Genomic DNA, 67673 nt, shown 5'->3' on the forward strand with positions numbered 1-67673 from the left:
ATGAGTCTTTGCATGTTTTGAGTGTCTATCAGGTGAATATGGAGCTGAAAAGATGAATCCAGGAGGTGGAATGGTGAGCAAAGCTTGAAAAAGTGGAAAAATCGGGTCTTGGGAGGTTATCGGCCATTCTCGCTGGCCAGGAAGGTTTTACCGGCCTTTTTCATGTACCGCGGGAAGCTTTACCGGCCATTTTCATGTACCGCGAATGAAGTGTATCGGCCAAAATCTCCGGGTGTGAACGTGTCTCAGAAATCGCCTGTCCGGGGAGCCTTCCGGTCCGATTCGGATGGCGGGTGCTTCATAGAAGTTGGAGAAGACTTGATCACGGTTTCATAGCAATTGGAATCGTGGGATTCGGACGCGTGAGCAGAGAGTTAAGCTCGTCGGAAGGAACCCCTGTCTCGCAGCTGTTCCGGACCGAGCAGATCAGTTCTGAAAGATGCGCAGGACGGTGCACTTCCAGGCCGATTCAGTTTCCGGGGCCTTCATGAGAATCAGAGACATTTAAGTCCTCTTTCCAGAACATCCGAGATCAGTCAATTCGGAGCTTTGAGCAGAAAGATACGGTCTCCGGAATGGACACATGTCTAGACGCCTCTCTCTGGTCGTGTAAATGCACTGCAAAGATGTGCCCTCCAGGAAGCCTTAAACTTCCCAAGCATCGAAACGTCCTTCACCAAAGTTGTAGATAACTGAGTCCTCTGTCCCCGGCAACGGCGCCAATTGATAGACAAGACTTTTTAGGGTCTCAGGGCTATCAATCCCCTTGTCAATGTAGCACAAAGAGGTTTATCAATCCAGATGTGGTGTTAGACACTAAGCTATATGATCAAGTTCTTAATTCAAGCAAACAAGAGTGGGTTTTGATTAATCTAGAGACAACTATGAACATAAACAGGATTAAAGACTAATGACAATGACAAATGATATGAATATGATATGATGGAGGCATGAGGTTCTAGATGTGTAGGTTAGGGTGCTAAAGTGTTAGATTAGGAGTGCTTAGGGCTAGATTCATTGATTCATTTCTCTAAACAACTGTTCTCTATGCTAGATCCTTGATAATCACTTGAGATCTAGATTCTGGGAATTTCATGCACCAAAAGTGTTTGATGAAATTCCTGAAAGAGTCGTGTTAGAGGTTTAAGCAATTTTTCATCATGGGAATGATTTGTTAAATGCTTGAATGATCATTGAGAACTGTTTATTAATGCATATTGATTCATATTTCACAAATGGGAATTTGGTTTGAAAATGGATTAGTATAGGGGTTAATACCTTCATGAGAGGATTAACCTAGATTAGAGTTCTTAATCATTTGAATCATGTCTCATCATTGTCATTAGCATTTCTAGTTTAACACCAAAGCACCCTAACCAACTATCATGTCTAGAATCTCATGCCTCCATCATATCATATTCATATCATTTGTCATTGTCATTAGTCTTTAATCCTGTTTATGTTCATAGTTGTCTCTAGATTAATCAACCCACTCTTGTTTGCTTGAATTAAGAACTTGATCATATAGCTTAGTGTCTAACACCACATCTGGATTGATAAACCTCTTTGTGCTACATTGACAAGGGGATTGATAGCCCTGAGACCCTAAAAAGTCTTGTCTATCATAGCTGAAGGCCGAGCCATGTAGCAGCATGAGAGAAGAGACAAGGCGTGCAAAGGAGATTCTTTGTGCGACCTGGGCATGCGAGACAGTCAGCACCAGGTACCAGGTCGCACAAGAACTCGCGTTTTAAGCCGAGACGGTCTTGCAGGTCATCAAGAGGTCACGCCAGGTCGCAGGACAGCCGTGGAAGCCAGAGCATTCAAGAGGATTTTTACTGCGGCTTGGGCGTGCGGGACAGCACGAAGAATGGACCAAGTCGCACACAAGTTCACGCTTAACACCGAGATGGGCGTGCGGCTCGGCCACGGAAGTTCCAGGTCGCACAAGGAGAGAAATGAGTCTGGTCAACGAGAAAATGACAGGTCAAAGCCTTGACTGGTCAAAATAGATCTATTGACCACCAGTCCAAAGGCTAAACCTTGTCCCACTCTCTCTCTTCCTCACCAAAACCACGAGTTTGCTCTCTTTTCCTCATTTCTCTCCATTGTTTTCATCATAACTCTCTCATTTCTCCACCAAATTCGTTGATTCAAAGTGCTCTGAGCTCGTTTTTGAGTTGTTAACATCATCCTGATTGCATTTCGAACTCATTTGCATCATAATCCCAAGGTATTCACTCTGTTAAAATTCATCTTTTTCCATGTTCTTCAATGGTGATTTTTGAACTTCAAGGTGTGGAATCGATTTTGATAGGTTATTTTAGACCTTGGGATTATTTTTATAAATTCTAGGGTGCTAGATAGTCATGGAAAACAGAGCACTTTGTTTGTGATTCATTGTTCTTGAGTTTTGAAAATTGTTGCAAGTTAATTCATGAAAAATTGATTTTTCTTTGAAAAGAAATGAACTTGTTTCTTGCTGAGTCCTTTCTTTGCACCCTTGTTTTTTCATTGCTATGAACTTATTGGACTAATGCTTGGCTTGAGAAACTTGTTCATGTGCTTTTGAAATCGATTCTTGCAACAAAGTTTCTTCAAAATTTTGGAGAATTTTGTGAACCTTGATCTTGTGCTAATCTTGTTTTTGAGACATTTCTTGGCAGATAACTGAAAGAACCAACTCTCTAGCCAAGAAGAAGGGCACTACATCCAAGGACAAAGGTTTGGTCTCAGGGTCTTCACAGCCAAAAGGAAAATGCCAAGTCACCAAGAAAGTCACAAAGCAAGGGAAAGGTGATCAAGCGCCAAAAAGAACAAGGCATGAAGAGAAAGCATTGGTGGTGCTTCTGTTTCCAAGAAGAAAGTGAAACAGTTGGCTGTGGTATCTGATGGTGAACAGACTGAGAGTGGCTCAAGCAGCTCAGCTGGTGGTTCCCAAGGCACCATTGAAGAGGGATCAAAGAGGATCAAGAAAACTGAACCAGAAACACCTGATTATCTGGCTAAGTTTCAACAGATGGAGATCCAGCAAGGGAGGTTCCCTGATGTGGACTTTCTGAAGAAGATTGGCATCTATGAAGATGTCAAAACTTTGCTTGGGAACATGGGCATTGAATCACTTTTGGAGATGAGAGAGATCGCATATGAAGAGGAGTCTCAAGAGTTCTTGGCTTCTTTTGATGCTTTTTTGTACTACCCAAGGGATTCAAGAATTCTTCAAGGGGATGGACTTGGACACATGGAGTTTACTGTGAAAGGAAAGGACTATACAGTGTCATTCAGGGAATTGAAAGAGATATTTGGGTTTTCTGCACCTAGAAATGTTCCTCTCTCCAACCAGGTCAATCTCAGAAAGGAAGATATTCAGGCTCTATGGAGATCAATAGCTTCTGGGAAGTACACAGCTGGAGCAGCTAAGTCTTCTTGGATAAGGAATCCAGTGCTGAGATATGTCCACAAGATCCTCTCTCACAGCTTCTTCTTCAAACATGATGTTGGGAGAGTTCACAAGGGTGATCTGAATCTCCTTGGTGTGGGGCTGAAACAGTTGATGCCAACTCATGAAGATGGGAAGCCCTATGAAGGATATGCTTACACACCTTGCATTGCCTCTCAATTAGCAAGGTCTTTGATGTTCTACAAAAAGTTCATTTGGGGTTCAACAAAGAAGGATGCAAAGCTGACCCATGGATGGGTCGTAACAAAGATCTTGAAGGCAAAGGGTTACAGGTTCAAAGAGAACAAGGCAAGGTTTGTTCTGATTAATGAAGCCCATTTGTGTAAGATTGGTTTCCTTCAAGGAAGAGTTGGAGCCAAGCTGGTTTACAACTTCAAATCCTTCATTGATGAACCAGTCCAAACTCTCCTGCCCAATCCCTCCATCACCACAGTCCAAGTAAAGAGGAACATTCACTTCTTCTTGCTGAAGGAAGAGCTGTACAATGTCCAAACTGATCCCCCAATCCAAAAGTACAAGAAAGCTTGCAGAGAAGAAGCCTCCAAGGAAAGGAAAGCAACCGCTGAAGATGGTACCACAAGTGCTTCTGGTGCTGGAGATCCTGGTCTGCCTCCACCTCAAAAACGTTTTGGTGGAAACAGATATCACTTTGATGAATACAACTGGGAAGAGCCAGGCACTTCAGGGTTTAGAGCTCAACAAAAGATCGGTGTTCTCCAACAATGGTGCAAGTACCAAGACAAAACCATCCATGAGATGGCAAAGTGCATCAAGGAGATGAAGAAGAGGATCAAGAAGCTTGAAAACCCTTGGAAAGCTGGATCTCCAACACCGGTTTCACCAAGGAACAGAGAAGAAGTTGGAGAGAGCTCCATCAACTGCACGGCCTTGGTCACATATGGCACAGCTTGGGTGGATCTTGATGACAGTTCTGATGATGCAAGCCATCACTCCTGGGAGACACCATCCGGTCACACTTCAAACCCCTCTTACTCTTTGGGGTCAGACTTCCACAGCTCTTAGGTAACATCCGAACCTTGTACATATGCATGTAGATTTTCTTTTTCTCTTTGCATTTTACTTGTTTGCTTTGCTTTAACTCCTTTCTCATGCTTTTATAACACAAGGGACTGTGTTATTTAAGTGTGGGGGAGGAGTTTCATCTTTTACTAATCATGTTTTCTCTGTTCTTATTTTATACTTGAGTCACATTCTTGCATGCACTCATGTAGTTTCATCTAAGTGCATATAAAAACCAAAAAAATTGAAAAATCTGAAAAAATTTTCACAAAAAAATGTTCATGTAGTTGCATTATCATTTTTAGGATTGAGTCTACTTGCATATTCATGTAGGCTGCATCAATGCAAGGGAGTAACGATAGGTTTTTCCTTGAGAGAATATCACTTTAAGAATTCGGTTCACTGCCCTAGTTTCTAGTTCTTTGCTGCATGTAAACAAGAAACAAATCAAGACTGATCCATGCTTTGAACTTGTTGAGTGAATCAAGCTTTGATTAGTCCAGCCTTATCTAAGTGAGAACCATAATTTGACAATCCAATTATCATTGCTTGTGCATGTCATTGTGAACTCATGGGAACCCTTAAAATATTTGAGCTCTCTTATCCCTTTTACCACTCTTTGCTAGCTCAAATAGCTGTTCTCTCACCTTGAGACAGTTCCCTGCCTTTAACCAAACCTTCCTTGAAGCCTGAAACACTATAGTGAGAGATGTAAGGCCTTTTTCTGAATAAACTTGACAGAAAGTGTTGGGTTTAGGGCGACAAGAGTAGGGTCTCATGTAGATCTAGCTCAGCATCATGAGTCTAGAGTAGGCTAGGAAGAGTTCTTGAGAAACACTGAGTAGTAAAGAGAAAGTTTGAGATGAGAACCAGGGGATGGAAAAGAAAAGAAAGCGGTTTGGGGTCTGCTGTGTAAAGAAAGAAAAGCTCTTGTGTTTTGAAAAGAAAAGTCTAGCCTCTAAGTAAAAAGAAAAGAAAAGAACCCAAAAAGGCTCAAGTGTTTGGAAAGAAAAGAAAAGAGGCTAGAAGGAGTCATATGAGAAAGAGCTAAGTGGAAGATTCAGACCCCAAAGCCTGAGTTTAAAGTTGAAAAGATGAATCCCCTGGTGAGAAAAAGAATGAGAGTGAAGTGAGGAGAGGGTTGATAAGGCAATGAATGTCTTGAGAAATAAGTAGCTAGGACGTAATCTTCATGGGAGTAGAGTTAAGGTGAAAGACCAATTTGGGGCATTGGGTACATGGGATTCTGCTCTTGTATGCACCAGTTGCCTTTTACCCTTAGCATTCTGTTAAAGTTTATTCCTTCTTGAGTGATCCCTTGAGCTGCATGGAAACCATAAACATTAAATGAGATCATCTTTGTCTCATGAGCCTCTCCCAAGACAAGTGAGTTCACATGATGTGCATAAGCATGATTCACATGAGCTTTAATGAATGTCAAAAGGTTGGAACTATAGCTGTTTATGAAAACATAAGCTTGAGATTGATTCATTTATTGATAAGTATGGCTAAAGTTTTTTGAGTAATCTTGTTTGCAATGCATCTTAGAATTAGCAACTAGGACAGTGAGCCTTGAATTCTTTTAGTGATACACTCTCTCATTAAGGAATATGAAATCCCAATGCATCCAACCACTTTCTCTCATTTGCTCTTTTTTGCTTGAGGACAAGCAAAGGACAAGTGTGGGGGAGTTGTTATATTCATATTTTGTCATATTTAAGATTGCATTTTTTGTCCAAAGATTGAGTCTCATGCATACATTTAGCTAGTTTTGTTAGAGTTTGTCCTTGGTTCTAGCTTTGTTTAGGATTTGCATTAGGTCCTAGAGTGTCCTGCATTTTTGGAGTGTTCTCAGGTCATTTGGAGACTTTTGGGAGCAACTTGGAGCTGGGATCATGGAGGAACCCTCACCTGTGTACAGCAACTCGGACAGATGGTTTAGCCTAGACAAAACCCTCACTTTGATCACGTGGGACGAAGGACTTGCAATGCGATTCAGCTTCCGGAGTCTTCATCCAGAATCAATAGGGTCGAGTCTAGTTTCCATAACACTTGAGATCGTCTTATTTGGAGCTTTGAGATGAAAGTTACGGCGATCGGACGCAGTCCATGTCTCGGAGCTGATAAAAGACCAAAGCAACGCGCGCCAAAGAACTGGTGGAACGGAGCCCTTGCCACCATCACCTGAGCTCGAGCCCTTCACCAAAGTTGAAGATATATGCGTGTTCTGTCCACTGAAACTGGATTCACACCATTTAGACCAGTATCCTGGAAGTTACTCTCCCCTTAATGTGAAGTGGTCCGAGGGGCCCTGAATGCTGCGAGATAGTCTTGCGACTTGGTTAACTCGAAACGCCTGAAGATGAATGCCTGGGGGTTGCGCTGCGTGTTGACATGTGTGAGTGAGCTATCACTGGATAAGGTCTAAGGTTCCCGAGCAAGAAAAAATGCTAAGTCCACAACCGTGCGACTTGAGCATGCGAGTTGGCCAAACCTGGAACTGAACCGCATGAAGACTCACAATCTACACCGACTCGGTCATGCGACTTGGGAGTGATGGGGACCAAGCCGCACACATCCCTGAAGGCCCCTGCTACATAGTCGTGCGAGATTAAGAGCAAAAAGGACCAGGCCGCAGACGGATTCGCAAATCACATCGAGAGAGTGATGCGGCTGAGTTTACAAAGGTTTTATCTCGTTCAAGCCTCTTTATTTTGTTGTGCGACTTAGGCATGTGGCTTGGGACTAAGGGAGGACCAAGTCGCACACATACCTTCCCCAGATTTTGTCTTGGTCATGCGAGTTGAAGAGAAAGAGGATTGAACCGCAAAAAGACTCGCAAAACACATCCAGATGGGCATGCGGCTAAGACTAAGGGACTTAAGGCTCACAAGACTGTTTCTTCACCTGTGCGACTTGGGCATGCGACCTGGGAGACTCGCACATTCGTCACCTTATCCACTAAAGCCGGGTCAGGATCCGGTTTGTTCCGGGCTGACCCGGTTCGTTTTTAGAGAACTATATATAGTTTTTAGGGTTTTATTCCCAAGACTTAAGCTTTATTCCTTTTGTCTCTTGCCTCTTTTGTGAAAAGACTCCTCTTAAGAAGAGAAATATCCATTTTTAAGGGTTTAATCAAGAGAGTTTGAGAGATCTTTGTGTTTAAAGCTGGGTTCTTCTTAATCTATCATCTCCATCTTCATATACACACTTCTAATCATGATTAACAACACATCTTGCAAAGGATTTAGTGTGTTGATCATGATTAGTGAGTAATCCCCATATAAAGTTCTTAGATATGTAGATTAGGGTGCTTAGGTGGTAGATTAGTGAGCTTAGGGGTTAGATCATTCATATTCCATTCTCTACAACATGTTCTTAATGCTAGATCCATACACATCATATGTGGTCTAGATTCTGGGCATTTCATGCACCAAAAGTGTTTGATGAAATGCCTGAACCAAGGTTGTTAGAGGTTTAAGTGTTATTCATCATGGGAATGATTGTCTATATGCTTAAATGACAGATTAAACTAGTTCTTAAAGCTTGTTGATTCATGTTTCATTAATGATGATTAGGTTAGAAACTGGTTTAGCATAGAAGTTGATACCTTCATGAGAGGATTAACTTAATTAAAGATGTTTAAGTTGAATGGTTTGCTTGATCACATGATTCATTAGCTCACTAGTTTAACACTGAAGGCACCCTAATCCACTATCATGTCTAAGACCTTTCTCATCATCATACATACATTCTCATCTCATTTAGCTTACTTGTTTGCTTGTCTTTGTTTGATCATTTCTTTAGTCATTAATCTTGTTTTAAGTTTTTAGTTGTCATTAATCAATCAAACATCACCTGTTTACTTGAATTGAGAAACTGATCACATAGCTTAGTGTCTATCATCACATTCTTGGATTGACAACCTCTTTTGTGCTACTTTGACAAGGGGATTGATAGCCCTGAGACCAAAAAAGTATTGTCTATCAGTACCGGATTGAGCAGCATTGGCCAAAATTTCTTGTCGTGGAAAAAATGTCTTATTGGTTAAAATGCTGTAATGCAGTACATGAATCTCAACCAAAACGTGTACCACGGTACATGTTTATGGGCCAAAACTCTCCTGTGCCGATACGCCTCAAAAATCGCGTTACCGCAAAGTCTTCCTATACGATTCAGCTTCCGAGGTATTCATTGAAAATCAATAGGATTGAGTCAAGGTTCCAGGGCAGTTGTAATCAATGGATTCGGAGAAGTGAGGTGAAATATATGGCCAACAGAATACGAACCTGTCTCGCATTCATTCGGAACCAATCCAATATGCCTCAGAGATGACCCAGAACGAAGTCCTTCCCGTCCGATCCAGTATCCAGTGTCCTCATGAACGTTTGATATATTTGAGTCTAGTGTCCAGAACATTTGAAGTCAGGATATTTGGAGCTGTGATCTGGGAGATAATGCAAACGGAGGAAGCACAGGTATAAAAGCCAATCCCGACCAGTGCATGGCACCTTACAGATCAGCTTACGGAAAGCCCTGCCGACCTCAGATGGAGTTGAGGTCTTCACCAAAGTTTGAGCTGGTTAAGTCATATATCCTGTTGACTTAGTCTTGAGTCATTTGGATCATAGGCCTGGAAGTTACATGAGTTCAAATGCATACATATGCTCTCGGGTTCAGTTTGTTACTTAGTGGAGATTGCCATGGCAACATTCAAGGCGTGGCAAGATAGTATTTCATGCGGTGCAAGACACGGGAGCTTTCCACAGCAACAGATTTAGGCGTGGAAATCTTGTTTTCAGAAGAAGATCCATTCGGCGGTTGACACGGCTTCACTGCCACGGCTTGCACTTAGGTGTGGCAACCCATGAAAGAAACCTGGAATCTATGATTCCTCGGCAGCCTGCCACGACTTGCACTTAGGCGTGGCCAACTTCCCAATTGATTCTGTAAACAATTCGGCATTTGCCACGGGAGAACACTTGTGATATGATCCGAAGTGAGAGGATCAAGCCTTGGACTATTCTCCAATGGCATGAACTTTGATTTTCTTTCATTGGGAAATCTGTCTTTTCTTAAGTACACCCACACCATGTCTCTTTTTTCAAAGATCATTTCCTTTCTGTCCTTGTTGGCGTGTTTGGCATAATATTTTTTCTTGTTTTCATTGTTGTTCTGTGTCTTTTTCATGGATCTGCTTCACTAGTTCTGCCTTTTTCTTTCCATCTAGACTAACTCTTTCTCTCAAAGGTAAAGGCATTAGATCCAAAGGTGAGGTGGAATTAAACCCATAAACAATCTCAAATGGAGAAAACTTAGATGCAGAACTCCTAGCATGATAATAAGCGAATTCAACATGTGGCAAACATTCTTCCCAAGTTTTAAGGTTCTGTTTACTACTTCAGTTTGACCATCTGATTGCGGATGACATGTAGTGGAGAATAGAAATTTGGTTCCTAGCTTAGACCAGAGAGTTTTCCAAACGAAACTAAGGAACTCAGCATCTCTATCAGAAACTATACTTCTAGGCATGCCATGCAATCTCACAATATCTCTAAAGAACAACCTAGCAACATTCATGTCATCATCGGTTTTGTTAGATGGGACGAAAAGAGCCATTTTAGAAAACCTGTATACAACCACAAAAATAAAATTCTTTCCAGTGTTAGTCCTAGGCAATCCAACAACAAAATCCATAGAAATGTCATGCCATGGATGCAAAGGAATAGGCAAAGGAGTATACAAACCTTAGGGTTGTTACTTAGCTTTGGCTTGTTTGCAAGTAACACATCGTTCACATGCTCTCTCGATGTCTTTCTTCATATGTGGCCAATAAAAGTGCTCTTGGACTGTGCTCAGAGTTTTGACAACACCAAAATGACCCATTAGTCCACCTGCATGAGCTTCCTTGACAAAGAGATCTCTAATAGAGGAGTTAGGCACACATAAACAGTTTTCAAAGAATAGAAAGTCATCGACTCAATAGTGTTTCCCACTTCCAAATTTCTCACACAAAGCGTATATATCCTTTAAATCGGCATCAGTAGGATAAAGACTCTTAATATGTTCAAAACTGAGCAATTTAGTCTCTAAAGAGTTCAAGAGAACATACCTCCAAGATAATGCATCGGCAACAACATTATCTTTACCTTTTTTTGTACTTGATGACATATGGAAATGTTTCAATGAATTCAATCTATTTAGCATGTCTTTTGTTCAGCTTCTGTTGGCCCTTGCGGTACTTCAGAAACTCATGATCAGTGTGAATAACGAATTCTTTGGGCCAGAGATAATGTTGCCATGTTTGGAGAGCCCTCACAAGCGCATAAACCTCCTTTAGGATAATTTAGTGTAGCTCCTCCAAGTTTTTCACTAAAGAATGTTATAGGCCTTTTCTCATGCATAAGAACAGCACCAATACCAATTCCTGAGGCATTGCATTCTATCTCAAAGTTTGGAGTGCTTCTTCCTGATCTTGTTCCCACTTGAAACCCACATTTTTCTTGATAACCTCAGTGAGGGGGGCTGCTAAAGTGCTAAAATCTTTGACAAATCTTCTATAGAAACCCACAAGTCCATGAAAGCTTCTCATTTCTCCAACAGATTTTGGACTTGGCCAATCTTTGATTGCTTTGATCTTTTCCTCATCAACCTTGATCCCATCTGCACTTACAACAAAACTAAAAAGACAAAGTTATCTGTTCCAAAAGTTTATGTCTTTAAATTAGCATACAATGTTTCCTTCCTAAGCACTTCTAAGACTTTTCGAAGATGTTCCACATATTCATCTCAGCTCTTGCTATAAATCAGGATATCATCGAAGTAAACCACAACGAAATGACCTATATAAGCTCTAAGAACATGATTCATTAGTCTCATAAACGTGCTAGGTGCATGATATGATCGTGACGAGCTCAGAGGAGGAGGAACCAGAGGTAGCTGGCAGGATCACTCGTTCTAGAGCTAGAGAGATGGCTAAGGAGGCTCACGCACTCATTGCCACAGAGGACAGCGATCACCAGGAGGCTGGAGCTCACATCTTCAACATCTCTATCTTGAAGAATGAAGAACCCAGTAACAATGACTAGGTAACTTAGGTGATGATTCTGTACTCTTTTCCTTGGTGAAGATTTTGGAAGGCAAGGAGGTTCTTCTCCAAGGTTTTTAACGAGGCAGAAATCATTGCTACGTCGAGTTACTTAGAAGTTGTTACTAATGGGTAATAATGTGCAAAGTCACAATGACTTGTGCAATTAGTATTTTGGCGCACCACTTAGGAATTTAGGGACGCCTCGCTGTTTTATTTTTTTAAATCAAACTTCTTGTTGTTTTTATTTCAGACTTCATGTAGTTTGTTTCTTAGGGCTGCGATTTCTCTCTAAGTCTATTTAAGAGAGAAAATCGCCTATGTCATATCCAGTGAAGAATTTTGATCAAACTTTTAACGTGTTCTTCTCTCTTTGATTTATGAGAACTAAAAACTCTGAAATTCGAATCTCTTAAAAACTAATCAGTTTACAAGAGATTCTTCTATCTATCCATCATCACCTAATCGATCATCACACCACGTCCATCTTCTCATCTCACTCGATCCGCCGCATCACACCACCATCTCAAACCATCGATTCGATCCGCCCACCACCATCGATCTCTCATCGCGCCACCATCGCTGCTTCATCGCACCAATATCATCGCATCTGTTCCTCCAAGTCACGATCTCGAATTCGCCTGTTGCCTTATCTTCAGAGTTGATCTCCTCGGATCGTATCACGTGGTATCAGAGCCAACTCTGAACCAAAGGCTGAGCAATCTCTAACCCTAATCGCGATTTTTGATTTGAATTCGTGTTTTGATTGTTAGGGCTTAGCGAGTTTGATTTGTGTGCATCGATCTGTTCCCTTTTGAATATTGTATCGTTATTGCTTCGTATCGTTAGCGAGTTCGTTTGCTATTGTTAGGGTTAGTCGGTTTGCTATCGTGTTTGTCTCAAGTTTGTTCAGGTCGAGTCTTCATTGTATCGAGTCTAGGGTTTCGTCTGTTTTTGATTTCGATAGGCTTGATAATTTGTTATTTCGTTTTCGTTTAGATTTGCTAAGAGACTTCATATTTTCGTTTTTTTTAGGGTAGACTAAAAAAAAAAAAAAAAAAAAAAAAATTTCGTTAAATTTCATTAGTTTCTTTGAGTTTGTTTTAGATTTCGTGGAGATCGGTTAATTTTTATGATGAGTTTAGTTTTGCTGTTTTGTGATTTCTTCTAGAACAAGTTACTGCGAGTTTTTGTTTTAAATTTTTTCAGGTACCATGGAGCTTTCGGCTGAGACAATGGAAGCTCTGAACCGAGCAATGTCTCAACAAATCAGAGAAGTGAATCAAGCCATAACAACTCAGCTCACCCAACAAATCGAACAACTCAATGACAAGTTCGAGACCAAGATGAGTGATCTGCTCAAAGATCTCAGTGCAAGTGGAGAAGAGTCGTCTCAAACTCCAACTCCTTCGGAAGCAATGCGACTAGCAAAGGGTAAAGGGCACATAGGATCTTCCCGGAAACTTCCATGCCACCCAACACCTTCCGAAGCCAGGACTAAAGCTAAGTCCAACCGAAGCCAAATTGGGGGCAGAGAGACTACGTTAATCCGAGGAGGAATCCTACTGGTGCAGAACGAGATGGCCCAAGGGTAGATCGTCAGCACCGCCGAGAGGAATATATTGCTGGGCATCGAGTTACCCTGGAATCAGACCTAGAATACTATGAGGAGGACGAAGCTTCTGATCATAGCAGAGAAACTGTGAGACGAGATCGAGGCCGAGGACATGGTCGAGATTATGATCCTCTACGACAGCAGCTGCGTCATATCAAAATCCAGTATCCTCCTTTCCATGGAACTAATGATCCCGAAGCTTATCTAGATTGGGAAAGGAAGATGGAGTCTAATTTTCTGGTCCAAGGAACTTACGAGCTCAACAAGGTGAAGATTGCAGTTTCGGAATTTCATGGGTATGCACTTCTATGGTGGGAGCAGTTGGGAGTCACCAGAAATCGCTTAAGGGAACTTCCGATTACTACTTGGGATCAGCTCGTTATACAGATGAGGAAGCGGTTCGTTCCGGCCCATCATCAGCGCGAGATACTCAACAAGCTTAGGCGCCTCGTCCAAGGTACGAAGTCTGTTCGAGATTATTATCAAGAATTGGAAACTTTGCTCATTCGTGCAGATTTACGAGAAGGCGAAGAGATGGTAATGTCGAGATTTCTTGGAGGACTTAACCGAGAAATTCAAGACAAGGTGGAACTTCAGGATTTCGCAGATATACAAGAGATGGTGCATAAGGCTGAATTGGTGGAATCTCAAGTCAAGAGGCGAAATTTCAAGTCCACATTCACGCCTAGTGTGCCTAAGCCTAAGGAGATCAGCAAGCCAGCTTATTCCAGAGACATCAAACCGCCATCTACTGGAGTTAAAGAAGAAGCTAAAGCTGAGTTCAAGCCTCGAGGTGGCACTTCTATCAGCAATGTGAGGTGTTTCAAATGTCAAGGAATGGGACATTACTCTCGAGATTGTCCAAACAAGAAGGTTTTCTTGTTACAAGAGGGAGGAGAGATAGTTCCTCAAGAAGAATCAGAGGCCGAATATGAAATAGAGGAAGAGGAAGAAGTTGCTGCCGTGGGCGAGATGCTGGTTGCTAGAAGGACTTTGAGTGTTCAGAGTCAACCTGAAGAGACTTGTCAGCGAGAGAACCTGTTCCATACGAGATGCTTCATTCAAGGAAAAGTTTGTAGCCTGATCATAGATGGAAGAAGTTGTACTAATGCTGCAAGCGAAGAGATGGTTAAGAAGCTCCAGCTCAAGACTATTCCTCATCCAAGGCCGTATAAGCTTCAGTGGTTGAATGACAGTGGAGCCTTGACCGTATCTCAGCAAGTGATGGTTTTTCTATCCATTGGGAAGTATGAAGATGAGATTCTATGTGACGTCATTCCCATGGGTTCGAGTCATGTGTTGCTAGGCAGACCGTGGCAATCAGATCGTAGGGTGATACACGACGGTTACACCAACAAGCACTCATTCGAGTTCAAAGGTCGCAAAATTACCCTCTTACCTCTCACACCTAGCGAGATTTATCAAGATCAAATTCAAATGAAGCTCAAGGAGAAGGAGAAAGTCGCCAACAGCCTCTACATAAACCACAGTGAATTTTCTAAACTCTTTGATCCTGAAATGACTACTTTTATGTTTGTGTACAAGGAATCCCTTGTTAGTACTAACCCTTCACAGGAGCTTCCTAGTGCTATGTTTGAGATTTTGCAGGAATACAAGGACGTTTTTCCAGTAGAAATTCCACCAGGGCTACCTCCAATTCGTGGGATAGAGCATCAGATTGACTTGGTACCAGGATCAGCCTTGCCTAACAGGCCAGCATACCGAACCAATCCTGTAGAGACTAAGGAGCTCCAAAAGCAAGTGGAGGAGCTGATGAGCAAAGGCCATATCCGAGAAAGCTTGAGTCCATGTGCGGTTCCAGTTCTGTTGGTGCCAAAGAAGGATGGTTCCTGGAGGATGTGTGTAGACTGCCGAGCTATCAACAACATCACTGTGAAGTATCGGCATCCGATCCCAAGGCTAGATGATATGCTGGATGAGCTCTGTGGATCGACAATCTTCTCTAAGATCGACTTGAAGAGTGGATATCATCAGATCAGAATGAAAGAAGGGGATGAGTGGAAGACGGCATTCAAGACAAAGCAGGGACTCTACGAGTGGCTAGTTATGCCGTTTGGCCTCACCAATGCTCCCAGCACCTTCATGAGACTAATGAACCATGCTCTGAGACCATTCATTGGCGTGTTCGTAGTGGTTTATTTCGACGATATCCTCATCTACAGTAAAGGTTTGGAAGAACATCTAGATCACATCAGATCGGTTCTTGATGTTCTTCGCTCTCAATCTCTCTTTGCTAATTTATCTAAATGTTCATTCTGCACTAACGAGATTGTTTTCTTAGGCTTTGTAGTAAGTGCAGGAGGAGTTAAAGTAGATGAAGAGAAGATAAAAGCTATCAAGGAGTGGCCAACCCCCAAGAATATTGGAGAAGTCCGAAGTTTCCATGGCTTAGCAGGATTCTACAGGCGTTTTGTTCGTGATTTCAGCACCATAGCCGCACCTTTAACCGAAGTAATCAAGAAAGACGTGGGGTTCAAGTGGGGAGAGGCGCAAGAACAGGCTTTTACAGCCCTTAAAGAGAAGCTTATCAATTCACCCTTACTAGTACTTCCTGATTTTACTAAGACTTTTGAGATTGAATGCGATGCTTCTGGTGTAGGTATTGGAGCAGTTCTTATGCAGGATAAGAAGGCCGTCGCTTACTTCAGCGAAAAGTTAGGAGGATCAACATTGAATTATCCCACGTATGACAAGGAGTTATACGCATTGGTTCGAGCTCTCCAGACGTGGCAGCATTACTTATGGCCTAAGGAATTCGTCATTCATACCGATCACGAGTCTCTAAAGCACCTAAAGGGTCAGCAGAAACTTAACAAAAGACATGGGCGATGGATGGAGTTCATTGAGACATTCCCCTACATTGTTAAGTACAAAAAAGGTAAAGATAATGTGGTCGCAGACGCATTATCCCGGAGGTACACTCTTATTTCGACTTTAACATCAAAGTTGATTGGATTTGAACACATTATAGATCTTTATGAATCTGATACTGACTTTTCTGAGAGCTATGCCAAATGTCATAAGTTTGCCTGTGAGAAATTTTATAGACAGGATGGATACTTGTTCTTCAGTAACCGATTGTGCATACCACGAGGATCTATTCGAGAGTTACTGGTACGAGAAGCTCATGGAGGTGGATTAGCTGGACATTTCGGTGTCACAAAGACACTTCTTGGGCCACAAGAGCACTTCTACTGGTCGAACATGAAGAAGGACGTTGAGAAAATCTGCTCTAGATGTGTCGTATGTAAGATGGCTAAGAGTAAAGTTCAACCTCACGGTTTGTATACTCCTTTGCCTATTCCTTCTCAACCTTGGACTAATATCTCTATGGATTTTGTAGTTGGCTTACCTCGCACCAGAAATGGTAGAGTTTCTATTTTTGTAGTTGTTGATAGGTTTAGCAAGATGGCTCACTTCATCGCTAGCCACAAGACAGATGATGCTGTGAATGTAGCTAACTTGTTTTTCAGGGAAGTAGTACGACTGCATGGAATGCCACAGGTTATCGTTTCAGATCGAGACACAAAGTTCTTAGGACACTTTTGGCGAACGCTTTGGGCTAAGCTGGGAACAAAGCTCTCATTCTCAACTATGTGTCATCCTCAGACCGATGGACAGACCGAGGTGGTGAATAGAACGTTGTCTACACTTCTAAGGACTTTGGTGAAAAGTAACCTCAAGACATGGGAAGAGTGCCTGCCTCATGTCGAGTTTGCTTACAATCACGCTAAGCATTCTGCTACTCTCTTTTCTCCTTTTGAAATTGTATATGGGTTTAATCCACAATCACCTCTAGACTTGATCCCTTTGCCTTTAAGTGGAAAATCCAGCTTGAATGGCAAGGAGAAAGCTGAACAGGTCCGAAGAATACATGCTAAGGCTAAGGAGAACATCGAAAAGAAAACAAAGCAGTATGAGAAGCATGCCAACAAAGGACGAAAGGAGCTGATTTTCGAAGAAGGAGATCTGGTGTGGATCCATCTGAGGAAGGAGCGATTTCCAGCTGAGCGAAAGAACAAACTAATGCCCAGAGTTGATGGACCATTCGCAGTCATCAAACGAATCAACAACAACGCCTATCAGATTGATCTTCAAGGTAAGTATGATGTTTCTGATACGTTCAATATTTCTGACTTGCTTCCTTTTGTTGCAGATTCAGAATTGAGGGCAAATCCTTTTCAAGAGGGAGAGGATGATATGATCGTGACGAGCTCAGAGGAGGAGGAACCAGAGGTAGCTGGCAGGATCACTCGTTCTAGAGCTAGAGAGATGGCTAAGGAGGCTCACACACTCATTGCCACAGAGGACAGCGATCACCAGGAGGCTGGAGCTCACATCTTCAACATCTCTATCTTGAAGAATGAAGAACCCAGTAACAATGACTAGGTAACTTAGGTGATGATTCTGTACTCTTTTCCTTGGTGAAGATTTTGGAAGGCAAGGAGGTTCTTCTCCAAGGTTTTTAACGAGGCAGAAATCATTGCTACGTCGAGTTACTTAGAAGTTGTTACTAATGGGTAATAATGTGCAAAGTCACAATGACTTGTGCACTTAGTATTTTGGCGCACCACTTAGGAATTTAGGGACGCCTCGCTGTTTTATTTTTTTAAATCAAACTTCTTGTTGTTTTTATTTCAGACTTCATGTAGTTTGTTTCTTAGGGCTGCGATTTCTCTCTAAGTCTATTTAAGAGAGAAAATCGCCTATGTCATATCCAGTGAAGAATTTTGATCAAACTTTTAACGTGTTCTTCTCTCTTTGATTTATGAGAACTAAAAACTCTGAAATTCGAATCTCTTAAAAACTAATCAGTTTACAAGAGATTCTTCTATCTATCCATCATCACCTAATCGATCATCACACCACGTCCATCTTCTCATCTCACTCGATCCGCCGCATCACACCACCATCTCAAACCATCGATTCGATCCGCCCACCACCATCGATCTCTCATCGCGCCACCATCGCTGCTTCATCGCACCAATATCATCGCATCTGTTCCTCCAAGTCACAATCTCGAATTCGCCTGTTGCCTTATCTTCAGAGTTGATTTCCTCGGATCGTATCAGTGCATTTGGTAACCCAGATGGCATGGCTAACCATTCATATAAGCCCTGATTGGTTTTAAAAGCGGTTTTTCATTCATCACCCTCCTTCATTCTAATCTGGTGATACCCACTTTTAAGATCTACCTTAGAAAAGATGATAGGACCATGTAATTCATCAAGCATATCATCTAATCTAGGTATAGGGTGTCGATTCTTCATCGTGATATTATTGATGGCTCTGCAATCCACACACATCCTCCAGCTGCCATCTTTTTTTGGAACAAGTAAGACCGGTACTTTGCATGGACTCATACTGTCACGGATATTGATAACACCGTATTTGTACCCAATTTCACCATTGATTTAAATGCTTTTTCAAAGGTTTTAACCAGTTTTAGGAACTTTTATTATTATTTCTCTATATTTGTAGTTTCAAAGCTCTTTTCAGGAAACTTAGAGAAAAAGATGGTAAAATGGAAGAAATCCACATTTTTAGCTCAGAGTCAGACTATAACACTGATAGTAGGAATTTTTCAATCCTTGATCAATTCCTCAACTACTCATGTCATTGTAGCACTTGAGGTATCAATCCAAATAGAGAGATTCTAGACACTAAGACTATGAGGATCAATTCTTAATCCAAGTCTAACTAAACAGATGAGTTGATAACAAGGTGATCTATAAACATAAAACAAACAAGAAACAAGCAATACTTAAGAACAAGTAAACAAGAGAAACAAAACAAAGACTCAAATTCAAATAAAGAGAAAGCTAAACCTCTAGATGTGATCATTAATTCGGGTGCTTTAAATGTGAATTCATGATGCTAAGCAAACAATGCAACACTTGCAATTCTTTAGTCTAGACTTCCAAATAAGATTAATTCATTCTCATGACAAAAATCCCTTTGTTAATTACCAAATCAATACTAATTCCCATTAGATGAATAAGCAATCAACAAGCATAAGGTTCCAAGTCCAAAATGACCAGACAGCCTCTTTGTGCATAAAAGTAAGAGCTAAGAAAGACTGAATCTTATACAGAAAGATAAAGCAAGCATCACATGATCTCAAATTCCAATTAACTTAGAACTTTAATCTAGATTAATCCTCTCATGAAGGCATTAACCTCTACACTAATCCATTTTCAAACCAAATCATCATTTGTGAAATATGAATCAATGAGCATTAAGAAACAGTTCTAATATGTCATTCATGCATTTAACAATCATTCCCATGATGAAAAAGGCATAAACCCTTAAGTTAGCTCATTCAGGCATTTCATCAAACACCATGTGGGTGGAGAAATGCCTAAGTTCTAGATCAAGCTTATAATGCGAGATCTAGCATTAAGAGCAGATAACTAAGGAAAGGAAATGAGAATCTAGAACCTAAAAATCATAAATCAACCATCAAAGCACCCTAATCTACACACCTAGAAGCTTAAAAGAAAACTACTCACTAATCATGATGAACACGCCATTTCCTTTGCAAGAAGTGATGTTAATCATGATTAGAAGCAAATATAAGAAGATGAGATGATAAGAAACAGACTTAGATTGATTAAATCCTTCAGATATCTCTTAAAAAACTCGTTTTTTAACAAAAGGGGAAAGAGAAACAAGAGAAAACAAAGCTTAAGTCGTGGAAAAAAACCCTAAAAAGCATATATAGTGTCTCTTGCGGACCGGGTCAGCCCAGGACAAACTGGATACTGACCCGGCTTCAAATGGGTCATGTCTCAAGTGTGCGACATGGTCAGGTTCTTTCCAAGTCGCAGGCCCAAGTCGCACAGCCATAGAAGCAGCCTTGTGCGCCATAAATCCCTCAGCCTCAGCTGCATGCCTGTCTAGGTGTAAACAGCGAATGTTTGTGCTGCTCAGGCTTCCTTCTCTTCAACTCGCACAACCAGGACGCATTATGGAGATAATATGTGTGCGAGATGGTCACTTCCTTGCCCAAGTCGCATGCCCAAGTCGGTGTAATTTGCGAACACATGTGCTACATGGTTCCACTTCATGTCCAACTCGCAGGTCTATCTTGCACAGCATTGTGGAATTACTCAAATTTGATTCTGGAAGGCTGTACCTTGCTCAGAGTCTCCTTACACTCATCTCTAAAGTCTCAACTTGTTTCCAGAGCGTTTAACATTCATGGGTGCGAGTTAATCAAGTCGCAGTACCATATCGCACAACCTAAGCCTTCTCGGACCACTTTGCAGTGAGGGGAGAGTAACTTCCAGGATATGGCTTCAAATGGCATGATTTCAACTGCATTGGAAAGAAAACTCAAATATCTCGAACGTTGGTGAAGGGTTCGGGTTCAGGTGACGTCGGAAAGAGCTCCGTTCCACCGGTTCTTTGATGCGCGTTGCGTTGGTCCTTTATCCGCTCCGAGACATGTACTGCTTCTTATCGCCGTAACTTTCAGCTCAAAACTGCAAATAGGACGATCTAAAGTGTTCTGGAAACTAGACTCGACGCTCTTGATTCGTTATGAAGACTCCGGAGTGTGAATCCTGGTGAACGTCCTCTTTCTCAGGTGATCCACCTGAGGGATCGTCGGCTCCATAACACTTGTCCGAGTCTGATGCACATAAGGTGATGGTCTCTCCATGGCTTTTGTACCAATTGCTCCCAATTAGCTCCAAATGACCTGTAAATACTCCAAAAGTGCAAAACTCTCTAGGACCTAATGTAATTCCTAACTAAAGACAAAAGCAAAGACAAATATATGTAAAACCACCTAAATGTATGCATGAGATTCAATATTTGGACAAAAATGCAATCCTAAAAATGACAAAATATGAGAATATCAACTCCCCCACACTTGTCCTTTGCTTGTCCTCAAGCAAACAAGAACAAATGAGAGAGAGAGGTTGAATGCATGGGAGTTCATATTTCCTTTGAGAGAAGTGACCACTAAGAGAATTCAAGTTCATGGTCAATATGCAATGCAAAACCATACTTTGGTGTATCAACTCAACAGTAATCTCCACAAGTTATCCTATTCCTCAACTCTTTAACATTCATTAAGCTTTTTACCAACTGGATCAAATGATGCATTGTTTAAACAAACAGAGTTTGGCGAGGGTGAGGTTATGAGTCTAAAATGATCTCATCAATGCGTGAGTGGGTTCAATGCAGCAAAAGGATCTCTCTATGAATGACCAAACTTTGGCAGAATGCTAAAGGCAAAAGGCAACCTATGCATACAAGGGCAAGGACTCATCCCACCCCACACTCTACTCAAAGTTTCCTCACTTGCTTACTTTTCACACTCATTCTTCTCTCACTAGGGGATTCTCTTTTCCTTTTCATACACAAGTCTTGGAGTTCAAACTTTCCATAGCACTTTTTCACTTTCTTTTGTAACCTCTAACCTCTTTTTCTTTCTTTTTAAAACATTTGAGCTCTTTGGCTTCTTTTCTTTTCACTTAGAGGCTAGACTCTTTCTTTTCAAAACACTAGAGCTCACTTTCTTTGACTCAAAACTTCAAGACTGATTTCTTTTCTTTTTCTATCCCCTAGTTCTCACCATTCTCCTTTTATTTCCACTCATCTCTCCTTTTTCCACTCACCAACAAATATTCCCCCACACTTAGTTCTTGCCAAATCTCTCAGCTCCTTGATGATGGAACTTAGCACTCAATGAGGCTTGCCCTTGTTGCCCTAAACCTAACACTTTCTGCTAAGTTTGGTCCAAGGTGGCCTCTCAATCACACATAAACAATTGGCTTGAAAGAAGGATGGGTTCAGGGTGAGGAAAACTGATCTATTATGCAGATTCCGTTATTTGAGCTAAGGAAAAAGATGGTAAAAAAAAGATTCTAGCTCAAATATGTATATTGGTATCCACAAGCTTATTCAAACAATGCACCAAATAATAATTTCAAGTCAAGTTCAGGGTTTTCACTTATTAGAGTTGAGTTCAATTCAAACTTGCTTCTCAGATTCAAATCATTTCAAGCCTTGCAAGCACAGAAATCATTTCACAAGCATATTTAATCCAAATTCTCAAAGTGATGTACTCTTAAGGAAAAAGACTATCATTACTCCCATGCACAATGCAACCTATATGATGCAACTAGACTCAATCCTAAAAATGTGAAATGCAAATACATGATCATTTTTTGTGTTAAAATATTCAGATATTTCAATTTTTTTGGTTTTTTGGTTCTTTTTTTTATATGCACTAAATGCTATGCATGATCAAATGAGAATCAAAAAGGCAAAAGAGAAAATAAGAACATAGAAAAAATGATTAGTAAACACAAAGCCTCACCCCCACACTTAAATAACACAGTCCCTTGTGTTATAAAAGCATTAGAAAGAGGAAAAATCAAACATGAAATGCAAAAGATAAAGAAAAATGCTAAATGCTCATTTACAAGTGTTTGGAGTGATACCTGGTGTGGTTCTTGTGCAAAAGGGGAGTGAGTATCTGCACCAGATGAGGCTAGACATCACTGGAGATCGGTTTGGCTTGGCCTGAACTCCCTTGTGCGGCATGGACTTGTCTTGGACCAACTCGCACACCCAAGTCGCACATAAAGCTTGGTGTTCTGCAGTTGTGCGAGATGGGCTGCTCTCCTTCCTATCTCGCACACCCAAGTCGCACATAAAGCTTCTTGAAAGTTCTGGCCTTCTTTGTTGCTGCTACATGGCCCTAGAAGGCACCAACCCGCACACCCATGTAGGTGTGATTTTCGAACAAGTGTGCTACTTGGATCAGGGGAGAACTGACTAGCACACCCATGTAGGTGTGATTTGCGAACAGGTGTGCTAGATGGGACCTGACCTTGTCCAACTCGCACACCCAAGTAGCACACCAGGCGGCTCACCAGCTTTCATTCCTTAAGTCCTTCCTGAGCTTGTTCTCAGACTCCTTTTCACTTTGTCATTGGACCACAGCATCCCTAAGTTACCTTAGACCTGAAAACACTTCACAAAACCCATCAAAATATCCTAAAACATGAAAAAGAAGAGAAAAAAATTAAAAAAAGAGTTATGTACAAGGATAAGCTTGGGGTGTCTCCCAAGAGCACTTTGTTTTAAGTCACTAAGTTTGACTTTTCATACTCTTTTCTTAGTGAGTGAGAGGAGGAGCTTTGATGCTCCTTGTCTTGTCCATGAATTCAAGCATTAGGTCCCTGTTCATCAACTCTTGAACACCAAATGACCCTTTGTCTATGAGCTCTTATGTGAGGATTGCCCTGAATTTTGCAAAAGGTTTTGATCCTCCAATGCCTTTAACCTTGTATTCCACAGCTCCACCATCAAACTTCCATGGAGTGAGAGTTAAGACTTGAGAAGAGGACCCAAGAGTTAATGATTTGGTGCTTGTTGGGTTCTTGTCTTGAGACCCTGAACCATTGCTTTTGTTACTGCTGACCTCCTTCTCACTTAGTGTAGGAGAAAAAGATTCCAAGCAAGCTTCATCATCACTAAAGAAATCTCCTTCAAACTCAAGATCAGGTCTAACTAAGGATTCTTTCTTCTTCTCAACAGATGCAAGGGGTTGAGCTTCTTCTATAGTTCCAATACTCCCCACATACTTCATCTCATAGTGTCTCAACTCATCAGAATCATCAGATATAACCCCACAAAATCCAGCAAGAGGAGGTTTAAGGGGATAAGATACTTCATCATCTACCTTAGTAAGCACCACTCTCTGAGTATCAAAGTCCATCCTTGCTCCTGTGGTGTTCAGAAATGGAGTTCCAAGCAGAAGAGGTAGCTCTTTGGTCTTTTTCATCTTCATGACTACAAAATCAATTGGAACTATGCATTCACCAATCTTTAATGGGTAGTCTTCAAGGATTTCATATGGCTTCTTTGAGGATGAATCTCCAAAGGTAATTGACATGGGGTGATGCTTAAGACTCTTGATCCACAGCCTCTCCACCATGTCTAAAGACATTACACCGATGCTTGATCCAGAGTCACACAAAGCATAGTCCACTTTCAAATTTCCAAGAGAGCATGAGATGAAGAACTTTCCTGGGTTGCCTAGCTTGGGAATAGATTTGATTTTCACTCTTGTTGAACCAGTGCTAGAGACTCCATCAGATGTCCTTCCTTGAACCATTCTCTGATCCTTTCTTTCAGTAATCTCAGAATCATTCTTTCTCATATCAAAACAAGCTGCCTCCCCAACTTCTTTCTCAATGTCCTCATTGAGATCACATAACAGGAAGTCAAACTCCTCTATGATGGCGTTCTCATCATCTTGTGTCAGACACTTTGCACTTGAGACATTGCCATGGAGAAGATCCTCAATTTCTTGGACAGCAGCATGATTCTCAGCATTTGAGAGGATTACATTGCAGTATTCTGTTTGATGTGCAACTGATGTCCCCGGTAAAGATCTTTGAGCTTGAGAACTGCAGTGGCCCTTGTTGTTCTCTAGAGTCTTGAATTTGGAAGCCAAGGTTGAAAGTTGAGTTATAAGATCAGAATAAGTGCAGTCCACCTTGTTGTTAATCTCTGCCATTTTCTTGTTGAAGTCCCTGGCACCACTTGCTTGACCTTGGAGAATTTGCTGGAGCAGGTTATGTTCTTCTTGATCCTTATTCCCTGAGTTCTGTTGGAGGCTTTGCTGTTGGGGAGGGACAAAACCTTGTTGGTGATTGATGTGAGAGTGAAAGTTCTGGGTGGGGGGATTCTTGTAGTAGGTACAACCTTTTTGGTAACCTTGTTGTCCACCTACAAAGTTTACCTCAGCTGTGATGTCTTCCCCTTGAAATGTGTCTTGAAACACATGATTCACATCTCTAACCAAGTTGACTGACTTATGAGAAGCTAGGAGAAGTTTATCTAGCTTCTCATTGAGAGACCAGATGTCTTTCCTTGTCCTTTCCTCTTCAGCACTCACAGCACCTCTTGAACTCCTGTCAAAGTCTGATCCATAAAGCTCATAACTCTGAGCTACATTCTCCACAAGGGTCATGGCATCATTGACATCCTTGGTCATGAAATTACAATTTTGAAGCTGTGTCCAAGAGGAGTCTGACCTTTGGTAAAGCACCTCTGTAGAAGGTACTCAGCAGCTAAGCATCTGAGAATCCATGGTGAGGGCATTGCATGGTATACCCTCTAAATCTTTCCCAAGCCTCACAAAAGGATTAATGGTTCTTCTGAATGAAACTTTAGATTTAATTTCTTAACCTGGCTGTTCTTGATGAAGAGAAGAACTTGGTTAGAAATGCTCTTTTGCATTGCTCCCAAGTTGTGACTGATCCTTGAGGTAGAGACTTTTCCCACTGATGAGCTTTGTCTCCTAGAGAAAAAGCGAATAGCCTCAACTTGAAACTGTCCTCACTCACTCCATTCATCTTAGTTAGATCACAAACTCTATCAAAGTTGTCAATTTGACCTAATGGGTCTTCTAATGCCAAGCCATGGAACCTGTTTGATTGCACCATGTTGATCAAGCCAGATTTGATCTCAAAATCGTTTTCAGGTGTAGGAGCTTGAATCCCATGTCTTTGACCCTGAGCTTTGGCCTCATCACCAGCTCCCACAACTTGTCTTGGACGTGGAGGTGGCGGCTCTTCCTGATTCTGGTGGTTTCCATTACCCCCATGAGTCTGTTGCCCTTGATCCATACCCAACCTCTCAATGTGCACAGCTATTTCTCTTTGTCTTCTTGCTTGACTTCTGGTGTTCATACACCTGAAAACAAAGACAGCACTTGAAAGATAATCAGTAAACAAAAGAAAATGACTTGATCTCAAGAAGATCCAAAGTCCTAATGCTAGAATGAATCTCCAATTGGCAACGGCGCCAAATTGATAGTAAGAATTTTCAATCCTTGATCAATTCCTCAACTACTCATGTCATTGTAGCACTTGAGGTATCAATCCAAATGGAGAGATTCTAGACACTAAGACTGTGAGGATCAATTCTTAATCCAAGTCTAACTAAATAGATGAGTTGGTAACAAGGTGATCTATAAACATAAAACAAACAAGAAACAAGCAATACTTAAGAACAAGCAAACAAGAGAAACAAAACAAAGACTCAAATTTAAATAAAGAGAAAGCTAAACCTCTAGATGTGATCATTGATTAGGGTGCTTTAAATGTGAATTCATGATGCTAAGCAAACAATGCAACACTTGCAATTCTTTAGTCTAGACTTCCAAATAAGATTAATTCATTCTCATGACAAAAATCCCTTTGTTAATTACCAAATCAATACTAATTCCCATTAGATGAATAAGCAATCAACAACATAAGGTTCCAAGTCTAAAATGACCAGACAGCCTCTTTGTGCATCAAAATAAGAGCTAATAAAGACTGAATCTTATACAGAAAGATAAAGCAAGCATAACATGATCTCAAATTCCAATTAACTTAGAACTTTAATCTAGATTAATCCTCTCATGAAGGCATTAACCTCTACACTAATCCATTTTCAAACCAAATCATCATTTGTGAAATATGAATCAATGAGCATTAAGAAACAGTTCTAATATGTCATTCATGCATTTAACAATCATTCCCATGATGAAAAAGGCATAAACCCTTAAGTTAGCTCATTCGGGCATTTCAACAAACACCTTGTGGGTGGAGAAGTGCCTAAGTTCTAGATCAAGCTTATAATGAGAGATCTAGCACTAAGAGCAGCTAACTAAGGAAAGGAAATGAGAATATAGAACCTAAACATCATAAATCAAACATAAAAGCACCCTAATCTACACACCTAGAAGCTTAAAAGAAGACTACTCACTAATCATGATGAATACACCATTTCCTTTGCAAGAAGTGATGTTAATCATGATTAGAAGCAAAGATAAGAAGATGAGATGATAAGAAACAGACTTAGATTGATTAAATCCTTGAGATATCTCTTAAAAAACTCGTTTTTTAACAAAAGGGGAAAGAGAAACAAGAGAAAACAAAGCTTAAGTCTTGGAAAAAACCCTAAAAAGCATATATAGTGTCTCTTGCGGACCGGGTCAGCCCAGGACAAAATGGGTACTGACCCGGCTTCAAATAGGTCATGTGTCAAGTGTGCGACATGGTCAGGTGCTTTCCAAGTCGCAGGCCCAAGTCGCACAGCCATAGAAGCAGCCTTGGGCGCCATAAATCCCTCAGCCTCAGCCGCATGCCTGTCTAGGTGTAAACAGCGAATGTTTGTGCTTCTCAGGCTTCCTTCTGTTCAACTCGCACAACCAGGACGCGTTATGGAGATAATATGTGTGCGAGATGGTCACTTCCTTTCCCAAGTCGCATGCCCAAGTCGGTGTAATTTGCGAACACATGTGCTACATGATTCCACTTCATGTCCAACTCGCAGGTCTATCTCGCACAGCATTGTGGACTTACTCAAATTTGATTCTGGAAATCTCTACCTTTCTCAGAGTCTCCTTACACTCATCTCTAAAGTCTCAACTTGTTTCCAGAGCGTGGAACATTCATGGGTGTGAGTTAATCAAGTCGCAGTACCGTATCGCACAACCTAAGCCTTCTCGGACCACTTTACATTGAGGTGAGAGTAACTTCCAGGATATGGCTTCAAATGGCATGATTTCAAATGCATTGGAAAGACAACTCAAATTTCTCGAACTTTGGTGAAGGGTCCGGGTTCAGGTGACGTCGGAAAGGGCTCCGTGCGACCGGTTCTTTGATGCGCGTTGCGTTGGTCCTTTATCCGCTCCGAGACATGTACTGCTTCTTATCACCGTAACTTTCAGCTGAAAACTGAAAATAGGACGATCTAAAGTGTTCTGGAAACTAGACTCGACACTCTTTATTCTTTATGAAGACTCCGCAGTGTGATGCACATAAGGTGATGGTCTCTCCATGGCTTTTGTCCCAATTGCTCCCAATTAGCTCCAAATGACCTGTAGGACCTAATGCAATTCCTAACTAAAGACAAAAGCAAAGAAAATTAGACAAGACAAACCAAAGGCGCCTCAATCCAAACTTAAAAGAGGTAGTGAAGAAAGAGATTCTTGATAGACAAGACTTTATGAGTCTCAGGGCTATCAATCCCCTTGTCAAAGTAGCATAAAAGAGGTTGTCAATCCAAGAATGTGGTGATAGACACTAAACAGGTGAGGTTTTGATTGATTAATGACAACTAAAAACTTAAAACAAGATTAATGACTAAAGAAGTGATCAAACAAGAACTAAGCAATGACAAGTGATGTGAATATGAAATGATGGAGGCATGAGATTCTAGACATGATAGTTGGCTAGGGTGCTTTGGTGCTAAACTAAGAATGCTAATGACAATGATGAGACATGATTCAAATGATTAAGAACTCTAATCTAGATTAATCCTCTCATGAAGGTATTAACCCCTACACTAATCCATTTTCAAACCAAATCATCATTTGTGAAATATGAATCAGTGAGCATTAATAAACAGTTCTAAAAGATCATTCAAGCAAATAACAATACATCATCATGCAGCAAATGCTTAAACCTCTAATAGAGCTCTTTCAGGAATTTCATCAAACACTTTTGGTGCATGAAATTCCCAGAATCTAGATCTCAAGTGATGTGCAAGGATCTAGCCTAGAGAACAGCTGTTTAGAGAGATGAATCCATGAATCTAGCCCTAAGCACTCCTAATCTAACACTTTAGCACCCTAACCTACACATCTAGAACCTCATTAAGGTGACTACTCACTAATCATACTAATCTCTCTTAAACCTTTGCAAGTTGAGAAGATTGGCATGATTAATGATGAGAAATATAGATGGAGAAGATAGATAATGATAGATTTGCAGCTTTAAACACAAAGATCTCTCAAACTCTCTTGATTAAACCCTTAAAAATCGATATTTCTCTTCTGAAGTGGAGTCTTTTCACAAAAGAGGCAAGAGACAAAAGGAATAAAGCTTAAGTTTTGGGAAAAAACCCTAAAAACTATTTATATGTCTCTAAAAATGAACCGGGTCAGCCCGGAACAAACCGGGTCCTGACCCGGCTTTAATGGATAAAGTGACGAATGTGCGAGTTGGTCAAGAGTCTCCCAGGTCGCATGCCCAAGTCGCACAGGTGAAGAAACAGTCTTGTGAGACTTAAATCCCTTAGTCTTAGCCGCACGCCCATCTAGATGTGTTTTACGAGTCTTTGTGCGGCTCAATCCTCTTCTTCTTCAACTCGCATGACCAAGGCGAAATCTGGGGAAGGTATGTGTGCGACTTGGTCATCCCTTAGTCCCATGCCGCATGCCCAAGTCGCACAACCAGAGGAAGAAGCTTGAACGAGGTAAAACTCTTGTAAACTAAGCCGCATTACATTCTCGGTGTGATTTGCGAATCCGTCTGCGGCCTGGTCTCCATTACTCCTTAACTCGCACGACCATGTAGCAGGGGCCTTCAAAGATGTGTGCGGCTTGGTCTCCATTACTCCCAGGTCGCAGGCTCAAGTCGGTGTAGATTGCGAGTCTTCGTGCGGTTTAGTTCCAAGTGCGGCTAACTCGGATGCCTAAGTCGCACGGTTGTGGACTTAGCATTTTTCTTGCTAGGAAGCCTCAGACCTTATCCAGTGATAGCTTACTCGCACTTTTCAACTCGCAGCTCGACCTCTAGGCATTCATCTTCAGGCGCTGCGAGTTAACCAAGTCGCAAGACTTTCTCGCTGCATTCAGGGCTCCTCGGACCAATTCGCATTCATAGGAGAGTAACTTCCAGGATACTGGTCCAAATGGTGTGATTCTAGTTTCAGTGGACAGAAGACTAAGACTTCTTCAACTTTGGTGAAGGGCGCGAGCTCAGGTGACGTCGGTAAAGGCTTTGGTCTTTTATCAGCTCCGAGACATGCACTGCGTCCGATCACCGTAACTTTCAGCTCACAACTGCAAATGAGACGATATCAAGTGTTCTGGAAACTAGACTCGACCCTCTTCATTCTTGATGAAGACTCCGAAAGGTGAATCGCATTGCAAGTCCTTCGTCCCACGCGATCAAAGTGAGGACTTCATCTGCGCTTAACCATCTGTCCGAGTTGTTGCACACAGGTGAGGGTTCCTCCACGATCCCAGCTCCAAGTTGCTCCCAAAAGCCTCCAAATTACCTGAGAACACTCCAAAAATGCAGGACACTCTAGGACCTAATGCAAATCCTAAACAAAGCTAGGACCTAAGACAAACTCTAACAAAACTAGCTAAATGTATGCATGAGACTCAATATTTGGACAAAAATGCAATCCTAAATATGACAAATTATGAATATATCAACTCCCCCACACTTGTCCTTTGCTTGTCCTCAAGCAAAAAGAGCAAATGAGAGATAGAGGTTGGATGCATTGGGAGTTCATATTCCTTAATGAGAGAGTCTATCACTAAAAGAATTCAAGGCTCACTGACCTAGTTGCTAATTCTAAGATGCATTGCAAACAAGATTACTCACAAAACTTTAGCCATACTTATCAATGAATGAATCAAGCTCAAGCTTAAGTTTTTCACAAACAGCCATCGTTCCAACCTTTTGACATTCATTAAAACTCATGTGAATCATGCTTATGCAAATCATGTGAACTCACTTGTCTTGGGACAGGGTCATGAGACAAAGATGATCTCATTCAATGTTTTGGCTTCCATTCAGCTCAAGGGATCACTCAAGAAGGAATAAACTTTAACAGAATGCTAAGGGTAAAAGGCAACTGGTGCATACAAGAGCAGAATCCCATCTACCTAATGCCCCAAATTGGTCTTTATCCTTAACTCTACTCCCATGAAGATTACATCCTAGCTACTCCTCTCGCAAGACATTCATTGCCTTATCAACCCTCTCCTCCCTTCACTCTCATTCTTCTTCTCACCAGGGGCTTCATCTTTTCAACTTTAAACTCAGGTTTTGGGGTCTGAATATTCCACTTAGCTATTTCTCATATAACACTTTCTAGCCTCTTTTCTTTTCTTTTCAAACACTTGAGCCTTTTTGGCTTCTTTTCTTTTATTTTTACTTAGAGGCTAAACTTTCTTTTTTTCAAAACACAAGAGCTTTCTTTCTTTACACAGCAGACCCCAAACCTCTTTCTTTTCTTTTCCAACCCCTGGTTTTCATCTCAAACTTCCTCTTTTCCACTCAGTGTTTCTCAAGAACTCTTCCTAGCCTACTCTAGACTCATGATGCTGAGCTAGATCTACATGAGACTCTACTCTTGTCGCCCTAAACACAACACTTTCTGTAAAGTCTATTCAGAAAAAGGCCTCACATCTCTCACTATAGTGTTTCAGGCTTCAAGGAAGGTTTGGTTAAAGGCAGGGAACTGTCTCAAAGTGAGAGAACAGCTATTTGAGCTAGAAAAGAGTGGTAAAAGGGATAAGAGAGCTCAAATATTTTAAGGGTACTCATGAGTTCACAATGACATGCACAAGCAATGATAATTAGATTGTCAAATTAAGGTTCTCAATTAGATAAGGCTGGACTAATCAAAGCTTGATTCACTCAACAAGTTCAAAGCATGGATCAGTCTTGTTTTCTTTCTTGTTTACATGCAGCAAAGAACTAGAAACTAGGGCAGTGAACCGAATTCTTAAAGTGATATTCTCTCAAGGAAAAATCTATCATTACTCCCTTGCATTGATGCAGCCTACATGAATATGCAATCTAGACTCAATCCTAAAAATGAGAATGCAACTACATGATCATTTTTTTTTGTGAAAAATTTTCAGATTTTTCAATTTTTTTGGTTTTTTATATGCACTAAGATGAAACTACATGAATGCATGCAAGAATGTGACTCAAGACTCAAAGTATAAAATAAGAACAGAGAAAACATGATTAGTAAAAGATGAAACTCCTCCCCCACACTTAAATAACACAGTCCCTTGTGTTATAAAAGCATGAGAAAGGAGTTAAAGCAAAGCAAACAAGTAAAATGCAAAGAGAAAAAGAAAATCTACATGCATATGTACAAGGTGTGGAGTGTTACCTAAGAGCTGTGGAAGTCTGACCCCAATGAGTAAGAGGGGTTTGAAGTGTGACCGGATGGTGTCTCCCAAGAGTGATGGCTTGCCTCATCAGAACCGTCGTCAAGATCCACCCATGCTGTGCCATATGTGACCAGGGCCGTGCAGTTCATGGAACTCTCTCCAACTTCCTCTCTGTTCCTTGGTGAAACCGGTGTTGGATATCCACCTTTGCAAGGGTTTTCAAGCTTCTTGATCCTATTCTTCATTTCCTTGATGCATTTTGCCATCTTGTGGATGGTTTTGTCTTGGTACTTGCACGATTGTTGGAGAACACCAATCTTTTGTTGAGCTCTAAACCCTGAAGTGCCTGGCTCCTCCCAGTTGTAATCATCAAAGTGATATCTCTTTCCACCAAAACGTTTTTGAGGTGGAGGCAGACCAGCATCTTGAGCACCAGCAGCACTTGTGGTAGCATTTTTAGCGGTTGCTTTCTTTTCCTTGGAGGCTTCTTCTCTGCAAGATTTCTTGTACTTGAGGATTGGTGGATCAGTTTGGACATTGTACAGCTCTTACTTCAGCAAGAAGAAGTGAATGTTCCTATTTACTTGGACTGTGGTGATGGAGGGATTGGGCAGGAGAGTTTGGACTGGTTCATCAATGAAGGACTTGAAGTTGTAAACCAGCTTGGCTCCAACTCTTCCTTGAACGAAACCAATCTTACACAGATGGACTTCATTAATCAGGTCAAACCTTGCCTTGTTCTCCTTGAATCTGTAACCCTTTGCCTTCAAGATCTTTGTTACAACCCATCCATGGGCCAGCTTTGCATCCTTCTTTGTTGAACACCAAATGCACTTGTTGTAGAACATCAAAAACCTTGCTAATTGAGAGGCAAGGCAAGTTGTGTAAGCATATCCTTCATAGGGTTCCCCATTTTCATGAGTTGGCATCAACTGTTTCAGTCCCACACCAAGGAGCATCAGATCACCTTTGTGAACTCTTCCAACATCAATTTTGAACTAGAAGCTGTGAGAGAGAATCTTGTGTACATATCTCAGCACTGGATTCCTTATCCAAGAGGACTTAGCTGCTCCAGCTGTGTACTTCCCAGAAGCTGCTCCAGCTGTGTACTTCCCAGAAGCTATGGATTGAGAGAGGAACGTTTCTAGGTGCAGAAAACCCAAATATCTCACTCAATTCCCTGAATGACACTGTATAGTCCTTTCCCTTAACAGTAAACTCCATTTGTCCAAGCCCATCCCCTTGAAGAATTCTTGAATCCCTTGGGTAGTACATAAAAGCTTCAAAAGAAGCCAAGAACTCTTGAGACTCCTCTTCATATGCGATCTCTCTCATCTCCAAAAGTGATTCAATGCCCATGTTCCCAAGCAAAGTTTTGACATCTTCATAGATGCCAATCTTCTTCAGAAAGTCCACATTAGGGAACCTCCCTTGCTGGATCTCCATCTGTTGAAACTTAGCCAGATAATCAGGTGTTTCTGGTTCAGTTTTCTTGATCCTCTTTGATCCCTTTTCAATGGTGCCTTGGGAACCACCAGCTGAGCTGCTTGAGCTACTCTCAGTCTGTTCATCATCAGATACCACAGCTAACTGTTTCCCTTTCTTCTTTGAACCAGAAGCAACCACCAATGCTTTCTCTTCATGCCTTGTTCTTTTTGGAGCTTGATCACTTTTCCCTTGCTTTGTGACTTTCTTGGTGACTTGGCCTTTTCCTTTTGGCTGTGAAGACCCTGAGACCAAACCCTTGTTTTTGGATGCAGTGCCCTTCTTCTTGGCTAGATAGTTGGTTCTTTCAGTCATCTGCCAAGAAATTTCTCAAAAACAAGATTAGCACAAGATCTAGGTTCACAAAATTCTCCAAAATTTTGAAGAAATTTGTTGTAAGAATCGATTTCAAAGCACATGAACAAGTTTCTCAAGCCAAGCATCAATCCAACAGGTTCATAGCAATGCAAAAACAAGAGTGCAAAGCAAGGACTCAGCAAGAAACAAGTTCATTTCTTTTCCAAGAAAAATCGATTCTTTTCATGAATTAACTTGCAACAATTTTCAGAACTCAAGAACAATGAATCAACAACAAAGTGCTCTGTTTTCCAAGACTATCTAGCACCCTAGCATTTATGAAAATAATCCCAACGTCTAAAACAACCTATCAAAATCTCTTCCACACCTTGAGTTCAAAAATCACCATTGAAGAACATGGAAAAAGATGAATTTTAACAGAGTGAATACCTTGGGATTATGATGCAATGCGTTCGAAATGCAATCCGGATGATGTTAACACTCAAAAAAGAGCTTAGAGCACTTTGAATCATCGAATTTGGTAGAGAAATGAGAGAGTTATGATGAAAACAATGGAGAGAAATGAGAGAAAAGGAGCAAACTCGTGGTTTTGATGAGGAAGAGAGAGTGTGGGACAAGGTCAAGTCTTTGGACTGGTGGTCAATAGATCTATTTTGACCAGTCAAGGCTTTGACTGTTCTTTTCTCATTGACCGGCCTCCTTTTTCTCTTTATGCGACTTGGAACCGCCGTGACCGAGCCGCACGACCAACTCGGTGTAGAACATGCATTTTTTTGTGCGACTTGGTCCTTCCTCTTTCTTTCCCACATGCCCAAGCCGCAGTAAAACCCTCCTGAGTGCTCTGGCTTCCACGGCTGTCTTGCGACCAGGTGTGACCCCTTGATGACCCGCAAGACCCATACGGTGTAAGTTGCAATCTCATGTGCGGCCTGGTCTTTCATGTGTCTAAGTCCCATTTCCAGGTTGCATGCTTTTAGGACTTACACGTCTCAGCCCTTCTTCATTTTGTGCGGCTTGTTTAAACCGCATGCCCAGGCCGGTGCAGTTTGCGAATGTCCGTGCGACCTGGGCTTTCTTACATCTGACCCGCACTACCAACTCGCACGATCTGGGACTTAGGCCGTTCTGGATCCTTTGTTTTCTATGCGGCCTGGGCTCCAGTGCATCATCTCGAAGGCCTAAACCGGTGTAGATTGCGGATTAACGTGCGACTTGGTCCTCTTCTTTGATGAGCCGCAAGGCCAACTCGCACGATCTGGTCCTTAGGCACCTCGGCTTCTTTTCCTCCTGTGCGACTTGATTTCGTCGTAAGTCAGGCCGCATGACCAAGTAGGTGTAATTTACGAACCTTCCTGCGGCCTGGTCCTCTCTTTAGCTTAGCCGCACACCTACTTTGCAGGATTCTACACTTGGTCATCCCAGGGTTTTTTTTTTCTTCTGGAGTGCGCCTTGGTCCGTCTTGGTTCTTCTCGCACGCCCAGGTCGGTGTGAATTGCGAGTCTTCAAGCGGCCTGGGCTCTGTATGTGCTGAGCTGCACACCCAAATCGCAGGATCAGGTCCTTAGGCTTCTCGGTCTCTTTTCCTCCTGTGCGGCCTGGGCTTCTTGTGCATCAGCTAGCATGCCTAAGCTGTCGTAAATTGCGAGTTCTGCTGCGGCCTGGCTTCTGTATGTGCTGAGTCGCATGACCAACCCGCACAATTTTGCACTTAGCCATTTCTTGCTCAATTCTTTTGGTGCCAGGTGAATAACCCGCAGACCCAACTCGGACTAAATTTCGAGCTTGCATGCGAGTTGGTTCATTCCTTGACTGAGCCGCATTCCCAGGTAGCACTCAGGCGTCCTCCAAGTTTTCAGGCCTTAAACACCTCTCTCAGCCTTCTCACATGCTCCATTCCATTATTCACTAAGCCATGGCCTCCAAAAATCACCTAGAACCTGAGACCAACTCACAAAACCCATCAAAATGTTCTAAATCATAAAAGAAAGAAAAGAAAATATCAAAAACATATTTACAAACGATAAGCTTGGGGGTCTCCCAAGACCACTTTGTTTAAAGTCTCTAAGTTTGACTTTGGAAACCTGTTTAACAGGCTGGTGGTGGATCAAGAAGGGGAACTGATGTAGCTTCCTCCTTCCTTTGTGAGACCAGGTAATGCTTGATTCTTTGGCCTTTTACCACAAACTCTTGACCATTCTTGCCTTCTGACACCACAGCTCCATATGGCAACTCTTCCCATAAAGCAGATTGAAAGGTGATGTCCCAACTGGAGTTTTAAAGGCAGTTCTATAAGCCCACAATGCTTCATCTAGCCTATTGCTCCAATCTTTTCTGTTTGAGCTAACAGTCCTCTCAAGAATGGCCTTAATCTGTCTATTAGATACTTCAACCTGGCCACTAGTTTGAGGATGATAAGGAGTAGCTACCTTGTGTTTCACTCCATGCTTTCTCAGCAATCCTTCCAAAGTCTTGTTCACAAAATGAGATCCTCCATCAGAAATAACAATCCTGGGTACTCCAAATCTTGGGAAGATAATGTTCTTGAACAACTTCACTACTACCTTGGAATCATTGGTAGGGGAAGCAATGGCCTCAACCCACTTGGACACATAGTCCACAGCCACTAGAATATACTGATTCCCATAAGATGAAATGAAAGGCCCCATAAAGTCAATTCCCCAGCAATCAAAGATCTCAACCTCTAGTATTGGGTTTTGAGGCATCTCACTCCTCTTTGAAATGTTCCCATGCCTCTGACAGGGATCACATGATGAAACAACCAGCTGAGCATCCTTGAACATTGTGGGCCACCAAAACCCACTCTGAAGAACCTTGGCTACAGTCTTGAATGCTCCCATGTGACCCCCAAAAGCTGAACCATGACACTCTTGCAACACAGGTTGCATCTCCTCCTCAGCAAGACACCTTCTATACAGCTGATCCTTTTTCAGGACATACAGGTAGGGCTCATCCCAATGGTATCTGTGGACATCTCTGAAGAACTTCTTTATGTGGTAAGCATCAAGTTCAGGTGGTTCCACTCCACAAGCAAGAAAGTTCACAATATCAGCAAACCAGGGCATTCTCTTTTCTTGGATGCTATCCACTTCTTCAAACTCCTAATAAGAGTGGAGCACCTTCAGTCATTCCTCAGGAAGACTGTCATTAAGAGGGACTTCAGAGTCTACTCTCAACCTAGAGAGATGGTCTGCAGCTCCATTCTCTATACCCTTTTTATCTTGTACTTCCATATCAAACTCCTGAAGTAGAAGGACCCATCTCAATAGTCTAGGCTTAGCATCTTTCTTGGTCATCAGATACCTGAGAGCTGCATGATCAGTATATACAATGACTTTTGATCCCACCAGGTAGCTTCTGAATCTATCAAAAGCAAAGACTATTGCCAACATTTCCTTCTCAGTGGTAGCATACTTCTCTTGGGCCGAGTCAAGTGTTCTACTGGCATAGTAGATGACATGAAGCTTCTTATCCTTCCTCTGGCCAAGTACAGCTCCAACTGCAAAATCAGATGCATCTGTCATAACCTCAAAAGGAAGGGACCAGTCTGGGGCTTGGACAATTGGTGCACTGACTAATGCATCCTTGATCATCTTGAAGGCCTCTTCACACTCAGCATCAAAGATGAAATCAACTTCTTTACACAACAGCCTTGTCAAGGGTCTGGCTATTCTTGAGAAATCTTTGATGAATATTCTATAAAACCCTGCATGCCCAAGGAAACTCCTTATCCCTTTGACTGAAGTGGGAGTTTGCAGATTCACCATCACTTCCACTTTTGCTCTGTCAACCTCTATGCCCTTCTCAGATATCTTATGCCCAAGTACAATTCCTTCCTGCACCATGAAGTGGTATTTCTCCCAATTCAACACCAAGTTATGCTGCTCACATCTCTCCAAGACCTGTGACAAATTAGAGAGAATCCAAGAAGGAGGAGCCATAGACACTAAAATCATCCATGAACACCTCCACCTTCTATTCAATTATGTCAGAGAATATATGCATCATGCAACGTTGAAATGTGGCAGGGGCGTTGCAAAGACCAAAAGGCATGCGCCTGTATGCAAATGTGCCATAAGGGCATGTAAATGTTGTTTTCTCTTGATCTCGGGGATCTATGGGGATTAGAAAGAAACCCGAGTACCCATCAAGAAAACAAAAGAAGGGGTGGTTTGCAAGCCTCTCTAGCATCTGATCAATGAAAGGCAAAGGAAAATGATCCTTTCTAGAGGCTGCATTGAGCTTTCTATAGTCTATACACATTCTGTGTCCTGTTATAGTCCTAGTAGCTATCGGCTCATCCTTCTCGTTTTTAACCACTGTGATCCCACCTTTCTTGGGCACAACGTGTACACGAGATACCCACCTTGAGTCAGAGATTGGGTAAATTATCCCTACCTGAAGAAGCTTGAGTATCTCCTTCTTAACCACCTCCTTGAGGTTTGGGTTAAGACGTCGTTGATGCTCAATAGAGGACATAGATTGGTCCTCTAGGTGTATTCTGTGGGTGCAAATGTCAGGAGAGATCCCTGTAAGATCAGCCAAAGAGTATCCTATGGCTCTACTGAACTTTCTTATCACACTAAGCAATGCACTCTCTTGATGCTCTAATAAGCTATCATTGATGATCACTGGATATGTGGAGTTTAAGCCCAAGAAAGCATACCTGAGCCCTGTTGGTAGAGGCTTGAGCTCAACAGGGGGTGCATCAGCCTCATTCCAATCCTTGTCCAAGCTGCATTGGCTCATGTCTGCTCCTTTGATAGCCAAGACCTAAGACCCACTTTGTTCCAGCTCCAAAAACCTTGTCTCAGGACCAAGTTCTCTAGCATTGTCCAAATACAACTTGTACCCCTCACTTTCCTCTGCTAAGAGCCCATTGTCTCCTTGTTCTTGGGTTAGAGTAGCTTGAAGAGGGTCCTCAGTTATCAGTTCCTCAAGCAACTCATCAGCCAACTGATCCATTATCTCCACATAGAAGCATTAACCTTCAATGGTGGGTTTCTTCATCATCTCATTCACATCAAACTTGAGCTTCTCAGACCCAAGTTGAAGCTCTATTATCCCACCTCTCACGTCAATAACAGCTACTGCTGTGGCCAGGAATGGCCTGCCTAAGATAAGAGGATCAACTGGTTCCTCATCCATTTCCAGCACAACAAAATCAGTTGGAACCTGAAAACCACCTATCTTAACAGGCAGATCTTCCAACATACCAACAGGCAATCTAACTGATCTATCTGCAAGGTTAAAAGAGATCCTTGCTAGTTTGAAGACTCTAAAGCCCAGCTTCTTTGCTATGGAGAATGGCATCAAGCTGACTGATGCTCCTAGATCACAAAGAAATCCAGAAAAAAGCAGAGGTCCAATGGCACAAGGGAGTGTGAAACTCCCTGGATCAGTCAACTTTCTTGGAATGGACTTCTTCTGAATGATAACACTGCATTCATGACTTAGTACCACCATGCCTTGAAGTTCTTTAGTCTTGTTCAGAATGGCATCCTTCAAAAACTTACCCATCTTTGGCATCATTAGAAATGCATCAATGAGAGGCATTGTGAGTGGTGTCTCATTGAGTGCCTTCTCAAATACAGCTCTTGCCTTGTCTACAAGCTGCTTCTTAAACCTCCCTGGAAATGGTAGTTTGGGTTGGTATGGAGGTGGTGGCACATATATCTTTTAAGGCTGCCTCCCCCTCAGTTTGATCATTGTCCTCAATGATCACATTGTTGTTCTCAATACCAGATAACTCCTTTCCACTCCTCAGTGTAATGGCTTTAGCATATTCCTTGGGGTTGAGTTCAGGTTTTCCAGGTAGATGGCCTTGGTTCCTTGAGCTTGAAGCCTGGTTTTGCCTCGTTGTGGCCAGCAACGAGGCGAGGTGTTTGGAACTATAGATCAGAAAGTTTGCCGAAGTGAATGCAAGGACAAGTAAAAGTCTAGGAGAAGTGTACATAAGTGATGAATGAAAACTAGCCGAAGTGACAATGAACGAATTAAAAATCCGAGGTGATCATGAAACAACTAGCTGGTTTAAAACGAATGAAAAACTAGCCCAAGTGACAATGACCTTAGAGATAGTAGACTCGACGAGCTAAAATTTTAAAGTCAATGAAGGTATGTGTATACGTATACACTCCCCCCCCCCCCCGAGGAAGGGCTGACTACGTAGTTTTTGCAGGGATCAAGCCGTCACGTAGTTCATGTTGATCGTGTTGTAGCCTTAGTGATAATACTTCTTTAGGTACATTGCGTTCCACGATCTTGGAATCTCTTCGTCAGCTACCGTCGCAAGTTCATAGAATCCTGGGCGAACTACTTTTGTAATCTTGTAAGGACCTTCCCAATTTGCTTCGAGCTTTCCTGCATTCCTCTCGGCAGTGTTTTGGAACACTTTTAGAAGAACGAGCTCTCCTTCTTTAAATCTTCGACTTCGGACATTTTTGTTGTAGTATCTCGCCGTTGCTTGTTGGTATTTCTGGATTCGGATTAGAGCCTGGTCGCGTCTTTCGTTGACCAAGTCGAGTTCGTCCAGCATCATTAAGTGATTCAAGCCCTCCTGTATGATATGTTCATAATTTGCATCATTTAGGTTGTAAAATTTATTTCAAATCATATCTTATTTCATGCATTTTAGGTCTTTACGGTTTGTTTTAGGACATAGGAGTTGCATTAGGTCCCAATGAGTCTTTGCATGGTTGGAGTGTTTATCAGATGTATTTGGAGCTATTTGGAGTTGAAAAGGTAGATCCAGGAAGAGGAATGGCGATCAGGACTTGAAAGATGGTGAAAATGGGTATTTGGAGGTTCTCGACGATTCTCATGTACCGCAGGCAACTTTTATCGGTGATTTTCACGTACCGCGAGTGAGCCCCTCGGCTAAAACGCGTACTGCTGCTAAGGTTTCTCGGCCAAAATTTCCGGGTAAAGACACATCTCAAAATTACCCGAAGGTTTTGACGGTCGATTCAGCTGTCAGGTGCTTCATCAAAGTTAGAGAGGATTAGATTATGGTTCCATAGCAGGTGGAATCATATGATTTGGAGCCGTGATCAGAGAGTTAATCTCATCGGAAGGCACGCCTGTCTCGCTGCCGTTTTGGACCGACCCGATGAGCTCCAAAGAATGCGAAGGACGATGCACATCCAGACCGATTCAGTCTACAGAACCTTCATCAGGATCCGAGATATTTGAGTCCTCTTTCCAGAACGTTTTAGATCATTCAATTCGGAGCTATGAGCAAGAAGATAACGTTTTTGGAATGGACGCATGTCTAGAAGCCTCTTTCTGACCGTGTCAATGCACTGCGTAGATGAGCCCTCCAAGGAACCTTCCATTTCCCAAGCGCCGAAGGTTCCTTCACCAAAGTTGAAGATGTCTGAGTGTTCTGTCCACCGAAGATAGAGTCGCACCATTTGGACTAGTATCTTGGGAGTTGTTCTCCCACGAATGTGAAGTGGTCCAAGGAGACTTGAGGCCTGCGAGATGGTCTTGCGACTTGGTTAACTCAATGCCTGGAGATTAAATCCTGGGAGTTGAGCTGCGTGTTGAGAAGTGCGAGTAAGGTATCACTGGGTAAGGTCTAAGGTTCCCGAGCAAGAAAAATACTAAGTCCACAACTGTGCGACTTGAGCATGTGAGTTGGCAAACCTTGGAACTGAGCCGAATGAAGACTCGCAATTTACACCGACTTGAGCATGCGACTTGGGAGTGATGGAGACCATCCCGCACATATCTCTGAAGGCCCCTGCTGCATGGTCGTGTGAGTTAAGGAGAAGAGGGAACTGAGCCGCATAAAGATTCGCAAATCACACCGAGAGAGTAATGCGGCTAGGCTTACATGGGTTCTATCTCGTTCAAGCTTCTTTCTTTGGCTGTGCGAGTTAGGCATGCGAATTGGGACCAAAGGAGGAACAATTCGCACACATATTCTTCCCAGATTTCGTCTTGGTCATGCGAGTTGAAGAGGAAGAAGGCTGAATCGCACAAAGACTCGCAAAACACACCTAGATGGGCATGCGGCTGAGACTAAAGAACTTAAGGCTCACAAGACTACTTCTTTGGCTGTGCGACTTGGGCATGCAACTTGGGAAGCTCCTGACCAACTCGCACACTCGTCATTTCACCCATTAAAGCCGGGTCAGGACCCGGTTTGTTTTGAAGACCTATATATAGTTTTTAGGGTTTTATTCCATAATCTCTTTGCCTCTTTGGTGTAAGAAAACTCTTTTGAAGAGAATTATCTGATTTTGGGCGTTTTAATCAAGAGAGTTTGAGAGATCTTGTGTTTAAAAGCTGTCTTCTTCTTAATCTATCATCTCCATCTTCATTTACACACTTCTAATCATGATTAACAACACATCTTGCAAAGGATCTAGTGTGTTGATCATGATTAGTGAGTAATCCCCATATTAAGGTCTTAGATATGTAGATTAGGGTTCTTAGGTGGTAGATTAGTGAGCTTAGGGGTTAGATCATTCATATTTCATTCTCTACAACCTGTTCTTAATGCTAGATCCATACACGTCATATGTGGTCTAGATTCTGGGTATTTCATGCACCAAAAGTGTTTGATGAAATGCCTGAACCAAGGTTGTTAGAGGTGTAAGTGTTATTCATCATGGGAATGATTGTTTATATGCTTAAATGACAGATTAAACTGGTTCTTAATGCTTGTTGATTCAAGTTTCACTAATGATGATTAGGTTAAAAACTGTTTTAGCATAGAAGTTAATACCTTCATGAGAGGATTAGCTTAATTAATGATGTTTAAGTTGAATAGTTTGCTTGATCACATGATTCATTAGCTCACTAGTTTAGCACTAAAGGCACCCTAATCCACTATCATGTCTAAGACCTTTCTCATCATCATACATACATTCTCATCTCATTTAGTTTACTTATTTGCTTGTTTAAGTTGATCATTATTTTTAATTCTTGTTTTGAGTTCTTAGTTGTCATTAATCATAAAAACCTCACTCATTTTGCTTGAATTAAGAACTGATCCTGCATCTTAGTGTCTACACATGATGGATTGATACCCTTTGTACTGCAAAGTGACAAAAGGGATTGATAACCCCTCATTTAGAGCCTTGAAAACTCTAAGTTACCAATTGGCGCCGTTGTCAAAGTGTGATAGCATTACGATTGTGTCATTTCTTGAGATCAAGCATTTTCTTTTGTGTTTTCTAATTTCTTTCAAGTTCTGTTTGTGATTTTCAGGTGCATGAACACCAGGTCCAGATCAAGAAGCTGTGGTCCACCTTTCCCCTTAAACGACAACATTAATCTTTTGGTACCAAGGAGGAGAAGGGACAGGCGTGGAAGACAGATTAATCAGGCTGATATGGAAGATCAAAGAGATCATGTGGTTGACATGGAACAACCGGCTCAGGAGCAACAAGCTCAGGGTAATGGAGCTTGTAATGCAGCTGGTAATGGAGCTGGTCAAGGGTTACATCAGGATAATGTTCGTCAGGAACAGGTGCATCAACAGCAAGCTTATGTCCACCAGGGACAAGCTCCAGCTCATCAGCAGAGGCATCAGGCCAATGTACAGCAAAGACAACAGGTGCACCAACATCAGCCCTTCCAACACCAGCAAAGGAGATATGAGCAGCCACAGGTCTATGTAGGCGAAAATGACAGTGCAAATGCTCATCAGTATGGAGCTGGGATTCAAGCACCACCTGTGCAAAACAACAACTTTGAAGTGAAGGCATCTTTGTTGAATATGGTCCAAAACTCAAAGTTCCATGGATTGGCAATGGAAGATCCCTTGGAATACTTGGATCAATTTGATAAAGTGTATGACTTGACAAAGATAAATGGAGTTTCTGAGGACAGTTTCAAGCTCAGATTATTCCCCTTCAGTCTTGGTGACAAAGCTCACCAATTGGAGAAGAACCTCCCAAGAGGCTCCATTCAAACTTGGGAGCAATTCAAGCAGGCATTTCTATCTAAGTTCTTCTCCACCTCCAGAACAGCTAAACTGAGAAACCAAATATCTAGTTTCACTCAACACAGCAATAAGAGTTTTGGTGAAGCATATGAAAGATTCAGGAGCTACACCAACCAATGCCCACACCATGGGTTTACTGAGGCTTCTTTTCTCAGCACACTTTATAAAGAGGCTCTTCCAAAGATTATCAACCAGCTAGACACTGCCTCCAATGGAAACTTTCTGGTTGTTTCAGCATGTGATGCCTGTTAGAGGCATGAGAACATTTCAAAGAGGAGTGAGATGCCTCAAAATCCAATACTAGAGGTTGAAATCTTTGATTGTTGGGGAGTGGACTTTATGGGGCCTTTCATCTCATCTTATGGGAATCAGTACATACTAGTGGTTGTGGACTATGTGTCCAAGTGGGTTGAGGCCATTGCTTCCCCTACCAATGATTCCAAGGTAGTAGTGAGGTTGTTCAAGAACATTATCTTCCCAAGATTTGGAGTACCCAGGGTTGTTATTTCTGATGGAGGGTCTCACTTTGTGAACAAAACTTTGGAAGGTTTGTTGAAGAAGCATGGAGTGAAACATAAGGTAGCTACTCCTTATCATCCTCAAACTAGTGGCCAGGTTGAAGTGTCTAATAGACAGATTAAGGCCATTCTTGAGAGGACTGTTAGCTCAAGCAAAAAAGATTGGAGCAAAAGACTGGATGATGCATTGTGGGCTTATAGAACAGCCTTTAAGACTCCAATTGGGACATCTCCTTTCAATCTGCTATATGGGAAGAGCTGCCACCTTCCTGTTGAGCTGGAATACAAGGCTTTATGGGCTGTGAAGTTGCTGAACTTTGATATCACGACAGCTCAAGAGAAAAGGATCATTCAACTCCATGAACTTGAAGAGATCAGGCTGGGGGCTTTTGAGAGCTCTAAGATTTATGAAGAAAAGACCAAGGCTCTGCATGATCAAAAGATTCTGAAAAGGGAGTTCAAGGAAGGTGATCTGGTGTTGCTGTTCAACTCTAGGCTTAAGTTATTTCCTGGAAAACTTAAGTCTAGATTGTCTGGTCCCTTTAAGATTCTTGAGGTCAGGCCATATGGAGCTGTTGTGTTAGAAGGCAAGGATGGTCAAGAGTTTGTTGTCAATGGCCAAAGGATCAAGCACTACCTGGTCTCACAAAAGAAGGAGGAAGCTACATCACTTCCCCTTCTTGATCCACCACCAGCCTGTTAAGCAGGTTTCCAAAGTCAAAGTTAGAGACTTTAAACAAAGTGCTCTTGGGAGACACCCCAAACTTATCCTTGTACATAGTTCTTTTGATTTCTTTTCTTTCTTTTATGTTTTAGAACTTTTGGATGGGTTTTGTGAGTTGATCTCAGGTTCCAGGTGACATTTGGAGGCCATGGCTAAGGTCAAAGTGAATTGGGGCATGTGAGAAAGCTGAGAAGAAGGTCTAAGGCTTGGAAACAGGTGAAAGCCGGTGTGCTACATGGGTGTGCGGCTCAGTCAAGCCAGAAACCAGGCTGCAGCAGAACTCGCCGTGAACACCTACGTAAGCCTGCGAGTTATTCACTTAGCACAACGAGATCTGAGCACAAATAAAAATGCTAAGTGTCAAGGACTGTGACTTGGGTCTGCGACGTGAACGGACAAAAGACCAGGCCGCACACATACTTGCAATTTACACCGGCTTAGGCGTGCGGGTTTGATGCAAGGAGAACCAAGTCGCACCAGAAGAACACACGCCGAGGTGTCTAAGTGAAAAAACCTGCGAGACGGTCATGCGGCCTAACACAAGAAGGGACCAAAGCGCAGGAACATTCGCAAATCACACCGGGACGGGCCTGCGAGCTGATGCACAAAAATCCCAAGCCGCACACCAAAAGAAGGACCCAGAAACGTCTAAGTGTCAAAGCCTGCGAGTCAGGCGTGCGGCTTAAACCAAGGAGGTCCCAGGTCGCACGAACGTCCGCAAATTGCACCGACCTAGAAATGCAAGTGGATTCAGAAGAAGAACCAGGCCGGACATTGAGAAAGAGCATGGATATAGTCTAAGTACCAAGAGCTGCGGCATGAGCATGCGGCTTAAATCAAGAAAAGACCAGGCCGCAGACGGGTTTGCAAATTACACCGGCTTGGACGTGCAGGTGAGCTGAAGGATCACCCAGGTCGCAGCATGAGGGAAAGATTCAGGTCGTCCGAAGAAAGTTCCTGTGCGAACTGGTCATGCGAGTTGGGCACGAAGGATTCCAGACCGCACGTTAATTCGCAAATTACACCGACTGGGTCATCCGGCTTAGCTCAGTGTTCACCCAGGTCGCAGCATGAGAGGAAGGATGAGATCGTGCAGAAGAGATTTATGTGCGACATAGGCCTGCGGGATGAGAGAAAGGAGGTCTCAAGTCGCACACATAAGGAGCACTTAATACCGAGATGGGCGTGCGGCTCGGCCACGGGAGTTCCAGCCCGCACAAGGAGAGAAAGGAGTCCGGTCAACGAGAAAAGGACAGGTCAAAGCCTTGACTGGTCAAAAAGGATCTATTGACCACCAGCCCAAAGGCTGAACCTAGTCCCACACTCTCTCTTCCTCACCAAAAACACGAGTTTGCTCTCTTACCCCATTTCTCTCTTTGTTTTCATCATAACTCTCTCATTTCTCCACGAAATTCGTTGATTCAAAGTGCTCTGAGATCGTTTTTGAGTTGTTAACATCATCCTCATAGCATTTCGAACTCGTTTGCATCATAATCCCAAGGTATTCACTCTGTTAAAATTCATCTTTTTCCATGTTCTCAAATAGTGATTTTTGAACTTCAAAGTGTGGAATCGATTTTGACAGGTTGTTTTAGACCTTGGGATTATTTTTATAAATGCTAGGGTGGTAGATTATCATGGAAAACAGAGCTCCTTCTTGGTGATTCACTGTTCTTGAATTTTGAAAATTGTTGCAAGTTTATTCATGAAAAATCGATTTTTCTTGAAAAAAAAAAAGTGATGAACATGTTTCTTGCTGTGTTTCTGCTTTGCACTTTTGTTTTGCATTGCTATGAATTCATTGGACTGATGCTTGGCTTGAGAAACTTGTTCATGCACTTTAGAAATCGATTTTTGCAACAATTGTTTTTGAGAAGTTTGTGAAACTTGATCTTGTGCTCATCTCGTTTTTGAGAAATTTATTGGCAGATGACTGAAAGAACCAACTCTCTAGCCCAGAAGAAGGGCACTGCATCCAAGGACAAGGGTTTGGTCTCAGGGTCTTCACAACCAAAAGGAAAAGGCCAAGGCACCAAGAAAAGCAAAAAGCAAGGGAAAGGAGAACAAGCGCCGAAAAGGACAAGGCATGAAGAGAAAGCGTCGGTGGTTGCTTCTGGTTCCAAGAAGAAAGGGAAACAATTTGCTGTGGTATCTGATGATGAACATACTGAGAGTGGCTCAAGCAGCTCAGCTGGAGGTTCCCAAAGCACCAATGAAGAGGCATCAAAGAGGATCAAGGAAACTGAACCAGAAACACCTGATTATCTGGCCAAGTTTCAACAGATGGGGATCCAGCAAGGGAGGTTCCCTGATGTGGACTTTCTGAAGAAGATTGGAATCTATGAAGATGTAAAAACTTTGCTTGGGAACATAGGCATTGAATCATTCTTGGAGATGAGAGAGACCGCATATGAAGAGGAGTCTCAAGAGTTCTTGGCTTCTTTTGATGCTTTTATGTACTACCCAAGGGATTCAAGGATTCTTCAAGGGGATGGTCTTGGATACATGGAGTTTACTGTGAAATGAAAGGACTACAGAGTGTCATTCAGGGAATTGAATGAGATATTTGGGTTTTCTGCGCCTAAAAACGTTCCTCTCTCCAACCAGATTGGTCTTAGAAAGGAAGATATTCAGGCTCTATGGAGATCAATAGCTTCTGGGAAGTACACAGCTGGAGCAGCTAAGTCCTCTTGGATAAGAAATCCAGTTCTGAGATATGTCCACAAGATCCTCTCTCACAGCTTCTTCTTCAAACTTGATGTTGGGAGAGTTCATAAGGGTGATCTGAATCTCCTTGGTGTGGGGCTGAAACAGTTGATGCCAACTTATGAAGATGGGAAGCCCTATGAATGATATGCTTACACACCCTGCCTTGCCTCTCAATTAGCAAGGTCTTTGATGTTCTACAAAAAGTGCATTTGGGGTTCAACAAAGAAGGATGAAAAGCTGGCCCATGGATGGGTTGTAACAAAGATCTTGAAGGCAAGGGGGTACAGGTTCAAGGAGAACAAGGCAAGGTTTGACCTGATTAATGAAGCCCATCTGTGTAAGATCGGTTTCTTTCAAGGAAGAGTTGGAGCCAAGCTGTTATACAACTTCAAGTCCTTCATTGATGAGCCAGTCCAGACTCTCCTGCCCAATCCATCCATCACCATAGTCCATGTAAAGAGGAACATTCACTTCTACTTGCTGAAGGAAGAGCTGTACAATGTCCAAACTGATCCACCAATCCTCAAGTACAAGAAAGCTTGCAGAGAAGAAGCCTCCAAGGAAAGGAAAGCAACCGCTGAAGATGCTACCACGAGTGCTGCTGGTGCTGGAGATGACGGTAGGCCTCCACCTCAAAAACGTTATGGTGGAAACAGATATCACCTTGATTATTACAACTGGGAGGAGCCAGGCACTTCAGGGTTTAGAGCTCAACAAAAGATCGGTGTTCTCCAACAATGGTGCAAGTTCTAGGATAAAACAATCCACAAGATGGTAAAGTGCATCAAGGAGATGAAGAAGAGGATCAAGAAGCTTGAAAACCCTTGCAAAGGTGGATCTCCAACACCGGTTTCACCAAGGAACAAAGAAGAGGTTGGAGAGAGTTCCACCAACTGCACGGTCCTGGTCCCATATGGCACAGCATGGGTGGATCTTGAAGACGGTTCTGATGAGGCAAGCCATCACTCCTGGGAGACACCATCCGGTCACACTTCAAACCCCTCTTACTCTTTGGGGTCAGACTTCCATAGCTCTTAGGTAACATTCCACACCTTGTACATATGCATGTAGATTTTTTCTTTTCCTCTTTGCATTTTACTTGTTTGTTTTGCTTTTACTCCTTTCTCATGCTTTTATAACACAAGGGACTGTGTTATTTAAGTGTGGGGGAGGAGTTCCATCTTTCACTAATCATGTTTTCTCTGTTCTTATTTTATGCTTTGAGTCTTGAGTCACATACTTGCATGCATTCATGTAGTTTCATCTAAGTGCATATAAAAAATAAAATAAAAACCCAAAAAAATCAAAAAACTTTTCACAAAAAAATGTTCATGTAGTTGCATTCTCATTTTTAGGATTGAGTCTAGTTGCATATTCATGTACGCTGCATCAATGCAAGGGAGTGATGATAGGTTTTTCCTTGAGAGAATATCACTTTAAGAATTCGGTTCACTGCCCTAGTTTCTAGTTCTTTGATGCATGTAAACAAGAAAGAAATCAAGACTGATCCATGCTTTGAACTTGTTGAGTGGATCAAGCTTTGATTAGTTCCAGCCTTATCTAAGTGAGAACCATAATTTGACAATCTAATTATCATTGCTTGTGCATGTCATTGTGAACTCATGGGTACCCTTAAAATATTTGAGCTCTCTTATCCCTTTTACCACTCTTTGCTAGCTCAAATAGCTGTTTTCTCACCTTGAGATAGTTCCCTGCCTTTAGCCAAACCTTCCTTGAAGCCTGAAACACTATAGTGAGAGATGTGAGGCCTTTTTCTGAATAAACTTGACAGAAAGTGTTGGGTTTAGGGCGACAAGAGTAGGGTCTCATGTAGATCTAGTTCAGCATCTTGAGTCTAGAGTAGGCTAGGAAGGGATCTTGAGAAACACTGAGTGGTAAAGAGAAAGTTTGAGATAAGAACCAGAGGATTAAAAAGAAAAGAAAGCGGTTGATAGACAAGACTTTATGGGTCTCAGGGCTATCAATCCCCTTGTCAAAGTAGCATAAAAGAGGTTGTCAATCCAAGAATGTGGTGATAGACACTAAGCTACGTGATCAGTTTCTCAATTCAAGTAAACAAGTGAGGTTTTGATTGATTAATGACAACTAAAAACATAAAACAAGATTAATGAAAGAAGTGATCAAACAAGAACTAAGCAATGACAAGTAATGTGAATATGAAATGATGGAGGTATGAGATTCTAGACATGATAGTTGGCTAGGGTGCTTTGGTGCTAAACTAGGAATGCTAATGACAATGATGAGACATGATTCAAATGATTAAGAACTCTAATCTAGATTAATCCTCTCATGAAGGTATTAACCCCTACACTAATCCATTTTTCAAACCAAATCATCATTTGTGAAATATGAATCAGTGATCATTAATAAACAGTTCTAGAAGATCATTCAAGCAAATAACAATACATCATCATGCAACAAATGCTTAAACCTCTAATACAGCTCTTTAAGGAATTCCCAGAATCTAGATCTCAAGTGATGTGCAAGGATCTAGCCTAGAGAACAGCTGTTTAAAGAGATGAATCAATGAATCTAGCCCTAAGCACTCCTAATCTAACACTTTAGCACCCTAACCTACACATCTAGAACCTCATTAAGGTGACTACTCACTAATCATACTAATCACTCTTAAACCTTTGCAAGTTGAGAAGATTGGCATGATTAATGATGAGAAATGGAGATGGGGAAGATGGATAATGATGGATTTGCAGCTTTAAACACAAAGATCTCTCAAACTCTCTTGATCAAACACTTAAAAATCGATATTTCTCTTCTTAAGTGGAGTCTTTTCACAAAAGAGCCAAGAGACAAAAGGAAAAAAGCTTAAGTTTCTTGGGAAAAAACCCTAAAAACTATATATAGTCTTTAAAAACGAACCGGGTCAGCCCGGAACAAACCGGGTACTGACCCGGCTTTGGTGGGTAAAGATGAGGTTTGCCACGGTCTGGCAGGTCTTGGACGAACCGTGGCATGTGACCGTGTCAAGTCCCGAAGCTTCTGTTCTTGGATGGATCTTGGTGCCACGGGTTCCCTCTGGTTGTGATGCATGGCCATGTCAAACGCCGAAGGATTGCATAACGTTGCCACAGCCAAGTCCAAAGTCGTGATGCATGGCCGTGTCAAGTTCTGAATGTCTGAAGGATCCCAAGTGTTGTCTTGCCACGGTCAAGTCTAGACCGTGGCAGTACCTCGTCGCGATTCCCTAATGCACGTATGATCCTGCTGCGGCCAAGTGTTATCTTGCCACGGTCAAGTGTGGACCGTGGCGGTTCATCGTGACTTGGACCATTCATCTGTTAGAACGTTTCGGAGGTTGCCACGGCCAAGTCTAAAGCCGTGGTGTGGAGACCATGTCAAACCCCAAAGAACTGCAATCAAGTTCCATGGTCAGATGTGGACCGTGGCATTCCACCGTGCCATCCTTACACTTAGCACAATTTCCATGCTCTTGATGCTCGAAGGATATGTACGTCTCTATCCTTCCGGAACTCATGCCTCACAACTCCAAATGGAACGATCTCAACTGTTCTGGAAATAAGACTCAGTTATCTCAAATCTTGATGAAGGTTCTGTAGACTGAATCGGTCTGGAATTGCATCGTCCTTCGCAATCTTCGGAGCTCATCGGGTCGGTCTAAAATGGCAGCGAGACAGGCGTGCCTTCCGACGAGCTTAACTCTCTGCTCCCGACTCCAAATCATATGATTCCAACTTTTCTAGAACCATGATCCAATCGTCTCCAACTTTGATGAAGCACCCGACAACTGAATCGGACCGGACGGTTTCCCGGACAGGCGATCGTTCAGGAGTATCGGATTGCTCCGGAATGGATGCGAGAGAGGTCTGTCTTCCGGTGACCGTATCTTTGATTTCAGTGCTCCAAATGCCCTAATTCAACCTGTCCTGGGTTCTTGACTCAATTATCTCCAACTTTGCAGAAGACCCTGTAAGCTGAATCAGCCGGCAAGATCTTCCGGTGGCGCGATTACGGAAATCTATCCGCACCCAGGATTTTTGGCCAAGAGACTTGACCGCTGGTACGTGTTTTTGGCCGAGAGGTCTACCTGCGGGAAGGATTTTGGCCGAGAATCTTCGACCATCAGTACAGCATTTTGCTGAGAAACCTAAAATTGCTCCTTTTCACCATTTTTGATCATTTCAACCCTATTTCTTCATCTGAATTACATCCTCCACTCCAAATAGGCTCCAAATACACCTGATAAACACTCCAAAAATGCAGGACACTCTAGGACCTAATGCAAATCCTAGACAAAGCTAGAACCAAGAACAAACTCTAATAAAACTAGCTAAATGTATGCACGAGACTCAATCTTTGGACAAAAAATGCAATCCTAAATATGACAAATTATGAATATATCAACTCCCCCACACTTGTCCTTTGCTTGTCCTCAAGCAAACAAGAACAAATGAGAGAGAGAGGTTGGATGCATGGGAGTTCATATTTCCTTAAAGAGAGATCATCATTAAAAGAGTTCAAAGCTCATTGTTCAAATTACCAATTCTGGACTGCAATGCAAACTGGTTTACTCATAAAAATTAGCCTTACTTGTCACCAAATAAACCAAACTCAAGCACCAACCTTCACAAGCATTCCTAACCTCAACCTTTTGACATTCATTTAAAGTATCAAGTGGATCATGTTCATGCAAATCAAGTGAATTCATTTGGCTTGGGACTGGGTTTTGAGATTAAAATGATCTCAATCAAGTAACTGGTACTCCATGCAAGGGGATCACTAAAAAATTAGCAGACTTTAGTAAAATGCTAAGGGTAAAAAGCAATGGATGCATACAAAGATAGAACTACATCTACCCCACACCCAAAATGCTTTTCACACTCAACTTTAAACCTCTCAAGACTCTTTCTCTAGTCTACTCACCCCAAATGGCATTTTACCCTTGACACTCAATCAGCTCTCATCACTCTCTTCATTTCTTCTCTTAGGGGAATGCTTTCTTTAACAACCACTTAGTGAGTTTCTTTTCTTTAACACACAAGCTGTTCTTTAATTCAGCCTCTTTTTGAATCTTTTCTCTCTTTTTTTTTATGAGACTCTTTTCATTTCAACACATGAGCTTTACATTTCAGCACACACTCACTTTCTTTCATTTTAGCATTCATTCCCCTAACCAATCCGGTTCTTTCCACTTTCATCACTCAGATTTTTTTTCTTTTCAGCTCACACACTCAAAATCAATGCCCTCACTTTCACCTAAACCTAGACTAGCCCTTGATGTTGGACTAGTATCTACATGCAGCACTATCTTTGTCGCTCTAAACCCAACACTTTTTTACCAAGTCTACTTAGAAACAAGGCCTCATAAATCATGCACACAAGAAGGGTGTTTAGGCTTCAAAGAAAGGTTTGGCTAAAGGCAGGGAACTGTCTCAAGATGAGAGATCAGCTATTTGAGCTAGCAAGTGTGATAAAAAGGGATAAGAAAGTTCAAATATGTATGTGGTAACCATGAATTCACAATGATATGCACAAACATGATAATTGGATGTCAAATTCAAGGGTTCTCACTTAAGCAAGGTTGAGGCTATTCACAACTTGATTCAGCTAGCACAGAAGTATTGAGACACCAGTTCAAAGCATGGTTCACACTTGATTTCATACCAGTTTTGCAATGCCTTAAGGGACCAAGCTTTTCAAATGATGTTCTCTTCAAGAAAAAAATCTATCATTACTCCCATTTGCATATGATGCAACCTATATGAAAATGCAAACTAGACTCAACCTAAAATGTGAATGCAACTACATGAGCATTTTTTTTTTAATATGCACTTAGATGAATGCAAAATGAGACTCAAAGTGAAAAGGAAAATAAGAGCAGAGTAAACATGATTAGTAAACACAAAACTCCTCCCCCACACTTAGATAACACAGTCCCTTGTGTTATAATAGCATGAAGGAGAAGTGCAAAGCAAAATCACAAAATGCAAAGAGAAAATAAGCTAAGTTATATGCATATTTACAAAGATGGAGTGTTTACCTCAATCGCTGAGGTCGGATCCCAGGTAGTGGGATGGATTGGAGGTGGAGCAGGATGGAGTTGAGTATCTAGGTGGGCTACTCTCAGGTAAGTCTGGTAAGAACGCTGTGGCCGGGTTGATCCAATCTTCTTTTCCTAGTGGGAACACAAGGTCATGAGCTGCTGAGCTTTCTCCCACCTCTTCTCTTGTATCTCGTTTGGGTGAGGTGGCTGGAGCTGTGAGTTTCTTCACCTTCTTCTTTAGTTGCCTAACCCAGTCAACTAGCTTGTGAATCGTTTTGTCTTGCCATTTGCACCATTTCTGAAGGCTGTTAACTCTTGAATACAGCTTCTTTGTGTGATACTCAGGTTCACCCCAAACATAAGGATCAAAATGGTACCGGCCTGCTCCCATCCTTCTGTCAAGATCTCTTGGCTCCTCATTCTCACAACCGGCAGCCCTAGCTGTGCTCTGCTCTTCCACTGGCTCTTTACCCTTGGATCCTGCGGCAGCCCTAGCATTCTCCACTTTAAAGTTGCCAAGAGTGCAAGAGATGGTGAACTTCCCTGGGTTACCTAGCTTTGGGAGGGAGGTGGGCTTCATCTGAGTTGATTCAGAGGTGGAGGCACTATCTGTTGGCTTTGCTTGAATAGTTGGCAGCTCTGTTGTTGCAATAGACCTTGAAGCATTCCCTTGCTGAACAGAAAAAACTGAACTGGCTGCCCCCACACTTTCATTCTCAATGTCCACATTGAGTTCATGTAAGAAGCCCATGAAATCCTCTATAATGGCATTCTCATCCACATGAGTTTGTGCAGGTTCACTAGAGACTTGACCATAAAGAAGGTCTTCTATTTCTTGCACAGCAGCTGAATGGTCATCATTGCAGTAGATGGCATTGCAGTAATCTTTTGAGTTTTGAAGAGCTTTACCAGGAAGAGAGACTTGTGGTTCAAAAGTGCAGATGCCCTTGTTCTTTTTAATAGCTTTTATTTCAGCTCCTAGTGTCTCCAGGTTGGATACCATCTTTTGTTGTCCTATTAAGAGCTGTTGGAGAACAACATTGAAATCAGGACTATGTTGAACAGGTGGTTGGGCAAAACCAGGAGGTGGTGGCCTTTGTTGCTGGAAGCTGAGTTGGTTATTGAAGCTGTTCCCTTGTGGCTGAGCTGTTGGCTGCTGAAAAGCTTGTTGACTTTGGAAGTTACCTTGGAACTGATTCTTTTGAGCAAAGCTTTGTTGACCTTGTTGGGGAGGGTATATTTGATCTTGGGGATTGGCTACATTGGTGCTTCTATAAGACAAGTTCTGGTTCTTGTTGAAGTTGTTGTAACCCTGAAACTTGTTCTGATTACCTATGTAGTTCAGCTCCTCTTGTGTAAGGCCCACTTCATTTATGTTCTCAAAGCAACTCCTCTCTTGAGACTCACCTACATAGTGTATAGGCTTTTGAGTGGCAACCAGGGCTTTGTCAAGCTTGATATGCAGCTCTTTGATCTTCTCTTCCAACCTTTGTTGGGTACTAGAGTCCTCACATCTGTTGGCTCTATCAAAGTCTTCTCCATAGGTGTCTTGACTCATGGCTAAGTTCTCAACAAGTTCCATGGCTGCAGTGATTTCTTTTGCCAAGAAATTCCCATTTGATGCTGTGTCCAACTGATTCCTGATCTTGGGGACAGCTCCTCTATATAAAGTGCTAAGGAGAGAGGCTTCTGAAAAGCCATGATGTGGACACTGATTTGTGTAGCTTCTAAACCTGTCCAAAGCTTCTCCAAAGGTCTCATTAGAATGTTGAGTGAAGCTGGAAATCTGGTTCCTTAGCTTTGCAGTCCTTGAGCTTGAGAAGAACTAGGATAGAAAGGCAATCTTGCACTGTTCCCATGTGTGGATGGATCCTCTTGGGAGGTTCTTTTCCCACTGATGTGCCTTATCTCCAAGGCTGAATGGGAACAATCTCAGTTTGAAGCTGTCTTCAGATACCCCATTGATCTTAGTGAGATCACAAACTCTGTCAAACTGATCCAGATGCTCCAAGGGATCCTCCATAGGTAAGCCATGGAACTTCTGATTCTCAACAATATTAATCAAAGAGGCCTTCACCTCAAAGTTGTTGTTTTGGACAGGAGGTGGCCTGATTCCTGCTCCATACTGGTGTGCATAAGCTCGGTCATTCTCACCAACAAATACTGGTGGAGGCTGATGACGTCTGGGTGGGTTTGGGTGGGGCTGTGGTGGATTAACTTGAGGTCGGTCTTGGTTCTGGTTATCCTGAGCGTGTCCCTGATGGAACGGAGCTTGTTGAACCTGAATTCCAATCCCATCACCAGCTCTTTGACCGTGATCAGCTTCTTCAGCCTGATGCTCATTCCCAACTTGCTGATCCATTCCAAACCTTTCCAAGTGAACAACTCTTTCTCTTTGTCTTCTTGCTTGGCTTCTTGTGATCATAAACCTGAAAACAAAGACAGAGTTTGAAAGGTGATCAGTAAAACAAAAGAAACTTGATCTCAAAAACTATATCAGAAACTAATGCTAACAATCCCCACACAATATGGCAACGACGCTAATTGATAACTAAGGTTTTCAAGGCCTTAAGAAGGCTTATCAATCCCCTTTTCAAAGTAGTATAAGGGGTGTCAATCCATATGTGTGGTAGTTAGGCACTAGTTTATAAGACAAGTTCTTAAGTCAAGTGATCAAGAAAGAATTGGTGACAAGAAACAAATGAAAATATAAACAAGGAACAAACAAGCAATGATTAATGAACTAAACAAAGCAAGCAAGCTAAACAAGATGGTGGTGATTAAGCAAACGATAAAAGATAAACCTCTAGATGTGATCATTGATTAGGGTGCTGTAGATATCAATTCATGATGCTAAGAACAATAATGCAATGCAAGTTACTCTTTAGTCTAGACTTCAAAAGCAGATTAATTCATTCCCATGACAATAATCACTTTGCTAATCACTTAATCAAGTCTAACAACCATTAGATATAATTAAGAAATCAACAAGCATAATGCATCAAGCCTAATAAGTGACCAAATAATCTCTCAACCAAGAAGACTGAATCTTACACAGAAAGACATAGCAAGCAATCACATGATCTCAAAAATTTCAACTTAGAACTCTAATCTAGACTAATCCTCTCATGAAGGCATTATTCTCTACACTAATCCACTTTCAAACCAAATTCCCATTTGTGAAATTGATAACTTAGAGTTTTCAAGGCTCTAAATGAGGGGTTATCAATCCCTTTTGTCACATTGCAGTACAAAGGGTATCAATCCATCATGTGTAGACACTAAGATACAGTATCAGTTCTTAATTCAAGCCAAATGAGTGAAGTTTTGATGATTAATGACAACTAAGAATGGAAAACAAGGATTAAAGCTAATGATCAACTTAAAAAGCAAGTAAATGAGCTAAATGAGATGAGAATGTATGTATGATGATGAGAAAGGTCTTAGACATGATAGTGGATTAGGGTGCCTTCAGTGATAAACTAGTGAGCTAATGAATCATATGATCAATGCAATCCATTCAACTTAAACATCATTAATTAAGTTAATCCTCTCATGAAGGTATCAACTTCTATGCCAAAACAGTTTCTAACCTAATCATCATTAGTGAAACATGAATTAACAAGCATTAAGAATCAGTTTAATCTGTCATTTAAGCATATAAACAATCATTCCCATGATGAATAACACTTAAACCTCTAACAACCTTGGTTCAGGTATTTCATCAAACACTTTTGGTGCATGAAATGCCCAGAATCTAGACCACATATGATTTGTATGGATCTAGCATTAAGAACAGGTTGTAGAGAATGGAATATGCGAGATCTAACCCCTAAGCTCACTAATCTACCACTTAAGCACCCTAATCTACATATCTAAGACCTTAATATGGAGGTTACTCACTAATCATGATCAACACACTAGATCCTTTGCAAGATGTGTTGTTAATCATGATTAGAAGTGTGTAAATGAAGAGATAGATGATTGATTCAGAAGAGAACAGCTTTAAACACAAAAGATCTCTCAAACTCTCTTGATTAAACACTTAAAAATCGATATTTCTCGTCTTAAGTGGAGTCTTTTCACCAAAAGAGGCAAGAGACAAAGGGAATAAAGCATAAGTTTTGGGAAAAAACCCTAAAAACTATTTATATGTCTCTAAAAACGGACCGGGTCAGCCCGGAACAAACCAGGTCCTGACCCGGCTTTAGTAGATAAAGTGGAGAATGTGCGAGTTGGTCAAGAGTCTCCCAGGTCGCATGCCCAAGTCGCACAGGTGAAGAAACTGTCTTGTGAGACTTAAATCACTTAGTCTCAGCCGCACGCCCAAGTAGATGTGTTTTGCGAGTCTTTGTGCGGCTTAATCTTCTTCTTCTTCAACTTGCATGACCAAGGCAAAATCTGGGGAAGGTATGTGTGCGACTTGGTCATCCCTTAGTCCCAAGCCGCATGCCCAAGTCGCACAACCAAGGAGAGGAACTTGAACGAGATAAAACCTTGTAAACTCAGCCGCATCACTCTCTCAGTGTGAATTGCGGATCTTCGTGCGGCTTGGTCTCCAATACTCCTTAACTCGCACGAATATGCAGCAGGGACCTTCAGGGATGTGTGCGGCTTGGTCTCCATTACTCCCAGGTAGCAGGCTCAAGTTGGTGTAGATTGCGAGTCTTCGTGCGGTTTAGTTTCAAGCGCGGCCAACTCGCATGCCTAAGTCGCACGGTTGTGGACTTAGCATTTTTCTTGCTCGGAAACCTCAGACCTTATCTAGTGATAGCTTACCCGCACTTCTCAACTCGCAGCTCAACCTCCAGGCATTCATCTTCAGGTGTTGCGGGTTAACCAAGTCGCAAGACTATCTCGCAGCATTCAGGGCTCCTTGGATCACTTTGCATTCAGGGAAGCGTAACTTCCAGGATACTGGTCCCAATTGTGTGATTCCAGTTTCAGTGGACAGAAGACTCATATATCTTCAACTTTAATGAAGGAACCTTCGTCTCTTGGGAAGTGAAAGGTTTCCTGGAGGGCTCATCTTCGCAGTGCATTGACACGATAAGAAAGAGGCTTCTAGACGTGTGTCCATTCCGGAAACGTTATCTTCTTTCTCATAGCTCCGAATCGAATGATCTCAAACGTTTGGGAAAGAGGACTCAAATATCTCGGATTCTGATGAAAGCCCTGTAAACTGAATCGGTCTGGAAGTGCATCGTCCTTCGCATTCTTCGGAGCTCATCGGGTCGGTCCAAAACGGCAGCGAGACATGAGTTTCTTCCGACGAGCTTAACTCTCTGCTCACGCCTCCAAATCATATGATTCTACTTGCTATGGAACCATGATTCAATCTTCTCCAACTTTTATGAAGCACCCGACAGCTGAATCGGACCGGAAGGTTCCCTGGACAGGCGATTTCAGAAATGTATCTGCACCCAGGAATTTTGGCCGAGAAACTTAACCAGACGGTACGCGTTTTGGTCGAGGAATCCACCCGCAGTACATGCAAATTGCTGAGGAAAACCTTCCTGCGGTACCTGAGAATGGCCGAGAACCTCCAAAAACCCATTTTCACCATCTTTCAAGCCCTGATCACCATTTCTCTTCCTGGATTCACCTTTTCAACTCCAAATAGCTCCAAATACACCTGATAAACACTCAAAACATGCAAAGACTCATTGGGACCTAATGCAACTCCTAAGTCCTAAAACAAATCCTAAGGACCTAAAATGCATGAAATAAGATATGATTTGGAATGAAATATACAACCTAAATGATGCAAATTATGAACATATCAACTCCCCCACACTTGTCCTTTGCTTGTCCTCAAGCAAAAAGAGCAAATGAGAGGAAGAGGTTGGATGCATTGGGAGTTCATATTCCTTAATGAGAGAAGTGATCACAATGAGAATTCAAGTTCATGCTCAATTATGCAATGCAAAGCCATACTCAGATATATATCAACTCAACAAGGAATCTCCACAAGTTCTTCTCTCTCTCAACTCTTTGACATTCATTAAGCTTTTATCAGGTGAATCTCATGATGCAATGTTTAAACGAGCTGGCTTGGCTAGGGAGAGGCTATGAGATTAAAATGATCTCATCAGTGTTCAAGCGGGTTTAATGCAGCAAAGGGATCTCTCTATGAATGATCAAACTTTGGCAGAATGCTAAAGGTAAAAAGCAACCTATGCATACAAGGGCAAAGACGCATCACACCCCACACTCTACTCAAAGCTTTCTCACTTTCTCACTCTCTCAAGAACCTCACTTTTCACACTTATTTTCCTCTCACTAGGGGACTTACTTTTCATTTTCACTCTCAAGTCTTGGAGTTCAAACTTTACACAGCTCTTTTTCTTTTGCAACCTCTAGCCTCTTTTTTTCTTTCTTTTCAAAACATTTGATCTCTTTGGCTTCTTTTCTTTTCTTTTTACTTATAGGCTAGACTCTTTCTTTTTAACACACCAGAGCTCACTTTCTTTAACTCAAAAATCCAAGACTGATTTCTTTTTCTTTCATTCCCCTAGCTATTTCCACTTTCTCTTTTCCACTCATCTCACCTTTTTCCACTCACCAACAAGTCTTTTCCCCCACACTTATTCCTCGCCAACACTCTCAGTTCCTTGATGTTGGAACACAGCACTCAATGAGACCTGCCTTTGTCGCTCTAAACCTAACACTTTCTGCTAAGTTTGATCCAAGCTGGCCTTTCAATTCACACACAAACATTGGCTTAAAAGAAGGATGGGCGGTAAAAACAATGATTCTAGCTCAAGTATGTATATCGGCATCCACAAGCTTTTTCAAACAATGCATCACAAGATATTTTCAAGTCAAGTTCCAGGTTCTCACTTAATTAGAGTTGAGTTTAATTCAAACTTGCTTCTCAGATTCAGATCGTTTCAGACTTTGCAAGCACATAAAAAGATTCACAAGCATATTCAGTTAAAGTTCTCAAAGTGATGTTGATATGATCCTAGGTGAGGATCAAGCCCTGGACTACTCTCCAACGATTGTGATCTCGAAATTTGATGGTTTGAGGTATTGCGGAATGAAGAGAATGAATATGAAATGAGGAAATATGGTGTAACTTGGGGAAGACGCCTTGACACTTCTAAGAGAGATGAAAGATCTCTTAGACTATCAACAGAAACAAAAGTGCTTGTAATGAAAGGATATAATCTGAATTCACTAATCAAGCTGGTGATCAAACGATTTAGAGAGAGTTTTAGAAATAAAAGGTTTGATAGATTGAAAAGAAAGACAAGAGCAATACATATACAGTCTCGGACAAAATAGGAAATAACAAAGACAACTAAGACGACTTAAAGACTCTATGACTAAGACTTAGACTAGTTTGAATTTAAAAATAGGCTCCTCTCTTCCTTGATCGCATCTGGTGAACAAAATGGGCTAAGTTTCCATCAAGAGGCCTTTTGTAAAAGTGTTGTGAACAAGCCTCATTAAAAACCTTGTTTGGAAAACCCAATTGGGACAAAACCAACCGAAGGGAAAAATACATGTTTTTAAGTGACGTCCAGAGCACTATAAATACATGTTTTAGGAACCCTAATCGACAATCATCTATCATTACTTCATATTTTTCTTATTGTTTTTGCTTTAGCTTTTAGGGAGAGAGAGATTTGTCTCTTGAACCCTTAACCCTTGTTCTCTCTTTTTCAATTTTGGTTTCTATTCTACTTCTTAATACTATGTCTTTGATTTCGTTCATTATGTCTGAGTAGTTTTATTGTTGGGATTAAGGGATTTTCGATGGGGATTTATATGTTCGATGAGGATTCCATGAGCTTTTGAGCCGAATCTTAGAAATTTTTCTTCTGAATTCGTTTTTACTGCATGAGAGTAGCGTCATGAACTACAATCTGATCCAGATGCTTGGTGACACGAAAGTGTTCATCCGGTGTCAGATCTAGTTTGGGAGAGCAAAACAACCATAGGAGTGGAACCTACCTATGGGCGATTTGTGAATGCTGACGAGTCTTAAACATAATGCATCTCTTCTCTTCCAGGGCCAGAGTGGAAACCAACTGGTCAGGGTTGAGAGAGATAGTTGTCTATGATCACGACAGTGGCGTATTCATACGTCCGTGACTCCAGTTCGAAAAGTTTAAGCTAAGATCTTATCAATTTTACTCTCTAGCAATGTTTTGAATCATTTGTACCCCTGAGAAAACTTCCCTGAACCCCAACGCCTTCTTTCCTATTGATTTACACCGTTTTTATTTCAAGCTTTAGTTCAATATTGTCTTTCCTTTTTAGTAGATTTTCATTTAAGCAATTAGAATATCCGTTTTTCTCATTTTTATTCATTTTCGTTAAGTTTAGTTATTAGGTCATTTAATTTCCGTATTTTCTTTTAAGATTTCGTTTTTACATTTTAAACACACTACCAAACCCCATAACCGTTTTGGTTCTAGACTTCCTTACTTTATACTTATTTCAAAGGCTTTTTGCAGGAAAAGATCCTCCTTCCCTGTGGATTCGATCCCTAAGTACTACAATCGATCCCTAAGTACTACAATCGATCCCTAAGTAAAACTTGACAACCCTCACGACACACCAAATCAAGTTTTTGGCGCCGTTGCCGGGGAAGGCACGGGTTTTCTTTTCTGCAAAACCCCGAGAAAGATTGGTAAATCGACTCTAGAACCCCCTTTTCTGCATATTTCAATTTTTCGGTTATTTTTTTTCTATTTCAGAAGATATGGATCCTATGAAACGAAATTACTACTATGAAGGAGGTTTTTACAACACTCCTCGAGCCACTCAACGCCGAGAAGCACAATACATTCGTGATCTCTCCTCAATGGATCAGAATTCAATTCTGAACCACCACAAAAGAGGACTTCGCAGCCACTACAAATCAATTCGCGAAGGTTTAGAGGAACAAGGATTCTGCTGGGAGACCGTGTCAACTTACAATGAATCTAGATTGATGATATGCTTCAGGAGCTTAATGAATCTATGGATGATGGGTATTGGGTATCTTGTGAAGTAGATGGAGAATCCTCCATCAAGTTTGTTAGAAAGAGGCCATCAAATGAAATTCCTTTGGATCATCACGTCATGGAAGCCAGCCATCAAGAAAAAGGAGAACCTCTTTCAATCCCTAGTGACGATCTCGTCTCTTCCGATTCGTTCAAGTGTTTTGGAGATGACATACAAGATCATAAGTCACTTCCTCTTGATGAACCAAAGCCTTTTTCTCCTTCAGCTCCTCACCATCTTGACTGTGAGACAGACCACGTGAAAGATGAGACACTAATGGTGACATCGAAACCACCATTGGAGGCGCTTTCTAAGAAAAAGGATCCTGAGAAGTTTGATGCCCCATTCTCAATCAAAGGAGTGGAATTTCGTGATTCTCTTTGTGAATCTGGACCTGATGTGAATCTCATACGAAAGACCATTGCAGAGAATACAGGTATTTCGATTTTTCATCGTTTTAAGATTTATATTCACTATGGAGATCTTTCTGGTGCAGCTCCACTTGGTTTCAGACCCGAATTGCCTTTTCAAGGGGAAGTTTGTCCTGTTTCTACTGATTTCCATGATTTGGGGGTGAGAAAGGATGGAACAAAACCCTTGATATTCAGTACTTTGTTCCTGGCATCTGTTGAAACAGTCATCAGCTACCTGAATCGATGTATGAGTTTCACGAAGATCAACAAGAAAACATCACATCCGGCGATTCCTACAAGGAACTCTCATTGTATAATCATAGGCAGCGTGGATGATCCAATATTCAACCCTGGAGGAGCTACAAAGGATGTTGGATACCTTCTAGAAAGAAGGGTACCCAAAGAAAACGCTGGATTTACAAGCTCGACGAACCAAGGTACTTCTTTATGTATACCTTTAACTAATGCTCATATGAAAGGTGATGGAGACTTAATTGAAGCAAGAGTGAAGCTTAAATGGCTCTCGAGACTCTTTTCCCAAGACTCCCCACAAGGAAAAAGAATTGGAGACGAGAAGCAAGAGGATCTGGATACCTTTTCTCGGACATTCACCACCGCGGTCGCATGTGCGCTACCAGCGACCAACCTATGTTTTTCCGCGGTCGCGATGCTTGCACCAGCGGCCAAACCACCTTTCACCGCGGTCGCGACACTTCCACCAGTGGCCAATGCTCTTTTTACCAATTCTCCAACAGTTCAAGCCATGGCGACACCTCTCCAAGCAAACTGTCCTCACCTTGGATGCTTAACCATCTCCACCACTTCAGATCATAAAGAATCATCTGTCCTTGTATCTTGCAACATGGTTCAATGTCATGAAGTGAGAGAGACCTTATTCACCTCATCATACAAGCATCTAAGACGTTCTCCTGTCACAAGTGGTGTTGAAGACTCATACCTCAAAGAAGTTCCAAGACTGATTTTTGATCCTGGAGGAGGATACCATCTCGAACCTGAAGACAAAATTTCCAATTGGGAATGGCGTTATAAGGGATATACAAAGGAAAACAAGGAGATGTCGAAAAAGACTTGTCTCAGGACAAGGTATTTTACATTGGACTAAGCCACGTCCAACACCAAAAGTCGAGCTAAACGACTTAAAACAAAAGCGCTTAATGGGAGGCAACCCATTTAGGTATTGTTTTCTTTAGGATTTTTCTTTCCTTTCCTATTGATCTTTTTCTTTTTCTTAGTTTCAGGTGTTTCTTATAAAACAAAAAAGCCAAAAAATAAAAAAAAAACTGAAAAAACCAAAAAGAAGGATGGTACCTGATTGCTCGGCCCAGCAGGAACCAAGGAGAAGCAGGAAGAGGCCGCGAAATAAGCCCCCGCGGTCGCAGACGTTCTGACCGCGGGAAAGGCCTCTTCGACCGCGGTCGCGTGTTTCTGACCGCGGCCAAGCACCTGTTTACCGGGGTCGCGTGGCTCCTGACCGCGGCAATTGGTCGTTGAGATCAAACCCGACCCCAAACCACCCACTTCACCCTATTCCACCTCACCAATCACCCTCCACCTCATTCATCACCCTCCACCACCTTCATCACCACCTAATCACCTTCCCAAACCTCTTCGAATGAATCCGGTTCATCTCCACCAGCATCCCGTATCCAGGTAAGTTCTCTTTGTCCTTACCAATTTTATTATCTATGCATTTTTCTCATCAAATCTCGACTTGTTTCACACTGAGGACAGTGTGATTTAAGTCTGGGGGAGGATTTCATCCCTTTCTAACCACTTTTCTTTCATGAGTCTTGCATTATCTACACTTTTTTCATTTTCCTATTTTTCAAAATCGGTTTTAAAAAACAAAATACGTTTTAAAGGGAATGGTGAACATGAATCAATGATAGTTGACTGTGTGCTTTAGACTGTTCCTAGTGACTTGCTCATTCATGATTTAGGACTAGACTACGCGGTAGCTAAGCACATTTGAAACGAAGTACCCCAGAGGAATTTGAATGATTTCGATTTAGATGAAGGGATACACTAGCTCTGTTTTATTTGGACTTAATTTGGACTTAATTTTCTCATTGAAGCATTAGACCAGGGAAACGAATCATACATTCAGGACTCCTTTATCCTTTTACCACTCTCTGTTGATCCTGAATGGCTAGTTCCCAACCTTAACCAATCCTCTTTCAAACCACATGCACTCTTGTTTTCTATTGTCTTATATGCAGATAAGTGCAAAAACGTTGGAGAGAAAGAGGAACGACGCAGTTTTCAGTCACTAAGGACAGAGACCTGCGATTTGCCAGAAAAGTTCCCGAAGGATTCAACACAAGAGGAAGCTCAGTTTGCCTTAGAAAAATCTCAAATTTTGGTACGATCTCGTCCTCTAGTCTCTCTCTCTTTAAAAGGCATTTTCCATTCAAAAAAAAAAAAAATCCAAAAATAAGAAAAGAAAGGAAATAAAAGCCTTAGAGAGTCTAAAGAGGTCGAATTTTAAGTCCCAAGGCAACTGGAGTTCGATTTTATGGAGTTTTGGAGATTGTTTTCTGATTCCCGGAAAGAATCTAAGTCTGGGGGAACAGCTGTTTACAACAAAGGAGGAAGGATTATGCAACAACATTTGGCAAGAAGAAGTGACTGAAAACTGTGGTCATCAACAGGTCCTTATCTCTCTTGTGGTTTTGCATATTATCTTGCATCCTCCAGATCTTCAGGTAACCCAAAACACTTTAACTCCACCACTTAAATTGCCCTTTAATGCCAAACGCCGTCTACCCTGGATGATGTCTTTAATCAGAACTCACTATTGAACTTAATGAATGTAGAGAGCTAATTGGCTGGAATCAAGATTTAGATTGTTTAAGTTTTGCATGACGGAAAAAGTGGACTAGTATCTCTTGTGCATTGGTGAGAATTTTCTAGACTAAGTTGTGGATTGATGCACTATCTTTGGTCCTAGTTTAGGAGTTCATGTCTATGAGATTTGTGCATTCCCTATTTTTGTTTTCACTTAACCAGTTTAGGGTTTTGCTTTGTTTGAGGACAAACAAAGGTTTAAGTCTGGGGGAGTTGATAACACCGTATTTTGACCACTTTTATGGATCGTTTTGAAATACTTTTTCTATTTTTTTAATTGCTTTTAAGTACTTTTATCACGTTTTTTTAGTATTTGTAGTTCCAAGACTCTTTTCAGGTAACATAGGGAAAAGCTTAACAAAATGGATAGAAAACCTGATTTTAGCTCATAGTCAAACCGTCAGAAGTTCACCCCTGATTGAAGGCCTTCTCACCGTCTGATCCAGCTCAAATTTGGAGACCTTAAAGATGGAAGTATCAGCTTTCCAGCACACTTTACAGCTTGGCAATCCAACGGTTCAATCAAAAGATACGCGAAGAGCAATATGTCCCGTAAACCAGCCGGCGAGCATTTCCACCCGCGGCCAACAGGCCATTTCCCGACCGCGGCAAACCACTCATTCCCCGCGGTCACAGCACTCCCGACCGCGGCAAGCCAACTCCGAGCCCAAAAGCCCATTTCTGAAGCCCACAATGATTCCCTCATTTGGAGAAACCCTAAATGATGTCCAGAGCACTATAAATACATGTTTTTGGAACCCTAATCGACAATCATCTATCATTACTTCATATTTTTCTTATTGTTTTTGCTTTAGCTTTTAGGGAGAGAGAGATTTGTCTCTTGAACCCTTTTTCTTTCTTTTTCAATTTTGGTTTATATTCTACTTCTTAATACTATGTCTTTGATTTCGTTCATTATGTCTGAAAAAGTGGACTAGTATCTCTTGTGCATTGGTGAGAATGTTCTAGACTAAGTTGTGGATTGATGCACTATCTTTGGTCCTAGTTTAGGAGTTCATGTCGATGAGATTTCTGCATTCCCTATTTTTGTTTTTACTTAACCAGTTTAGGGTTTTGCTTTGTTTGAGGACAAACAAAGGTTTAAGTCTGGGGGAGTTGATAACACCGTATTTTGACAACTTTTATGGATCGTTTTGAAATACTTTTTCTATTTTTATAATTGCTTTTAAGTACTTTTATCACGTTTTTCTAGTATTTGTAGTTCCAAGACTCTTTTCAGGTAACTTAGGGAAAAGCTTAACAAAATGGATAGAAAACCTGATTTTAGCTCAATCAAACCGTCAGAAGTTCACCCCTGATTGAAGGCCTTCTCACCGTCTGATCCAGCTCAACTTTGGAGACCTTAAAGATGGAAGTATCAGCTTTCCAGCACACTTTACAGCTTGGCAATCCAACGGTTCAATCAAAAGATACGCGAAGAGCAATATGTCTCGTAAACCAGCC

General features: G+C 41.7%; 3 non-coding genes across 3 annotated transcripts; 2 read left to right on the forward strand and 1 right to left on the reverse strand.

Moving 5' to 3' along the window:
- The first annotated feature begins 25317 nt into the window (after window positions 1-25317).
- On the forward strand, window positions 25318-25424 carry LOC112086305. Its single transcript, XR_002899427.1, has one exon. It is a non-coding gene; the product is annotated as a small nucleolar RNA R71 (small nucleolar RNA).
- An 18540-nt stretch (window positions 25425-43964) lies between these two features.
- Window positions 43965-44071, reverse strand: LOC112086297. The gene has a single exon (XR_002899419.1). It is a non-coding gene; the product is annotated as a small nucleolar RNA R71 (small nucleolar RNA).
- An 11551-nt stretch (window positions 44072-55622) lies between these two features.
- Window positions 55623-55729, forward strand: LOC112086324. The gene has a single exon (XR_002899446.1). It is a non-coding gene; the product is annotated as a small nucleolar RNA R71 (small nucleolar RNA).
- The last annotated feature ends 11944 nt before the right edge of the window (window positions 55730-67673 follow it).

This window comes from Eutrema salsugineum, unplaced genomic scaffold, assembly GCF_000478725.1.
Source record: "Eutrema salsugineum unplaced genomic scaffold, Eutsalg1_0 scaffold_21, whole genome shotgun sequence".
NCBI classification, from domain to species: domain Eukaryota; kingdom Viridiplantae; phylum Streptophyta; class Magnoliopsida; order Brassicales; family Brassicaceae; genus Eutrema; species Eutrema salsugineum.